Below are 71,203 nucleotides of genomic sequence, written 5' to 3' on the forward strand. Positions count from 1 at the left end.
TGGTGCAGTTCAGGATCTCATGGGGCAGGAAGAGAATACCGAGCAGAATCGCAACCCTGGACTTCAGTAGGGACAACTTTGGCCTTTTCACACAATTGCTAAGAGAAATCCCATGGGGCAAGGTACCTGAAAGAAAAGGGTCCCAAGACAGTTGGTTAGTGTTCAAGGACTGCTTCGTCCCAGCTCAAGATCCAAGCATCCCAACAGGTTGAAAGTCAGGAAAGAGAGCCTGGAGACCTGCTAAAGAGGAAACTGCTGGGCAAACTCAAGTGGAAGAGGAGAGTCTACACTTGGGAGGCCACTTGGGAGGAATATAAGGCTGTTGTCAGAGGATGTAGGAAGGGAACTAGAAAAGCTAAGGCCTCCCTAGAATTAAACCTTGCAAGAGGGGTCAGGGAGAAATGAAAGGGCTTGTACAAATACAAGTAGATAAAAGTAACACTAGAGGCAATGGAGGGCTAGTGATGAACAAGATGGGACCCTACTGCCATCAGGTTATTGGGGTCAGAACCCCACTGTATTTTTCTGTAGGGTCAGGGGGATGCCAACCGCTGTCTGCACTGGAGGCTGAAATGATCCCAACTGGCAAAAGAGTGGGGAAAGCTGTCTTGTTGGTAGCCCTGAGGCACTGTGGAAACCTGGAAAGAGACTACTGAGGAAAGGGAGGGGGGCTTCTCTGATAGTGCTCTGGACACGATGGTCTTGATGATCCTTAAGGGTCCCTTCCAACTCAGGATATTCTATGACACACAGAATCACAGAATCGCAGTGTTTTGGATTGGAAGGGATGTTGAAAGATCACCTAGTGAAAATACATCAGCATCCCAAGAAGTATTTGTTAAACAAATGAAACAAACAGGAATCTTCCATAAATTTACTGCCCAAATCTGTGGTTATCTCCACCCTTGTGGCCCCAAGTAGTGTTCCAAAAATAGCAATTGAGGTTTACGTCCAGTGGTCAGGCAAGCAGAACAAAGCTGCTTGCCCACTTAAGCCCCAATGGGATCAGGATAGAAAACAAAGAGGACAAAAGTTAGGAAATAGATGGGTTGATATAACTAGGTGTCCTGGTTTCAGTTAGGACAGAGTTAATTTTCTTCCTAGTGGCTGGTAGAATGCTATGTTTTGGCTTAGGATGAGAAGAGTGCTGATAACACCCAATGTTTTAATTGTTGCAGAGCAGTGCTTATACCAAGCCACGGACGTCTCAGCTTCTTGCTCTGTCCTGCCAATGGGCAGGCTGGGGGTGCAGCAGGAGTTGGGAGGGGACAGACCCAGGACAGGTGACCCAAACTAGCCAAAGAGGTATTCCATACCACCTGACATAATGCTAAACAATATATAAGGGTGGCTAGCCAGGGGAGGAGGGCCGGACTGCTCGGGGTTAGGCTGGGCATCGATCAGTGGGTGATGAGCAATTGCATTGTGCATTGCTTGTTTTGTACACATTATTAGTAGTAGCACTATTATCATCATTATTGTCAGTATTATTATTGTTATTATTATATTCCTGTCCTAATAAACTGTCTTTATCTCAACTCACAGGCTTCACTTTCCTGTTTCTCTCCCCCATTCCAGAGAGGGAGGGGGGAGGGTGAGTGAACGGCTGTGTGGTGTTTAGTTGCCAGCCGGGTTAAACCATGATACTAGGATATATTAAGGGGTGCTGGGTCTGGCTGGGACGGAGATAACTATCCCTGCAGTGCCCCAGTAGGTCTGGGGGTGGGCAAGAGGTGGGGAGGGGACATCACCAGGGCAGCTGCCCTAAACCGACCAAAGGGGTTTTCCATAGCACAGGATGTCACAATCAGGAATAATAGGTGGGAAAGGGGAAGGAGAGTGGGGTCTCTCCTTATAAATATGTCTGTCCTCCCAAACAACTGCTACACATATCGAGGTCTTGCTTCCCCACACATGGTCCAACATTGCTTGTTGATGGGAAGTAGAGGATGATTTGTTTTTCTCTCTCCCTTCTTCCCACATGGGTGTGGAAGAGATAGAAATCAACTTGGGAGAGGCTGCAGAAGTTTGCTAGCCTGATGGAGAGCTGTAAAAAAATGAACCAAATATGGCAATAGGAAAAGGAGCAGGAGGCCTCTGTTGGAAGAATACTGCCCTTGAGATACACGTAAAAACAGCATGAGCTGCAGTGTGTGAGCGGACAGAAATAACAGCGGGGGCTCAAATAAAAGCAGCGGATGTAGCAGGGGCTGAGGCAGGGCCATTGCTGATGAGAGCCTCTGTCTGTGGGCCAGGCTCAGGCGGCCACAGAAAGCCCACAGGACTGGTCCCAGCTGCACTGCTGTCCCACCATCCCCAGCTCACAGCAAAGCAGACACCTGAAGCAGATGCTGCTCCCCAAAAGCAGCACCCCAAAAGATGCTGGGGCAGGCGCCATGGGCAAGGCTGTCTCCTTCTGGCCCTGCCGTCCTGCTGCTGGCTCTCTGTAAGTTGGGGCACTGCTGGGCGTGGGGGCTGAGGGCTGGAGGTCTGCTGTTGTGGGTAGGACAGGCCAGTGGTGGACACACGGGAGGATGTGGAAAACATGTGTGGGACAGGCGTGCAGCACTGTGGGGCAGAGTTGGTTTGGGGAAGGCAGGAGATCACTGACCCTCTAAGCAAAGACCACTCTGCCCCTTGCTTCAGGTGCTGGAGTGACCACCCAGGACTTCTGCAACTTACCAGGATTGCAGGAGCATGGAGGTGAGTCCCAAAAATGAACGTGTCCTGGGGAAGGAGATGGGAAGGGTGAAGGAGATTATTCCCCCACAGTTTCCCCTGTAAGCCCCAGGACAGAAGAGTCTCTCAGCCTTGGCATGCAGTTGGTTTTGCCACCAGGCAGTCACTAACACTTGCCTGGGGAATCCCTGTGCCGTCCCTCCAGGTAACAACCAGACTCCAGTCCTGTACCTCAAAACTTCCAGTGCCCAGGAGGGGGAAATAGTTTTCTTTCAATGTACCATTGATGCTCATTTTCCTGCTACACGAGTTGTCTTCTGCAAGAATGGGCTGGAGGAGCACAGCCTGAAAGCCCAGCATGGAACTGTCATCTACCCTGTAGAAGTGAAAATCAGTTCGAGAAGGGCTGGGACGTACACATGTGGATACCAGCAGAGGAACGAGAACAACTGGGTGAGGAGCTCTGCTCTCAGTGCTCCCTGGACGCTGTCTGTGGCAGGTGAGACACAGCCCCAGGGTGGTGGGGACAGAAGGGACAGAGACACCACAGAGGCTGGAGCTGTGTGCTGCAGTAGGCAGGGCATGTCTCTGGGGTGGTTCCCTGATGGGTGTGTTCCCACTACTCCAAGGGAGCCCCTTGAGAGAAAGCTGCTCTCAAAGGTCCACCTCTGCTGCAGACTTCTGAATGTGCTGGGTGAAGTCACAGAGAGATCTGCCCTTTACATTGATGAGCCTGTGGCCAGGGAATTCATGTGATTGTCATGAAATGGGCTACAGCATATTTGTGAGTAAAAGTAAGTTCTGGTAAACAGAGAGGAGACCACAGTGGTGCTGGTTTGAGACACCAGGGTGGGAAGGTGCTTGCTCAGCAAGGACAAACAGTGGGGACATGGGCACGGTTGAGGTGGTGTGCAAGGTCTTGGCCCTACAAAGAAAAATGCACTTTGCCCCAAGTTAAGTGCTGGTGAGACCACCCAGGACACCCACAGCTCCCCACGTGAGGACAAGCATGCAGGTGTGCCAGCTGCACGGGCACGTCCTGCTCCATGCCTCTCCCCATCACACCGTGATGCCCTCACACCCACTGTCCCCCAGCTCCACATGCCCGGATCCCGCACACCCTCCCCACAGCCATGGTGCTGGCAGTGGCGGCCGTTGGCCTCGTCCTCCTGGCTGCAGGCAGCTGGTTTGCCATCAGGAAAGGTGAGGGAGTGGGGGAAGAAGGGGGGAAAGGCTGAGAACATGGGGGTCCTGTTGGGGGCTGGTGCAGTGGGAATGGCGGTGGGGGGAACCTGGGGGTGCACAGCTGGGGCAGACGGTGCCTGGGGGTGATGGCTGTGGGCAGCCCAGCTGGGGAGGCTGCTGAGGGAGCTGGGGAGCTTCAGCCTTCATCCCCCAGCCCCGAGATGGGAGCCAGGGCTGGGCAGCCTGTTTGTGCCAGGTGAGATATGGCCCAAGGTTTGGACAGAAGGGACAGGGATACTGCAGAGGCTGGAGCTGTATGCTGCAGAAGGTAGGGCATGGCTGTCGTGTAGATCCCGAATGGGAATGTTCCCTCTCCTGTAAGGCAGCCGCTAGAAAAAGAGCTGATCTCACACATGTCCCTGTCCCTCCTGGAGCACCTCTGCATCAGAGATTGGGCTGCATCGGGCAATGAAATAGAGAACAGGGGCTGGGGTTGTCTGTGAACCCTGGGGTGTTCCAATACCGCTCTAGGATGTCCCTCTAACCTTTACAAACCTGTGTTTGGGAACTTACATGAAAAGGCTTGCTCATGTTCCCTGTGTGCTCAAGGAAGCAAGACATGAGCTCAGCATCTCCTCAGCATCTGGGATTGTCCCAAAACAGAGTTCAAGGGACATAAGCATGTTCATGTCTCCCACAGGCAGCAGCCTCTCACAGAGGGCCCAGATACCTTCCATAGGTGAGACATTGCTCATCAGCCCTTCCCAACACGGCTGTCCTATGTAGCTTGCCTTCGTGACACTGTGACTCTGTTCTCTCACAGGGCCAGCCATGCCCCTGGAAGTCTGGATCCTGTGCTCTGCCCTCAGCCTACTCCTGCTGCTGTCTGCCCCCATCATCACCCTCCTCCTGGAGAGATGGAGCCATGGTGCTGGCAGGGCCAGGCAGCCTGGAGACGTCCCTGTCCCCATGGAGCTCTGATGTCCCCCTGAGCTCCATGCTGTCCCCAGCCTGCTCCCTCATGCTCAGAACATGACCCCCACACATTTGCCAGACTCCCGCTGCCGTGGGGTTCAAGGCAGCTGTGGCAGCATGCCCAAGGGATGTGCTGCCACTGCTCTGCTTCCCTTGGCTCAGACTCTGCTCTCTGCTCACATTGAGGAGGGATCGTGCACTCTCCTGGCTGCCTTCAACCACAACACCCACGTTGCTGCCGCTCCTAGTCATAGGATCTCCATCATGTGATCCACCTCTGAATACCAGAACAACACAAGGGGATGGAGTCATGTCTGCACCCCCAGGTAGCCATGCTCTGCAGCTCCTGCATCACTCCAGCACCTCCCTGTGCCCAAGGTGGTGCCGGCTGCAATGGGCACATCCCCAGGTGGTCACAGTGCCCTGTGTGGAGGCACCTTGATGGGTATAGGTCCTGTGGGAGGCAAAATATAAAGGATTGGCTCAGAATGCACCAGCTGATGTTGCTGCTCTGTATTTGAGAGGGAAGCCAGTGAGCAGAGCTTGGAGCGCTGCTCTATGACTGCCATATGGGGCCATGTTCCTTGGCCCCATGACTGCGAGGGACCTGCTGTTCCCTTTGCCCTGACACCCAAGAGTTCCCCTACATACTGCCACTGCCCTGGTAGATGTGGCATGGAAAAGTGCCATTGTGAGGATGGCTGAGGCCATGCAGATGACCAGGGGGTGGCCATGCCTGGCACTCTGCACCCCACACCCACCCATCCCTTTGCTGGGTCTTCTGTCTCTCAGCCGCACTTTTTGCTACCCTGAGACAAGGACCTGTCATGTTTTGACAACTGCTGTACCCTAGTGTACTTTTCCTCACTGTAATATCATTATAATACCAAAACACACCTCCATCCTAAAAGCTACCTGCCTCCAATGTGCGACCACCCCTCACTCAGCATGCACTCTGAATTTCTCAGAGCCTATTACTTTAAACGGAGATGGGATAACTTTTCACCAATCATAACTAAGATATGCTTGACTAGAGTCACTCAAGCTCCACCTAAAAGATAGAAAATAATATAAATTGGCCTAAGAGAGAGGGGATGTTTTGGAAGATACCACTGTCAGGGGAGATACCACCCCGAGGGAATATACCATCCTTACAACCTCCTGACTCCTGGGATCAGTCGACGGGCTGTGCTTCTCTTCCACCCTCTCCCCACATTGGGATGCCTTTGGGTGAGATTTGAACACACGGCTATACTGTGTGTCTCTGCGGAAACTTTGAAATCTCTATAGAGTCTTTTAGCCTTTTAACACATTTAATTTCCAGGCTGTGCACCTGTGTCACCTGTGTATTTCGTGCATACTAGCTTGCTTTTGCAGACAGTAACTATGGCTGGCAATCCAAAGAACCTGTGTACCTGTTGCTGTAATAAATCGCACTTGAATGCATTGTTCCTACCCATGATAGTGTGAAATGTGTTCATCTGATTTGTGTCAATATGGAACAATCCTCGGGCCACATGATACGATGAAATGTGACCTTCTGTCTTTCATACCCTTGTATAACCACAAGTCTAAGAAAAACAGGGTGGTTAATGCATATAGTTCTTGTATCTTACAAAGGAATGGTCCAGCAATTGGTAAAGACTGCAGCTCCGGCTTGGGACATGCTCTTGCAGGGCCTCTCCATGGGCCTCAGCCTCCTCCAGGACACATCCACCTGATTCACCGGTGGCACCTCCACGGGCTGGAGCGTGGAGATCTGCTCCATGTGGGACCCAAGGGTGCAGAGGGACAGCCTGCTCCACCAGGAGCCGCTCCAAAGGCTGCAGGGGAACTTTTGCTGCATGCCTGGAGTACCTCCTGCCCTCCTGCTGCACTGACCTTGGTGCCTGCAGGACTGATTCTCACTCCTCCCTCTACCACTTGTTGTGCAGCAGGTTTCCTTCCCTGCTAAAATATGCTCTCACAGATGTACAAACAACATTGATTTTTGGCTTGTCTTTGGCCTGGAGCAGGTCCCTTTTTCACAGTCTGACACTGGCCTTTTTCAAATAGGAGGCAGCTTCTAACTGAGGACACCTCTGCAGACCCCCCCTACCTGCCCACGTAACCCCAATACAGCTGCAGAGTGCAGGCCAGAGTTTGCTTTCCCTTGGAGGGGCGTCCAGTACACCTGCAATGGACGGTGCCAGGGGTGCAAACACAGCCCTGCCATTTGCCATGCAGTAATGCAGATGGCTGTGGAACAAGGGCAAGCTCCTGAGCACCTGCAGTGCATTGATGGCAGCCTCATGTGGGGCAGCAAAACAGAGGAAGTCTTTGAGAAAGGGAAGAAAATTATCCAAATTCTCCTGAAGGCTGGTTTTGCCATTGACCAGACTGAAGTCAAGGGACCTGCACAGGAAATGTGAAACTTGGGTGTAAAATGGCAAGGTGGATGTTGCTATACCCCAGTGGGTGAGGTCAGTGAGGTAACAACTGAGTCCCCATCAGCTAAAAGGAAAGAAACACAAGGTTTCCTAGGCCTTGTGGGTTTCTGGAGAAGGCATATTGCATGCTGTGGGGAGCTTCTGAGCCCTCTCTAAGAAGTAACCTGAAAGAAGAGCACTTTGAAGTGGGAAGAGGTGAAGGTGGTTGTTCAAAAGGCTGCAATGGGAGCCCTTGGGCCTATGTGTACAGGCCCAGCTGTGCCGCTAGTGCTTCACACTGCAGGTGGGAAAAATGGCCTGGCCAGGAGCCTTCGGCAGAAAAAAGCAGGAGAAAGCTGAGGTAGTCCTCTGCCTTCTGGAGCTAGGCTGTTGAGGATCAGAAGCCCATGATGCTCCAAGTGCCAAAAGCGAGCCAGGGAGTCATGCCCAAAGGAAAATGGTGGGCCATGGGCCCAGAAACAAAGCATTCCTTGGTCTAGCACGTCCCAGGTCACGCAACAACCTCTGGAAAGATTGAGCCATATCATGGAGTGTTAAAGGCTGTATTGAGGACATTGGGTGCAGAGGCACGGGAGCACTTGGCTGGACATTTTTGAGAAGCCACTTGTCTGATTAACAGCAGAGCATCTGGCAAGTGGCGTGGTGCTACCCAAAGAAAGGCCCTACCTCCTGTGGGATGAAAGTCCCTGCAGTGCCCATGAATAGTAGGCAATGAACTGCATTAATCTGCCTTATGCGGAGTCTCTTTTGCCTGTGCTGGTCACTGGTGAGTGATCTCCCTGCCTTAATCTCAGTGCACAAGTCTTCTTCAACTAGAGTTTCTCACCTATTCCTTTGAGGAAGGGATCTGAAAGAACAGCATGGGGGAGCTCAGGTGCCTTCAGGGTGAAGCCTCTGCCTTTCCTGGTTGTTGTGTGGTCGCATGAGGGTCAAAGTGTGGGTGCAGATGGCTCCCACAGTGCTGTGCTGGCAGCAGTACGGCCCCAGCTGAGACTCCCTGAGAGTTCTTCATAAGCAGATTCACTGACAGGATGGAGGGATCTGCCCACAGCCTTGGCAACTTCCCCAGATCACTGAAGTTACTTTGGTGACTTCACCTTGGTTCAGGACTCCCCTGTCGCCATCATCTTTTGTACAGATGTTGAAGAAAAGCAGAATGATGCGGTCAGAAGAGGGCAAAGCTGAGTGGACAAGGGGCAGGAGGGCTTTGCAGGGGGGATGCTGCCCTTAAGACACTTGTTAAAACTGTGGTGTTGGAGAGGATGTGTTCAGAAGAGGGCAAAACAGTGAGAATAGTTGGGATAAAGAGCAGAAGGGCTTTGCAAGGAGGATGCCATCGCTAAGATAGAAGTAAAACAGCGAGTGTTGTGGTATGTGAGAGAATAAGAGTGGGGGCTCTCAAAATTAAGCAGATACAGAAGGGTCTGAGGTAGGGCCCCACTAATTAGAGCTTCTGGCTGTGGGCAGGCTAAGGCAGTCACAGAAAGCCCACAGGACAGATCCCAGCTGCACTACAAGCCTCTGTCTCACCATCCCCATCTCACAGCAAAGCAGACACCTGAAACAGATACTGCTCCTCAAAAGCAGAGCCCCAAAAGGTGCTACAGCACGCGCCATGGACAAGGCTGTCTCCTTCTGGCCCTGCTGTCCTGCTGCTGGCACTCTGTGAGTTGGGGCATGTTTAGGCCTTCTTGAAACAGTAAGGAGGCCATGACTTGCTGCAGCTGAGCAAACCAATCTGTCAGGTCGACTTGGTGAAGTTCCCATCATATACGTTCCAACAAACCCGATTGAGGAATTAAAAAATATTGTCGCCAGCAGCTGGCTTCAAGGACTGGATGTACGTGACTGCTAATCACAATGGGGTTGTTTCCTTGCAGGTGGGGTTGTTTTCTTGCAGTTGTTTGTCTGAGTGCTTTTGACCAATAATCTTGTGTAAGACACTCTCCGCCCCTGTTAAGTTTGCTATAAAAGTCAGGCTATTTGGGTAATAAAGAGAGAGCATGATCTGACCATACTGGTGTCTGTCATGTTTTCAGCCGTTCCTCCTACAACAGAGAAATTGCTGGGCGTGGGGGCTGAGGGCTGGAGGGCTGCTTCTGTGGGCAGGACAGGCCTGTGCTGGGCACACAGTACGATAGGGACAGTGTGAGTGGGCAGACATACAGCTCTCTGGGTCAGAGCTGTTTTGTGGAAGGCAGGATGGCAATTGCTTCCTCCAAGTATAATATAAGTCTGAGCAAGGGGCACACTTCTCCAGCACCATAAATTGTCTGGAGGTTTGCTCTGAGACTCTAGGACTGCTGGATTCTTTACAGAGCTATGGGACTTACCTGGAACAGTAAATCCACACAAAATGGGATTATGATTGGCATTATTCAAGAGGTTGTTGAAGAGATACAGCATGAGAACATGCAGGTATGATGGTGGCTGCTTAACAGTGAGGATGTGAGCAGGGGCATCAGGATGAGCCGGGACACTGCCCCTCTCAGCAAATCCCTCTCTGCCCCTTGGTACAGGTGGCAGCATGAGCTCCCAGGACATCTGCAGCTCCCCAGGTACTCGTGAGTCCTTCCCTCCCAGACCCAGGGCACTTGGAAGCCCAACCACTGTGAGCTCTGCCCTATGACAGCCCTTCACTGCTGTGTCTCCTCCAGGGGATCTCCTGGCTCCTGCTCTCCAAATGAACTCAAGGTCTGCTCAGCCAGGTACAACAGTTGTGCTCCAGTGTATTCTCCCTGTGGTGTCACCTGTAAGATGAATCATCTTCTGCAAGGATGGGAAGGAGCTGTGCAGTCTGCTGAGATACTCCATGGTCCTGAACATCACATCAAGAAGCGCAGGAAGATATACAAGTGGGTACCAGGAGTGGAATGAGATGAAACACAGGAGGAGCTCTTCCCTCAGTGCTGGCTGCATCCTGAATGTCCCTGGTGAGACATGTCCCCAGGCTGGAGGGGTGAGAAGCGATGGAGGCACTTGCCACCACATGGCTGTGCTGAGGCTGGAGCTGTGTGCTGCAGCAGGCTCTGGGGTGGTTCCCTCACAGGAAACCACCTCTCCTCCAAGGCAGCCCCTAGAGAGAGAGAGTTGTTCTCAAGGGGTCCCGTGTCCCTGCTGCACCACCTCTGCTGCAGATATAGAGCATGGGTCATGCTTCAACATCTGCCCTGTGCATTGATAAGCCTATGGCAGGAGAAAAGTGGGGATTGTCATAAGCTGGGCAGTTACCTATGTGCTTAGGGATCCGGGGACATCTCTCTGCAATAGCAAACCAACAAAAAGTGTCTTGGATTGGTTCCAGGGAGGACACCATGTAGGTGCTGTTTGGACACAGCAGTGGGAAAGTGTAGTTTAGCAAGGACCAACAGTGGGGACATGGTCAGGGAGGTTCATGAGGTCTTCACCCCTCTAAGCAAACTGCTGGGTGCCCCAATGTGCAAGTGCTTCCATGACCACCCAGGACATCCACAGCTCCCCAGGTGAGGACCACCATGTGGGTGTTATAAATGGCTCAGGATTCAAATTAGGATTAAATAAAAAAATAGGATTTATTAAAAGAATATAAAGGAATAGAGGTAAGCAAACAGCGCTGGGTGCACCGGGAGTCTCCGCTCCACCAGGACGCACACCAGTTACATCAAGCAGCTGATTTTTATGCACCTAGACTAATACATATTCATTACTACTTCTAAAAAAAATAGATTATTATAATTAGCTTCCAGGGTCCAGTTCCTCCTACTGGAGCATGCGCATCAGTCTCCTCTGGGGGTCTCTAGGGGTCTTTCATGCTGAAGGCTCGTAGTCTTCCTCTCCCCCTTTGTACTCACTTGGCACCATTCCAAGTTTATGGAACACTCTCTGCAGTTCTTGTCTCCCAACTGTCCTTCAGCTTCTTTTTTCTTCCTCTTAATCTCTTGGCCACCTGGCCAGATACCAAGGATCCTCATAGTATCCCATAACAGTCACTAGTTGTTATCAGTTGTTCTGAAACTCCCAGACATCAAACACAAACAGCTTTCTTATTTGATGCTTCACGATTAATTAAAACATTCTTCCCCAGCCATTCACAGACACATCTATAGCAGTGTTAAGTTAATCTCGAAGAAGACAGGAAAAAAGGCTGTAACTGTTAGAAATAGAAGTCCAGAATAACAAAAGCAAACAGGTTCATAAATTTAAGGAGTGTTTTCTGAAGACGTGATAAATTGACTAGAATGAGGGGGAGACTGGGGCACACTGCATCTGTGGTTCAAGAACTAAATTGCCAGTGCAGGGCCCAGAGGCAGACAGGATTCAAACAGAATTATTTATGGACACGAATTTATGGACACGAATTGGAATTGTTAAAACATTCCTCATGTGTATGCCGGCTGCACAGGCACGTCCTGCTCCCTGCCTCTCCCCATCACACTTCGCTGCCCTCACACCCTCTGTCCCACAGCTCCACATGCCCGGATACTGCACGCCCTCCCCACAGGCACAGCACTGGCAGTGGCGGCCGTCAGTCTTATCCTCCTGACTGCAGGCAGCTGGTTTGCCATCAGGAAAGGTGAGGGAGTGGGGTGAAGGCAGGGGGAAGGCTGAGGCCATGGGGGTCCTGCTGTGGGGCTGGTGCAGAGGCAAAAGCGGTGGTGGGAACCTGGGTGTGCACAGGTGGGGCAGACAGTGCCTGGGGGTGATGGCTGTGGGCAGTCCAGATGGGGAGGCTGCTGAGGGAGCTGGGGAGCTTCAGCCTTCGTCCCCCAGCCCTGAGATGGGAGCCAGGGCTGGGCAGCACCTTGGCCTGTGCACCTCAGCCCCTGTTCTTCTTGCAGGTGCCTGCAGAGGGAGATGCCCAAGGTGAACACCAAGGGCTGCTGGTTGTGGGGTTTGTGGGAGGGAGTTGGGGGCATGGCGGGGCCCTGGGGTGTTTCTTGTTCAGGGGCATCTCCTGTGCAGAAGGCAGGGAGGACGGGGCTTGTCTTGGGCTGCCCTCCAGTTCAATGACAAATACAGGAAAGCAACACAAAAGGGTATAAGCCTCATGACCCCTCCTCAGCACATGCACATCCCAGAACCATTCCATTCCTCTCCAGGCAGCAGCACGTTGACAGCCCACAGATGGAAGACACCAACTATGGTGACATCCAGTGTGAGTGCTACCTCCTCCCTTGGGGGAAGCCACATGCTCCTCTCCCCATGAGAATCCTCTGCAAGCCCCATGGCAATTCCACCCCTTCATTTCCCACTGGGACATACAAAATCCCTGCCCGTTCATGAAGGCCAGGTTTCTCTCCAGCACCTCACGTCCTGCTTCTTCCTTGCATGCAGAGTGTGTGTGAGGCTGCTGGCTGCACAATGGACATGGCAGCATCCCAGTGCTCATGGGGAGAAAGCGCCTTTGACTGGGGGGTCCTTCCGCAGCTGCTGCAGCCCCAGGCTGCAATTCCCCCACCGCAGCCTCTTCTTTTGTTATTTCTTCAGTTTTCCTACAAAGCAATTTCTGTTTTCATGCAATTGAAAGGACAGAGCAGCAGTGAAAGATGTGGCTCTCTTTCCTTGTGCTTGTGAGGAAACCATTTTAGAGTTCGCTCTGTAACCACAGGTAGCAACATAGAGAGGATGTTGTGGTTGGGTCACAGGCTATAGATATATCCCTACCCTATGAGTACATCACTCCAAGTTGACCTCTAACCTCTGACAAGGTTACAACACAACCTTGTTTTTGCAGACGTGCACAGAGCAGCTTGCAAGGTGTGCTGGCTGTGCAAGGAGAGGTGATGCCACAGAATGGTGGAAATAAACCAAAACTTCAGCATTTCTGCTCCATTGCTGCTTAATGTATGTCCCAGAGCAGGGTGATGGGAGGGGAAATGAAGCTGGCCATTGTGTGCTGACCATGCTGCCCAAGGTCAATGTGAGTTTCAGCCCTCCACCAACAGGCAGCAAGGGATCATGGTGTGTTTTTTTTGCCCCCACCAACTCTGCCAACAGCCATGTTTGATGGGACAGGGTGAGTCGTGGCACAGCTGTGCACAGCTCCTTTCTGCACTCCTGCAGCCTGGTGTCCACTCATTGTGCAGGGCTCAGAGTCAGCAGCTGGAGTATCAGGGTTTCTTTTCCCCCTAAAGCCTTCTCCTGTGCAGCAGATGAGCGACACCACGACATATCCCATGGTGACCCACACGCAGACCCAATAGTGCTGTCACAGCATAAGGGCACAAGAGTATTGCCCATGACTGCCTTTGCTCTCTTGCATAGGGCTCCTGCAGCCATAATGTGGTGCATTGGGATACGCTTTGGTCCTCTTTGAGTTTTGCTGTCACAGGGAAAAGCCATGTGTGTTTAGCCAAGACGATGTTGGACTCACACCTCTACCTACAATATATTAATACTTCTAAAATATATGAGCTATACTGAATCATATTGTGAATGTATTTATTTTTCTCTCAACAAAAGAAGACATCTCTCTTTGCTCAGTGGATGACTTGTACACCTAAGTTGCAGTATAAAGTGACAGGGGTGCTCTTCTACCCACCTACGGAGATGCCCATTTGGACCTAAATGGACAGATATCACTGCAGGGATGTCCTCGCATGTGTGCGTCAGTCAGTGAGTGCACTGCAGATGTGGTTTTGTTTTGATGACAAATAAACATCTCTGAATTTGTGTTCCTGATGGCACCTCCATCTCATGCAGCCACACGTGGAATTTGATGGAGCAGACAGACAAACAACGAGGCACAAAGGGGTGGTGGTGTTGATCTGAAGGGATGTGAAGAGCCTTGCAAACAGACCTTGCCGAGAAGAAGTACACCAGCTCCTTCCTGTTTGGGATGGCTTCATTGAGAGCTGGCAGATCAGCAGGGCTTTCCCCAGTGCTCTCTGCCTCTCTCAGAGAACCAACTGCATCGCCTCTCACTTGCTCAGCTTTTGACATCCAGTGGGTGTTGAGAGCAGTTGGATTGAGAGAGCTGCAAAAAACAAGGGAGAACAAGCAGTAGACTTGGTCTGGCGGTGCCCAACATGGGGAAATGCTGGGAGCATGGAAGGAGGGCATTTCAGCCAGAGCACAGCCATGCGAAGCTCCCAGGCTCCTGCCATCAGATGCACTTTTGGCTTGCATTTGCTCTCCAACAGCCTGCCCTCTCGCAACCATCACGTGCACGCTCAACGTGGAAGGCTGTGCTTGGGCTGAACTCACCTTCACTCTGCCCATCTCATCCACGTTGGCATCTGGAGGGAGAACCTGAATTAGTGTCCAGCCACACACAGTAGGCAGGGCTTCCGATTCCCCACAACAGTTGCCCCCATGGTCATGGCTTGCCATGGTAAAGGCATCAGCACTTCACACAGTGCCTAGAGGAGAAGGGTGAAGAAGGGACTGGCACTTACAGAAATGGCTGGTGTAAACAGAAGAGTCCTGAGCACTACCAGCACCATGGAGAGGCATAGAGAGAGCAAAATGAAAGGGTGCTGAAGGTCCTTAGCAACACTTCCACAAACCCCCTGGTTCTGAGGTGTGTGTGTGCTGAGAAGAAGAGCACCACAGGGCCCCGCCATGCCCCCAACTCCCTCCAACAAACCCCACAGCCAGCAGCCCTTGGTGCTCACCTTGGGCATCTCCCTCTGCAGGCACCTGTAAGAAGAACAGGGGCTGAGGTGCACAGGCCAAGGTGCTGCCCAGCCCTGGTTTCCATCTCGGGGCTGGGGGACAAAGGCTGAAGCTCCCCAGCTCCCTCAGCAGCCTCCCCAGCCGGGCTGCTTACAGTCATCGCCCCCAGGCACCGTCTGACCCACCTGTGCACCCCCAGGTTCCCCCCACCACCTTTCCCTCTGCACCAGCCCCGCAGCAGGACCCCCATGTCCTCAGCCTTTCCCCCCTTCTTCCCCCACTCCCTCACCTTTCCTGATGGCAAACCAGCTGCCTGCAGCCAGGAGGATGAGGCCGACGGCTGCCACTGCTAGCACCATGCCTATGGGGAGGGTGTGTAGGATCCGGGGATGGGGAGCTGGGGGAGAGAGGGTGTGAGGGCAGCGGGCTGTGATGGGGAGAGGCAGGGAGCAGGACCTGCTTGTGAAGCCGGCATACCCACATGGTGGTCCTCACCTGGGGAGCTGTGGATGTCCTTGGTGGTCTCACCAGCAGTTGCACCTTGGTGTAAAGAACATTTTTCTTAGTAGGGCCAAGACCTTGCACACCACTTCACCCATGCCCATGTCCCCACTCTTTGTCCTTGCTGAGCAAGCACCTTCCCATTCTGGTATCTTAAACCGCCACCACTGTGGTCTCCCCTCTGTCTACTAGCCCACACAACTGTTCACAGTTATAGTTACAGTTATAGGCTATAGTTGATCTCAGGACAGTTGCCTCACTTCCCCTACCTTAAGCTCATCAGTATAAAGGGCAGATCTTGGAACATCCCTGGCTCAGACCAGAGTCCATTCACAATGCCAGCCCTTACTCTCTGTGCCACTGCCATGTAGAACCCCATGTCTGCTGAAGAGGTACTGCTGCAGTAACCAGGGGACCCTTGAGAGCAGCTCTCTCTCTAGGGGCTCCCTTGGAGGAGAGGGAACACTCCCATCAGGGAACCACCCCAGAGCCATGCCCTGCCTGCTGCAGCACACAGCTCCAGCCTCAATGGTGTCCTCGTCCCTTCTGCCTTCAACACTCCAGGGCTGTGTCTCACCTGCCATGGACAGGGTCTGGGGAGCACTGAGAGCAGAGCTCCTCACCCAGTTGCTGTCATTCCTCTGCTGGTACCCACATGTGTACGTCCCAGCACTTCTTGAGGTGATGTTCAGGACCAGAGCATAGATGAGCCTGCCCTGCTGGGCTTTCAGGCTGAACTCCTCCAGCCCATTCTTGCAGAAGACAATTCGCTTAGCAGGAAACTGCTCATCAATGGTACATTGAAGCAGCACTATTTCCCCCTCCTGGGCACTGGAAGTGTTGAGGTACAGGACTGGCGTCTGGTCGTTACCTGGAGAGAAGGCAGAGGGATTCCCCAGGCAAGCGTTAGTGATTGCCTGCTGGCAAAACCAACTGCATGCCAAGGCTGAGAGAAGTCTGCTCTCCTGGGGTTTCCAGGGAAAACTGTGTGTGAATAATTCACTTTGCTCTTTCCATCTCCTTCCCCAGGACATGTTCATTTTTGGGACCCACCTCCATGCTCCTGCAATCCTGGAGAGCTGCAGATGTCCTGGGTGGTCACTCCAGCACCTGCAGCATGGGGCAGAGAGGGTTTTGCTTAGAGGGGCAGTGACACGGCTCACCCACAGCTCCCTGCACACATCCCCACTGCTTAGTCCTGCCTGAAAATGGGACTTCCCACTTGTTGTTCTCCATCCAGAATCTACTTCATCTGCACACGTGGCACCATTCCAAGTCAATTCTGGATGGGTTTTATATTCTAGTTGGAGTCCCCATGCTCTCTAAGGCATCCTGTAAGGCATCCTGAAAGTCTCACACAAAGGCTCCAGACAAACTTTTAGTACTGGAGAAGTGTGCCCCTTGCTTAAATCTGCATCGTAGCTGGAGGAAGCAATCCCAATCTTGCCTTCCCCAAAATAACTCTGCCCCACAGTGTTGCACGCCTGGCCCACGCATGCTGTCCCCATCCTCCCCTGTGCCAACCACGGGCCTGTCCTGCCCCCAGAAGCAACCCTCAGCCCCCACACCCGGCAATGTCCCAACTCACAGATCACCAGCAGCAGGATGGCAAGGCCAGAAGGAGACAGCCTTGCCCATGGTGGCTGCCCCAGCATCTTTTGGGGCGCTGCTTTTGGGGAGCAGCGTCTGCTTCAGGTGTCTGCTTTGCTGTAAGCTGGGGACGGTGGGGCAAAGGCTTGCAGTGCAGCTGGGACCTTTCCTGTGGGCTTTCTGTGGTTGCATGAGCCTTGCCCACACTAAGAGGCTCTCATCAGCAGGGCCCTGCCTCAGCCTCTGCTGTGTCTGTTTCATGTGTAGAGCCCCAACTTTTATTCACAGCTAGTCAAACACCGCAGCACAGGCTGCCTCTGTCTTTATCTCAGGGACAGTATCCTCCCTGCAAAACCCTACTGGACCTTGACTCCAACCAGCTTTAGCCCATTGACTGACAGCTCCAATGGCACCAGAACACATCACCAGCCTTTTCCAAAGTCCTTTAGCTCATTCTCTTTGCACGTGCTTGATAATTGTAAATCAGCCCCAAACTGTTGTTCCTTTTACACGGCTACACAGCCTGAGCCCCTCTGCCTGCCAGCGGCTCCATGGGGAGACCTGGTGCTGTACCCTGTGTCCTGTGCAGAAGGGGACTCACTCACAACCCAGGCCTTGGGGATTTCTGGCAAAGAGGCAATGCCTCCTTCATCCAAACTGGTTCCTTTTCAGCCCTTTCTCAGTGCACCTTTGTGCTGTACAACAAAATTAGGGGCGCAGTTCTGTGGGGGCTACCGTAACTCTAGGACTTGATGGGCATGGATCAGCTAGTGGTGAGCAATTGCATTTTTCATTCCTCCTTTTCGGCCTTTTGTTGTAGGGTAATTTCTTTCCTTTTTTTTTTTCCCCATAATATGTTCTAGTTACATCAACCCAGGTGTTGTGGTTAAACCCAGCCAGCATCTTAATGCCACAGAGCCCTTCACTCACCCTCCCCCCTCCCTCTCTGGGAGGGGGAGAGAATTAGAAAGAAAAGCAAGCCTGTGGGTTGAGCCTGTGGGGGCTCTCCATGGGCCACAGCCTCCTCCAGGACACATCTACCTGCTCCTCCATGGGCTGCAGCGTGCAGATCTGCTCCATGTGGGACCCATGGGTGCTGGGGGACAGCCTGCTCCACCAGGCCGCAGGGGAACTTTTGCTGCATGCCTGGAGCACCTCCGGCCCTCCTGCTGCACTGACTTTGGTGCCTGCAGGGCTGGTTCTCACTCCTCCCTCTACCACTTGTTGTTGTGCAGCGGGTTTCCTTACCTTCTTAAAAATGTTCTCACAGATGTACAAACAACATTGATTTTTGGCTCAGCTTTGGCCTGCAGCAGGTCCCTTTTTCACAGTCTGACACTGGCCCTTTTCAAATAGGGGGCAGCTTCTGGGCTTCTCAATGAGGCCACCTGTGCGGACCCCTGCTACCAAACCGTTGCCATGTAAATTCAATGCATCTGCAGAGTGCAGGCTAGAGTTTGCTTTCCCTTGGAAGGGCGTCCAGTACACCTGAAATGGAAGGTGCCAGGGGTGCAAACACAGCCCTGCCATTTGCCATGCAGTAATGCAGATTACTGTGGAACAAGGGCAAGCTCCTGAGCACCTGCAGTGCATTGATGGCAGCCTCATGTGGGGCAGCAAAGCAGAGGAAGTCTTTGAGAAAGGGAAGAAAATCATCCAAATTCTCCTGAAGGCTGGTTTTGCCACTGGCCTGAGTAAGGTCAAGGGACCTGCCCAGGGAATGTGAAACTTGGGTGTAAAAAGGCAGGATGCCACATCCTAATGGGTGAGATCAATGATGTAACAACTGCATCCCCACCATCTAAAAACCAGCAACACAAGTTGTCAGATTCTGGACAAGTGGGGTTGTAAGCAATAAATAACCCTTGGAAGAGATGAAAGTGGGTGTCCAAAAGGGTGTGGTGGAGGCTCTTAGGCCTGTGCATACAGGCCCAGCTGTGCCGCTAGTGCTTCACACTGCAGGTGGGGAAAATGGCCTGGCCAGGAGCCTTCGGCAGAAAAAAGCAGGAGAAAGCTGAGGTAGTCCTCTGCCTTCTGGAGCTAGGCTGTTGAGGATCAGAAGCCCATGATGCTCCAAGTGCCAAAAGCGAGCCAGGGAGTCATGCCCAAAGGAAAATGGTGGGCCATGGGCCCAGAAACAAAGCATTCCTTGGTCTAGCACGTCCCAGGTCACGCAACAACCTCTGGAAAGATTGAGCCCTACCATGGAGTGTTAAAGGCTGTATTGAGGACATTGGGTGCAGAGGCACGGGAGCACTTGGCTGGACATTTTTGAGAAGCCGCTTGGCCGCTTAACAGAAGAGCATCTGGCAAGTGGCCTGGTGCTACCCAAAGAAAGGCCCTACCTCCTGTGGGATGAAAGTCCCTGCAGTGCCTGTTAATGGTAGGCAATGAACTGCATTAATCTGCCTTATGCAGAGTCTCTTTTGCCTGTGCTGGTCACTGGTGAGTGATCTCCGTGCCCTTATCTCAGTGCACAAGTCTTCTTCAACTAGAGTTTCTCACCTATTCCTTTGAGGAAGGGAATTGAGAGAGCAGCGTGGGAGAGCTCAGGTGCCTTCAGGCTGAAGCCTCTGCCTTTCCTGGTTGTTGTGTGGTCGCATGGGGGTCAAAGTGTGGGTGCAGATGGCTCCCACAGTGCTGCACTGGCAGCAGTATGGCAACAGCTGAGACTCCCTGAGAGTTCTTCATCAGCTGATTCACCAACAGGATGAAGGAGAAATCTGCCCACAGCCTTGGCAACTTCCCCAGAGCACTGAAGTCACTTTGGCCTTTGTGCCGTCATCATTTGTGCAGACGTTGAAGAAAAGCAGAGTGATATGGTCAGAAGAGAGCAAAGCCAAGTGGGGACAAGAGGCAGGAGGGCTTTGCAGGAAGGATGCTGCCCTTGAGATACTTGTTAAAACTGTGGTGTGTGAGAGGACAGAAATAACTGTTGGGGCTCAACAAAAGCAGCGGACGTAGCAGGTTTTAGGCAAGGCCCCCACTGATGAGAGAGATGCTTAGTGTGGGCCAGGCTCACGTGGACAAAGAATGCCCACACAAAAGGTCCCAGCTGCACCGCAAGCTTCTGTCCCACTGTCCCCAGCTCAGAGCGAAGCAGAAACTCGAAGCAGACGGTACTCCCCAAAAGCAGTGCGGCAAAAGATGCTGGGGCAGGCGCCATGGGCAAGGCTGTCTCCTTCTGGCCCTGCCATCCTGCTGCTGGTGCTCTGTGAGTTGGGGCATTGCTGGGTATAGGGGCTGAGGGCTGGAAGGCTGCTGCTGTGGTCAGGACAGGCCCATGGTGGGCACAGGGGAGGATGGAGACAGTGTTTGTGCGCCAGGTGTGCAGCACTGTGGGGCAGAGTTGCTTTGGGGAAGGCAGGATAGAGATTGCTTCCTTCAGCTCTGATACTGATCTTGCAAGGGGCACACTTCTCCAGCACCATAAATTGTCTGGAGTGTTGCTCTCAGACTCTAGGACTGCTGGCTTCTCTATGGAGCTATGGGACATACCTGGAACAAGAAATCCACACAAAATGGGATTGGGATTGGCATTGTTTGAGGGGATATTGAAGAGAGACATCATGAGAACATGCAGGTGTGATGGTGGCTGCTTAGCAGTGAGGATGTAGGCAGGGGCATCAGGATGAGCTGGGACACTGACCCTCTCAGCAAATCCCTCTCTGCCCCTTGGTACAGGTGGCAGCATGAGCTCCCAGGACATCTGCAGCTCCCCAGGTACTCGTGAGTCCTTCCCTCCCAGACCCAGGGCACTTTGAAGCCCAACCACTGTGAGCTCTGCCCTATGGCAGCCCTTCACTGCTGTGTCTCCTCCAGGGAATCTCCTGGCTCCTGCTCTCCAAATGAACTCAAGTTCTGCTCAGCCAGGTACCACAGTTGTGCTCCAGTGTAATCTCCCTGTGGTGTCACCCGTAATACGAATCATAATCTGCAAGGATAGGAAAGAGCTGTACAGTCTGAAAACCCAGCAAGGGCAGCTGAGCTACTCCGTGGTCCTGAACATCACGTCAAGAAGCGCAGGAAGATATACATGTGGGTACCAGCAGAGGAATGAGATGAAACACAGGAGGAGCTCTGCCCTCAGTGCTGGCCGCATCCTGTATGTCCCTGGTGAGTCCTGTCCCCGGGCTGGAGGGGTGAGAAGGGATGGAGGCACTTGCTACCACATGGCTGTGTTGAGGCTGGAGCTGTGTGCTGCAGCAGGCTTTGGGGTGGTTCCATCATGGGAGTGTTCCCTCTCCTCAGAGGCAGCCCCTACAGAGAGAGAGCAGCTCCCAATTTGTCCCTCTATTCCTGCAGCAGCACCTCTGCTGCAGAGATGGAGCATGGGACATGCTTCAACATCTGCCCTGTGCATTGATGAGCCTATGGCAGGAGAAATATGGAGATTGTAATATGCTTAGCAGTTACCTATGTGTGAAGAAGAAGTCTATATTTATGGCTCTGAAAATGGGTCTGGAGCTCTAGGGTAAGAACAGGGAGATATTGGAGTTCTTAGGTATTTGGAGACCTCTCTGTGGAACATCGAACCAGATGAAAGGGACATGGTATTGAACCAACAAAGAAGACCACAGGGGAGCTTGACTGAGACGTAGGGGTGACAAGGTGCCTGCATGGCAAGGACCCAGCAGTGAGGACATGGCAAGGACTCAGCAGCAGGGACATGGGCACAAGCGCATGGGTGCCCCAGCTCTCACTCCCTCTAAACAAAACCCTCTGTGCCCCAAGGTGCAGGTGCTGGCGTGACCACCCAGGATATCTACAGCTCCCCAGGTGAGGTTGAGCGTGGGGATGGGTGACTGAAGAGAGGTGTGTGTGGGGTGGTGAAGGCAAGGGAGAGGGAATTTTTTCTCTGGGTGAGAGCTCCTGGGAAGGAATCACTTCCCTGCATGGAACACAAAGCATTTTGTGTCCGGTTTTGGGATTCCCTGTTCAGGAGGGGCATAGAACTACTGAGGAGAGTCCAGAGGAGGGCTGCAAAGATGATCAGAGGACTGGAGCCAAGAGAACAGAGCCTGTTTAGCCTGGAAAAGAGGAGACTGAGGGGAGACCTCATCCATGTCTATAAATATCTGAGGGTAGGTTTTTGAGAAAATGGAGTTGGTCTCTTTTCGATTGTGCCGAGGGAAATGGCGAGAGGCAATGGGACCAAACTGAAGCAGAGAAAGTTCCATCTGAATATGAGGGGCATTTGTTTACTGGGAGGGTGACAGAGCACTGGAACAGGCTGCCCAAAGACGCTGTGGAGTCTCCTCTGCAGATATTCCAAATCCACCTGGATGCCATCGTGTGCAGTGTGTCCTTACTGATCCTGCTCAGCAGAAGGTTGGACCAGAATCACAGAAAGATGAGAGTGGTGGTGCCATATTTAATCGGCAGGCACACCTTGGCCAAGCTATACTTAACCACTCATGAGGGAATTTAGACAGCACATCCATGGGAGCCCATGTTGGCACAACAGCCGTGAGCACTTTTATGTCTTTCTTGGGGATGGTGCTGGCTGTCGATGGGGGGATGTGGCCATGGGGCTGAGGCTCATTCTGGGAAGGATCTATGTGCACTGTAGACACTAAGCCTGTCCTTTTGTCCTGCCAGGGAATGTGGTGAGTTCCCCAGCAAGTCCACCACCCACAGGTGAGTGATTCCCTCCAGCACCTCCTGTACACCCAGGTGAGTGATTCCCTCCTACACCCCTAGGACCTCCAGGTCCCCCTGTCCCTGCAGCACCACCTCTGCTGCAGACATGGGGCTGTGCAGGGCCCATGCACAGAGAAGAAGGGCTGGGGATGTGGATGGATGCTGGGTTGAGCCAGGGATGCTCCAAAGGCTGCCCTGTACATTGATGAGCCTATGGCAGGGCAAGTAGAGTAATTGTCATGAGGTGTACATGTGAGCAAGGGGACAATATTTCTGGCACTAAAAGTGTGGCTGGAGCCATATTGCGAAAAGAGTGATATTGGAGTGCTCAGGGATCCAGGGACGTCTCCCTGGAAAAACAAACCAACCAAAAATGGTTAGGGATGGACACAGGTCAGAACACCTCTGCTGCAGACTTAGGACTTTGCAGGGCCCATGCATAAAACACATTGGCTTGGGATGTCGATGGACCCCGGGCTGTGCCACTACTGCTCCAAGTTTTCCCTCTAAACTTTATGAACATATGAAAATCAATTTACTCAAGCTCGATTGTTCATTTTGGCCATTTGCTCCAGGAAGCAATACAAGAGATCAGGGTCTGCTCAGCATCTGGGATTTCCCATAACTAAGAGTTTGAGGGACTCACAGCATGTTCATGTCTCTCACAGGCAGCAGCCCCTCACAAAAGGCACAGCTCCCTTCCAGAGGTGAGCCATTGCTCATCAGCCCTTCCCAGCACAGCCGTTCTCCAAGGCTTGCCTTGGCCACACTGTGTTCCTCCTCTCTCCCAGGGTCAGCCATGCCCCTGGAGGTCTGGATCCTGCGCTCTGCCCTCAGCCTTCTCCTGCTGCTGTCTGCCCCCATCATCACCCTCCTCCTGGAGAGATGCAGCCAAGGTGCCAGTGAGGCCAGGCAGCCTGGAGACGTCCCTGTCCCCATGGATCTCTGATGTCCCCCTGAGCTCCCTGCTGTCCCCAGTTGGCTCCCTCATGCTCAGAGCATGACCCCCAAAGTGGCTAGACTCCCGCTGCTGTTGGGTTCAAGGCAGCTGTGGCAGCATGCCCAGGGGATGTGCTGCCACTGCTCTGCTTCCCTTGGCTCAGCGCCTGCTCTCTGCTCCCATCAAGGATTTCCACTGGATCGCAGACCCTCCCAGCTGGGTTCAACCCCAGCACCCACATGGCTGCCCTGCCTGCTCACAGAATCACATCTACATCACAGGATCCATCTCTGCATACCGGGAAAACACGAGGGGATGGAGTCACAGCTGCACCCCCAGGCAGCCATGCTCTGCAGCTCCTGCATCACTCCAGCACCTTCCTGTGCCCAAGGTGGTGCTGGCCGCAATGGGCACATCCCCAAGTGATTACAGTGCCCCCTCTCAAGGCACCTTGGTGGGTATTGGTCCTGTGGGAGGCGAGTTATAAAGGATTGGTTCAGAATGCACCAGCTGATGTTGCTGCTCTGTATTTGAGAGGGAAGCCCATGAGCAGAGCTGGGAGAGCTGCTCTATGACTGCCATATGGGGCCATGTGTCCTGTGAGGGAGCTGCTGTTCCCTTTGCCCTGCCACCCAAGAGTTCCCCTACCTACTGGCATTGCCCTGGCAGATGTGTCATGGAAAACTGCCTGAGATCTGAGGATGGCTGAGGCCATGGAAAGGTCCAGGGGGTGACCATGCCTGGCACTCTGCATCCCATGCCCACCCATCCCTGTGCTGGGTCTTCTGTCTCTCAACGCGCCATCCCTAGGAGACAGCCCTGAGCAGGGACATTGTGCATGGGGGCATCCAGCTGTGGGGCAGGTGGGGATGGGGTCTCAGCATGGCTGGCCCCCACACCCACAGCCCATCCCCAGCCTTGCACAAAGGGGTTTTAGACATCCCACACCAATACCTGGAAGAAGCCACGGTGTCCCCACCGTGCAGCTCCCAGTGCTGACATCTGGGTCCTTGGTGTGCAGTGGGGGACTCTGGAATAAGATGGGTTCAGGCAGGAGAGGAGCTGCTCAGCTGGGAGGCATGAGGATGCAGGACTGCATGGAGAGAATATGGGATAGGAAAATGGGTTCAAAACTCAGCAAGAGCTGCTTGGAGGCAGAGCTGGAGGGGATGTGGGTTTCAGGCTCCTTCCTGCAACCACAGTCCCTCACCTCCCATGCCTTCATCAAAGCACTTGTCCCACAGCTTCCTTCAGGCCCATGCATGCATGCTTCACAGCACAAGCCTCCAGGAGACTCTTCCTCAAAGGGAATATACAGAGTTAGGTGGACAGAGCTACACCCTCATTCTCACACAGCCTCCAGCCCTCCTTGGTGAGCGAATCGCACTGTGGTGTCAGCTGCAAGCTTTCTGAGGGTAACTCTTGTTCCTAACAGTTACAGCCTTTTTGTCTTCTTTGTGGTTGATTTAGCACTGCTATAGATGTGACTGGAGTGTCCCTGTGAATGGCCTATGAGGAATGTTTTAACAACAGGTGAAGTGTCAATAGAGAGCTATTTGCATTTGTATGTTCTTTCTTTGAGGTCTCTGATGTCTGGGGGTTTCAGAACAACTGCTAACAAGTAGTAACTGTTCTGGCTTCTGAATGAGACACTATGCAACCCCCTGATATCTGGCCAGGTGGCCAGGAGATTAAGGAGAAGAAAGAAAGAAGCTGAAGGACGGCTAGAAGACAAAACTTGCAGGGGACCCTGTGTAATCTTTCATTATAATCCTTTCTTGAAGACTGAGCCATTTATAACAGTGGAGGACTTGTTAGTGTTAGGTCAGAGGTTGGACTCAATGATCTTGAGGTCTCTTCCAACCTAGAAGTTCTGTGATTCTGTGATTCTGTAATTTGGATCCCTGGAGTACACTACCAGTTAGCAGCCTTCAGCTAATGTGGTGCAATTGCCTAAAGTAACTAGGAAAATAAAACTAACATTCATGTTTTAAAGAAAATATACAGCTCTGAAGAGGCTTTCAGGGTAGGGTGTAGCTGCATTACCTAAGCGTTCCCTAGGCTTCCAACCTTAGATGCTATCACACTTGGGGAACCTGGTGTGCAGGTTCTAAGGGACAGTACGGAGCATAGAGTGGAGTGGAGACACCGCGGCTAGGCTCTGTGAACATGTAGGGACTCGATTGTTCTTGTGCAAACGGAGATCGACAAGCTGCACTTTTTGCGACCCTGAGACAAGGACCCGTCATGTTTTGACAAATGCTGTAGCCTAGTGTACTTTTCCTCATTGTAATATCATTATAACACCAAAACACGCCTCCAACCCAAAAGCTACCTGCCTCCAATGTGCGACCACCCCTCACTCAGCATGCACTCTGAGTTTCTCGGAGCCTTTTACTTTAAACAGATACGTGATATTTTTTCACCAATCATAACTAAGATATGCTTGACTAGAGTCACTCAAGCTCCACCTAAAAGATAGAAAATAATATAAATTGGCCTAAGAGAGAGGGGATGTTGGGGAAGATACCACTGAAGGGGAGATACCACCCCGAGGGAATACAGCATCCTGAGGACCTCCTGACTCCTGGGATCAGTTGATGGGCTGAGCTTCTCTTCCACCCTCTCCCCCATTGGGATGCCTTTGGCTGAGATTTGAACACTTAGTTATACTGTGTGTCTCTGCAGAAACTTTGAAATCTCTATAGAGTCTTTGTGTCTTTTAACACGTTGATTTCCAGGCTGCGCACCTGTGTCACCTATATGTATGTCACCTGTGTATTTTATACATGCTAGCTTGCTTTTGCAGACAGTAACTATGGCTGGCCTGTGTACCTGTTACTGTAATAAATCGCACTTGAATGCATTGTTCCTACCCATGATAGTGTGAAATGTGTTCATCTGATTCGTATCAATATGGAACAATCCTAGGGTCACATGATATGATGAAATGTGACCTTCTGTCTTTCATACTCTTATATAACCCAAGTCTAAGAAAAACAGAGTGGTTAATGCATATAGTTCTTGTATCTTGCAAAGGAATATTCCAGCAATTTGTGTCAATGGGGGTTAAGAGAAGAAAGGGATTTCAGAATAACTGCTAAATATTATGATTATTAAATGGGACACTATGCAAGTCTCTGATATCAGGCCAAGAGATTAAGGAGAAGGGGAAAGCTGAAGGACGACTAAAAGACAAAGCTTGCAGGGGACGCTGCACAAGTCTCTGACATCCGGCCAAGTTGGACAAAGGAGAAGGACAAGAAAAAAAACTGGGAGGAAGACTACGAGCCTTCAGCACAAGAGACCCCCAGAGGGACCACTGGAGACTGATACGCATGCGCCAGTAGGAGGGTTCGGATTCCGGGACCTAATTATAATAACCCTGCCTTTTCTAGAAGTAATAATGAATATGTAGGAGCCCAGGAGCATAAAAACTAGATGCCTGATGTAACTGATGTGCGTCTTGGTGGAGCAGAGACTACCAGCGCACCCAGCACTGTTTGCTTACCTCTATCCATTTAATAACTTGTACATTTTGTAATCCTATTTGGGACTCAGACATTTATTACAATAGTTCTCATTAAACACAACTAGAGTAAGGGTGGTTATACGTTTTTGGTGATTCCCTGACCATGGTAATTCAGTGCTCTGAATCCAACCAGGCGCCTAATGGTTAATGCGGTATTGGTGAATCTGTGATTGGGATAGTTCAGTACCATGAATCCAACCGGACCCATAACGGTTAATCAGCTACACCCCTTAACACGACACCAGACCACCTGGTTCTGCGTGGGCTCCTCTCCACGGGCTGCAGCTCCAGCCCAGGGCCTGCTCCTGTGGGGCCTCTCCATGGGCCACAGTCACCTGCTCAACCAGGGGCTCCTCCACGGGCTGCAGAGTGGAGATCTGCTCCATGTGGGACCCATGGGTGCAGAGGGACAGCCTGCTCCACCAGGGGCCTCTCCACAGGCCGCAGGGGAACTTGTGCTGCATGCCTGGAGCACCTCCTGTCCTCCCGCTGCACTGACCTTGGTGCCTGCAGGGCTGGTTCTCATTCTTCCCTCTGCCACCTGTTGATGTCCAGCAGGTTTTCTTCCCTCGTTAAATATGCTCTCACGGAGGTACAATCAACATAATTTTTTGGCTCGTCTTTGGCCTGCAGCAGGTCCCTTTTTCACAGTCTGACACTGGCCCTTTTCAAATAGGGGGCAGCTTCTGGGCTTCTCAACAAGGCCACCGCTGCAGACCCCTGCTACCAAACCCTTGCCATGCAACTCCAATACAGCTGTAGAGTGCAGGCCTCAGATTGTTTTCCCTTGGAGGGACGTCCAGTACACCTGCAATGGACGGTGCCAGGGGTGCAAACACAGCCCTGCCATTTGCCATGGAGTAATGCAGATGACTGTAGAACAAGGTGAAGCTCCTGAGCACCTGCAGTGCATTGATGGCTTCCTCACATGGGGCAGCAAAGCAGAGGAATTCTTGAGAAAGGGATGTAAATCATCTAAATTCTCCTGAAGGCTTGTTTTGCCATTGACCAGAGTGTTGCCTTCAGGGGGCAGTGGCGACCTGGTTCAGGAACGGCACGGCGACCAACCCCAGGCCGCTCGGTCCATCGGCTCACAGACACCAATGTGGTGGATGGCAAATGGCGTTTATTGTCGAGTCACATGGGGTTATATACCCGAGGCCCATAGCGTCAGTTCCGCTTGCTTACATCACAGACCACACGCTACTGTCCATCAAGGGAAGGGCTCCACCTTTCCATACAGCACGACATCTTCCGGCCGCCAGACCCTAACTACCCAAAATTGTGTCATTGTTTGGCAGTTTTCTGCTACACGAGTTGTCTTCTGCAAGAATGGGCTGGAGGAGTTCAGCCTGAAAGCCCAGCAGGGCAGGCTCATCTACGCTCTGGTCCTGAACATCACCTCCAGAAGTGCTGGGACGTACATGTGTGGGTACCAGCAGAAGAACAAGAAAAACTATGTGAGGAACTCTGCTCTCAGTGCTCCCTGGACCTTCTCTGTGGCAGGTGAGACATGGCCCCAGGGTGGTGAGGGTAAAAGGTTTTCGGAAAACTGCTGAGGCTGTGAGCTGTGTGCTGCAGCAGGCAGGGCATAGCTCTGGGGTGGTTCCCCCTCGGAAGTGTTCCCTCTCCTCAGAGGCAGCCCCTACAGAGAGAAAGCTGCTCTCAAGGGCTGTCCCCATCCCTGCAGCAGCAGCTCGGTTGAGGCATGGGGCTGTGCAGTTCCCATGCAGAGAGAGCAAGAGCTGGGGATGTTGATGGACCCTGGGTAGAGCCTGGGATGTTCCAAGATCTGCCCTGTACATTGATGAGCCTATGGCAGGGGAAGTGGTGTGATTGTCATGAGACAGGCTATAGCCTGTACATCAGCAACAGTGTGGGATGGTTCCAGAAGGGAGAGCACAGTGGTGCTGGTTTGAGACACAGAAAGGTGCCTGCTCAGCAAGAACAAACAGGAAGAAAAAGGACTCGGGTGTGGCGGTGTGCCAGGTCTTGGCCCCACTAAGAAAAACCCCTTTTGCCTCAAGGTGCAGGTGCTGGTGAGACCATCACTGATATCCAGAGCTCCACAGGTGAGGACAAGCATGAGGGTATGCCGGTTGCATGGGCACGTCCTGCTCCCTGCCTCTCCCCATCACACCCCGCTGCCCTCACACCTTCTGTCCCCCGGCTCATCATGCCTGGCTCCCGCACACCCTCCCCACAGCCATGGTGCTTGCAGTGGTGCCTCTCATCCTCATCCTCCTGTCTGCAGGCAGCTGGTTTGCCATCAGAAAAGGTGAGGGAGTGGGGGAAGGCGGGGAAAAGGCTGAGGTGTTGGGGGTCCTGCTGCGGGACTGGTGCAGAGGGAAAGGCATTGGGGGGATCCTGGGGGTGCCCAGCTGGGGCAGACGGTGCCTGGGGGTGATGGCTGTGGGCAGCCCAGCTGGGGAGGCTGCTGAGGGAGCTGGGGAGCTTCAGCCTTCATCCCCGAGCCCCGAGATGGGAGCCAGGGTTGGGCTGCACCTTGGCCTGTGCATCCCAGCCCCTGTTCTTCTTTCAGGTGCGTGCAGAGGGAGATGCCCAAGGTGAGCACCAAGGGCTCCTGGTTGTGGGGTTTGTGGGAGGGAGTGGGGGGCATGGTGGGACCCTGGGGTGCTGCATGTTCAGGGGAATTCCCTGTGCAGAAGGCAGAAAGCATGGGGCTTATTGTGGGATGCACTCCATCTCAATTCCAAATGCAGGAAAGCAACACCAAAGGGCATAAGCTTCATGACCCCTCCTCAGCACATGCACATCCCAGAACCATTCCATTCCTCTCCAGGCAGCAACAAGTTGACAGCCCGCAGACGGAAGACGCCAGCTATGGTGACATCCAGTGTGAGTACTACCTCCTCCCTTGGGGGAAGCCACATGCTCCTCTCCCCATGAGAATCCTGTGCGAGCCCCCATGCAATCCCACCCCTTCATTTCCCACTGGGACATACAAAATCCCTGCCTGTTCATCAAGGCCAGGTTTCTCTCCAGCACCTCATGTCCCGCTTCTTCCTTGAATGCTGATCGTGGCTGCTGGCTGCACAAGGGACATGGCAGCATCCCAGTGCTCCCAGGGACAAAGCCCATTTTCTTAGGGGTGTCCTTCCACAGATGCGACAGCCCCAGGCTGCAATTCCCCTGCGCCAGCCTCTGCTTTTTTCCTTTCTTCAGTTTCGCGTCAGAGGTATTTCTGCTCAGAGAAGCAAAAAGCACTGCGCAGCAATGAAAGATGTGGCTCCTTGCCCTGGTGGGGAAAACATTTTAGAGCTTGCTCTGAAACCCCAAGCAGCAGGCAAGGGAGGATGTTGTGGTTGGGTAACAGGCTATAGATATATCCCCACCCTACTTGCACCTCGCTCAAGTTGCAGCACCACCTTGTTTTCCCACGCCTGCACAGAGCAGCTCGCAAGGTGTGCTGGCTGTGCAAAGAGAGGAGATTCCACAGAAAGCTGGAAATACACCAAAACCTCAGCTTCTCTGGTCCTCTGCTGCTTAATGCGTGTCACAGATCAGGGTGATGGGAGAGGAAATGTGGCCGGGCTTTGAGAGCTGACCACAGGCAGCTGATTCCCAAGGTCAGTGTGAGTTTCAGCCCTCCACCAACAGGCAGCAAGGGCTCATGGTATATATTTTTTTGCCCCCACAGACTCCCCCATCGCCCATATTTGACGGGACAGGGTGAGTCATGGCACAGCTGTGCACAGCTCCTTTCTGCACTCCTGCAGCCTGGTGCACACTCGTTGTGCAGGGCTCACAGTCAGTAGCTGAAGTAACAGGGTTTTTTTTTCTCCCTAAAGCCTCGTCCCATGCATCAAATGAGAAACATCATGACATATGCCACGGTGACCCACACTCAGACCGAATAGCGCTGCCACAGGGCAAGGGCACAGGAGCCTTGCCCACAGCTGCCTTTGGCCTCCTGCAGAGGGCTCATGGAGCCATAACGTGGAGCTGGGGGGTGCACTTTGGTCTTCTTAGGGGTTTGTTTTCTCAGGGAAGGGCTGTGAGTGTCTAGCCAAGAAGATGTAGGACTCACACCTCCATCTACAAGACATTAATACTTCTAAAATATATGACCTATACCAAATCTTACTGTGACTGTATTGATTTTTTCTCAACAAAAGAAAACCTCTCGCTGTGCTCAGTGGATGATGTGTACACCTAAGTTGCATTATAATGACATGGGGGTGTTATTCTACCCACCTACAGAGATGCCCATTTTTGACCTACATGGACAGATATCACTGCAGGCATGTCATCGCGTGTGTGTGTCAATAGTGTGTGTGCACTGCAGATGTGGTTTTGCTTTGATGACAAATAAACATCTCTGACTTTGTGTTCCTGATGGCACCTCCGTCTCATGCAGCCACACATGGAATGGGACGGAGCAGACAGACAGACACCGAGACACAAAGGGCTGGCGGTGTCGATCTGAAGGGATGCAAAAAGCCTTGCAGACAGGTCTTGCCGAGAATAACTACACCAGCTCCTTCCTGTTTGGGGTGGTTTTATTCACAGTTCACAGATCGGCCGGCCTTTCCCCAGTGCTCTCTGCCTCTCTCAGAGAACCAGCTGCATCGCTTCTCACTTGCTCAGCTTTCTGCATGTAGTGGTTGTTGAGAGCTTTTGAATTGAGAGAGCTGCAAAACACAAGGGAGAACAAGGACTGGCCTTACTCTCGCAGTGCCCTCCATGGGGAAATGCTGGGAGCATGGAAGGAGGGGGATTCAGCCAGAGCACAGCCACGCAAAGATCCCAGGCTCCTGCCATCGGATGCACTTTTGGCTTGCATTTGCTCTCCAACAGCCTGCCATCTCGCAACCATCCCATGCACGCTCAGCGTGGAAGGCTGTGCTTGAGCTGAACTCACCCTCACTCTGCCCATCTCATCCACATTGGCATCTGGAGGGAGAACCTGAGTTAGTGTCCAGCCACACACAGCAGGTAGGGCTTCCCCATTCCCCACCACCGTTGCCCCCATGGTCATGGCTTGCCATGGCAAAGGCATCAGCACTTCACACAGTGCCTAGAGGAGAAGGGTGAAGAAGGGACTGGCACTTACAGAAATGGCTGGGGTCAGCAGAAGAGTCTTGAGCACTATCAGCACCACACAGAGGGATAGAGAGAGCACAGAGAAAAGGTGCTAAATGTCCTCAGGAACATTTCCACAAAACCCCTATTTCTGGAGTGTGTCTGTGATGAGAAGAAGGGGAGGGCCCCGCCATGCACACAACTCCCTCAGCACTGTAGGAGGTTTCTGGAGAGCATGGAAGATAGCTTCCTGACACAGCTGGTTAGTGAGCCTACCTGGGGAGGTGCCCTGCTAGACCTTCTGTTCACAAACAGAGAAGGGCTGGTGGGAGTTGTGGTGGTCGGCAGCTGTATTGGGCAGAGTGACCACGAAATGGTAGAGTTCCCTGTTCTTGGCGAAGTCAGGAAGGGGATCAGTAAAACTGCAGTCATGGACTTATGGAGGGCTGACTGTGAGCTGTTCTGGACACTGGTTGGCAGAGTCCCTTGGGAGGTGGTTCTGAAGGGCAGAGGAGTCCAGGAAGGCTGGGCACTCTTCAAGAGGGAAATCTTACTGGCTCAGGAGTGGTCTGTCCCCACATGCCCAAAGACAACGCGGTGCACAAGTAGTCTGGCCTGGCTGAACAGAGAGTTATGGCTTGAGCTTAGGACAAAAAAGAGGGTTTATAACCTGGGAATTATAAATTTTAATAATTATATATATATATATATATACACACAATGTATCATTATATTATATGATATTATATTATATTACACTACATTACATCATTATAATAACATATAATATATATTAAAAATATATAAAAATAAATATATATAATAAATAAATATATATAATATATATATTATTATATTATATAATTAGTTAATTAATTAATTATATAATTAATTGTAAATTATTAATTATAAATTAGTCTTGGAAGGAAAAAGGGCAGGCCTCTTGGGAGGACTATAAGGATTTTGTGAGGCTGTGTAGGGACAAAATTAGAAAGGCCAAAGCTCATCTGGAGCTCAATCTGGCTACTGCCGTTAAAGATAACATAAAATATTTTTATAAATACATCAACACAAAAAAGAGGACTAAGGAGAATCTCCAGCCTTTACTGGATGCGGGGGGAAACTTAGTCACAAGAGATGAGGAAAACGAAGAGCTGCTTAACACCTTCTTCACCTCAGTCATTAGTGGCAAGAGCAGGTGTTCTCTGGATACCCAGTACCCTAAGCTGGTGGAAGGGGATGGGGAGCAGGATGTGGCCCTCACCATCCATGAAGAAATGGTTGGTGACCTGCTACGGCACTTGGATGTGCACAAGTCCATGGGGCTGGATGGGATCCACCCGAGGGTACTGAGAGAACTGGCGGAGGAGCTGGCCAAGCCCCTATCCATCATTTATCAGCAGTCCTGGCTATCGGGGGAGGTCCCAGTTGACTGGCGGCTAGCGAATGTGACGCCCATCTACAAGAAGGGCCGGAGGGCTGACCTGGGGAACTACAGGCCTGTCAGTTTGACCTCAGTGCCAGGGAAGCTCATGGAGCAGATTATCTTGAGAGTCATCACATGGCACTTACAGTGCATCCAGGTGACTGGGCCCAGTCAGCATGGGTTTATGAAAGGCAGGTCCTGCTTGATGAACCTGATCTCCTTCCATGACAAAGTGACGCGCTGGGTGGATGAGGGAAAGGCTGTGGATGTGGTCTACCTTGACTTCAGTAAGGCTTTTGACATCATTTCCCACAGCATTCTCCTCAAGAAACTGGTTGCTCTTGGCATGGACTAGCGTACCCTTCGTTACGTTAGAAACTGGCTGGGTAGTCGGGCCCAAAGAGTTGTGGTGAATGGAGTCAAATCCAGTTGGAGGCTGGTCACTAGTGGCGTCCCCCAGGGCTCAGTACTGGGGTCAGTCCTCATTAATATCTTTATCGATGATCTGGATGAGGGCATTGAGTGCACCCTCAGCAAGTTTTCAGATGACACCAAGTTATCTGCTTGAGGGTAGGAAGGCTCTGCAGGAGGATCTGGATAGGCTGGACCAATGAGCTGAGGTCAACTGTATGAAGTTCAACAAGGCCAAGTGCCGGGTCTTGCACCTGGGGCGCAATAACCCCAAGCAGAGCTACAGGCTGGGAGAAGAATGGTTGGAAAGCTGCCTGGCAGAGAAGGACCTGGGAGTGATGGTTGATAGTCGGCTGAATATGAGCCAGCAGTGTGCTCAGGTGGCCAAGAAGGCCAACAGCATCCTGGCTTGTATCAGAAATAGTGTGGCCAGCAGGGCTAGGGAAGTGATCGTCCCCCTGTACTCGGCTCTGGTGAGGCCGCACCTCGAGTACTGTGTTCAGTTTTGGGCCCCTCGCTACAAGAAGGACATTGAGGTGCTTTAGTGGGTCCAGAGAAGGGCGACGAATCTGGTGAGGGTCCTGGAGAACAAGTCCTACAAGGAGCGGCTGAGAGAGCTGGGTTTGTTCAGCCTGGAGAAAAGAAGGCTTAGGGGTGAAGTTATTGCTCTCTACAGATACCTTAAAGGAGGCTGTAGTGAGGAGGGGGTTGGTCTGTTCTCCCACGTGCCTGGTGACAGGACGAGGGGGAATAAGCTTAAGTTGCGCCAGGGAGACTCTTTGGGCCTGGCTATCCAGCCAGTTTCTAACCCAACGACGCGTGCGCCTTTCCAGTTACGTTTCTCCCCACCCAATTCTCCATCCTGCCTAGGTCTCGCTGGACGGCACCTCATCTTCTGGCACAGGCCTCCCACTCGACTCCATCCCATTGACCACAACCCTCTGGCTTCTTCCCTTCAGAAAGATCACAGTCCACCTCACTACCAGATCACACTTCACACACTTCAGGTTAGCTGCGAGGATGCTGTGTGTGGGAGACGGTGTCAAAGACTTTACTGAAATCAAGATAGACCACATCCACTGCTTTAATATCATCTATCCCCCTGGCCATATCCTCAGAAAAGGCTCTCAGTTCGGTCAAGCACGACTTCCCCTTGGTGAAGCCATGTTGACTGCCCCTAATGAAACTTTTATCCTTGATATGCCTGGAGACAACGCCAAGGCTAAGTTGTTCCATCAGCTTTGCAGGGATGGAGGTGAGGCTGACTGGTCTATAGTTACCTGGGTCATCCTTCTTTCCCCTTTGGAAGACTGGAGTAAAACTTGCTTTCCTCCAGTCCTCAGGCAACTTTCCTGATGCCCATTACTTACCACAGATAATGGATAATGGCCTAGCAATGAATTCCACCAACTCCCTCAGCTCCTGGCATGAGCATCTTGAGCATCCCATCGTGACTAGTGGATTTATGGACGTCCAGAGATGTTTATTTTTCTTCTAAACAAAACGACATCTCCAGCACACATGCCAATTCTCAGACACATGCAAGCACCTCCCTGCAGTGATACCGGTCCCTATAGGTCCAAATGTCCATCTGTGTGGGTGCAAGGAAGACCAGCCCTGTGACTTTATCATGCAGTTTAGGAATACATAATTTCCAGTGAGCACAGGGAGATGGTTTCACATGAGGAAAAACCATTGATACACTCACAATATTACTTGGTACACCTGATATAGTTTAGAGGTATTAATTTATTGCAAACAGAGATATGAGTCCTTCATCCTCTTGGCTAGACACATACAGCCATTCCCTTTGAAACAAAACCCCAAAGAAGCCCAAATGCAACCCGCAGCCCCACGTTATGGGTGCACAAGAACTCTGCAGGAGAGCAAAGGCATCTGTGGACAAGGCTCCTGTGCCCTTGCCCTGTGGCTGCACTATCAGGTCTTGGTGCGGGTCACCATGGCGTACGTTGTGGTGTTTCTCATTTGCCGCACGGGAGGAGGCTTTAGGGGGAAAAGAAACCCTGTTACTTCAGCTGCTGACTGTGAGCCCTGCACAATGAGCGTGCACCAGGCTGCAGGAGTGCAGAAAGGAGCTGTGCACAGCTGTGCCACGACTCACCCTGTCTCGTCGAACATGGGCAATGGTGGAGTCTGTGGGGAAAAAACACTCGATGATCCCTTGCTGATTGGAGTGGGGTAAACCCCCGCGAGCTTTGGACATCAGCTGCCTGAGGTCAGATCTCAACGCGTGACCACATTTCCTCTCCCATCACCCTGATCTGGGACTTGAATTAAGCAGCAGTGGAACAAAGATGCTGAGGTTTTGGTGTATTTCCACCATTCTGTGGCATCGCCTCTCTTTGCACAGCCAGCACACCTTGCAAAATGCTCTGTACAGGCGTGGGTAAAAAAGGTTGTGCTGCAACTCGTGCTAAGTGCACGTAGGGTGGGGATATATCTGTAGCCTATCGCCCAACCACAACATCCTCCCCTGGCTGCTGCCTGTGGTTTCAGAATGAGCTATAAAATGTTTTCCCCACCAGTGCAAGGAAACAGAGCCACATCTTTCGTTGCTGTGATGTGCTTTGTGTAGTTCTTGAAGCAGAAATGACACTGAAGAGAAACTGAAGAAAGGACAAAAGCAGAGGCTGAAGCAGGGGAAATGCAGCCTGAGGCCGGAGCTGGTGTGGAAGGAACCCCCCAAGCAAAAGGGCTTTGTCCCTGGGAGCACTGGGATGCTGCCATGTCCCTTGTGCAGGCAGCAGCCGCACTCTGCATGCAAGGAAGAAGGACGACGTGAGGTGCTGGAGAGAAACCTGGTCTTGATGAACAGGCAGGGATTTTGTATGTCCCAGTGGGAAATGAAGTGCTGGGATTCCACCTGAGACGGGTGCATGACTTCCCCCAAGGGAGGAGGTAGTACTCACATGTGACTTCGCCATGGTCTGTGGTTTCCATCTGTGGGCTGTCAACGTGCTGCTGCCTGGAGAGGAATGGAATGGTTGTTGGGTGTGCGTTTGTGGTGAGGTTGCCCCATGACAAACGCACTTGGGTGGTACATTCCTACATCATGTGGTGAACTGGAGTGCAGCAAATAGCAAGCCCCATCCTCCCTGCCTCCAGCACAGGGAATGCAGCCACACACACACACAGAGAACACTGTCCCTCGCCAAGGAGCACCCCAGGGCCCCGCCATGCACCCAACTCCCTCCAGCAAACCCCACAGCCAGCAGCCCTTGGTGCTCACCTTGGGCATCTCCCTCTGCAGGCACCTGCAAGAAGAACAGGGGCTGAGGTGCACAGGCCAAGGTGCAGCCCAGCCCTGGCTCCCATCTCGGGGCTGGGGGACGAAGGCTGAAGCTCCCCAGCTCCCTCAGCAGCCTCCCCAGATGGGCTTCTCACAGCCATCACCCCCAGGCACTGTCTGCCGCAGCTGCACACCCCGAGGTTCGCACCACCTCTTTTGTCTCTGCACCAGCCCCGCAGCTGGACCCCCACGGCGTCAGCTTTTCCCCCCTTTTTTCGCCACTCCCTCACCTTTCCTGATGGCAAACCAGCTGCCTGTAGACAGGAGGACGAGGCCGACGGCCGCCACTGCCAACACTGTGCTTTTGGGGAGAGTGTGAGGGATCCATGCATGTGGAGCAGGGGGAGAGAGGGTCTGAAGGCAGCGGGGTGTGATGGAGAGAGGCAGGGAGCAGGACACACCCGTGCAGCTGTCACAACTCCTGCCTGGTAAAGCTCCTGCTTGTCCCCATGCCCTGGGGAAGGCAGCACAGCACGCCCACTCCCCATGCTCGGGTTTCTGAGGGTGTAGGAGGGAATCTCTCACCTGGGGGTGATGGACTTGCTGGGGAGTTCACCACATTGCCTGGCAGGACAAAAAGACAGGCTTAGTGTCTACAGTGCACCCAGATCATTCCCAGAATGAGCCTCAGCCCCACGGCCACATCCCCCATCGACAGCCAGCAACATCCCCAGGGAACGAATAAAAGTGCCTGTGGCTTTTGTGGCAACCTGGGCCCCCATGGATCAGCTGTCTAAATTCCCTCGTGAGTGGTTAAGAATAGCTTGGCCAAGGTGTGCCTGCCAGTTAAATATAGCACCACCACTCTCACCTTTCTGTGATTCTGGGGGCTAGAGGATCACACAATCACAGAATGGCCAAGGTTGGAAGGGACCTCTGAAAGTCATGGAGTCCAGCCTTTTGGAGAGCAGGATCAGCAAGGACAGACTGCACAGAATGGCATCCAGGTGGATTTGGAATATCTGCAGAGGAGACTCCACAACATCTCTGGGCAGCCTGTTCCAGTGCTCTGTCACCCTCCCAGTAAAGAAATGCCCCTCATATTCAGATGGAACTTTCTGTGCTCCCATTTGGGCCTGTTGCCTCTCATCGTTTCCCTGGGCACAACTGAAAAGAGACCAGCACCATTCTCTCAACTCCCTCCCCTCAGATATTTATAGACATGGATGAGGTCTCCCCTCAGTCTCCTCTTTTCCAGGTTAAAAAGGCTCAGCGCTCTTGGCTCCGGTCCTCTGATCATCTTTGCAGCCCTCGTCTGGACTCTCTCCAGTAGTTCTATGCCCCTCTTGTACTGGGGACCACAGAATTGCACCAAAATGCTTTGTGTTCCATGCAGAGAAATGATTCCTTCCCAGGAGCTCTCGCCCAGAGAACAAATTCCCTCTCCCTTGCCATCACCACCCCACACACACCTCTCTTCAGTCACCCATCCCCACGCTCAACCTCACCTGGGGAGCTGCAGATGCCCTGGGTGGTTACGCCAGCACCTGCAACTTGGGGCACAGTGGGTTTTGTTTAGAGGGAGTGAGAGCTGGGGCACCCACACGCTTGTGCCCATGTCCCTATTGCTGGGTCCTTGCCGTGTCCTCCCTGCTGTGTCCTTGCCCAGCACATGACAGTCATCCCACTTGCCCTGCCATAGGCTCATCAATGCACAGGGCAGACCTTGGAGCATCCCTGGCTCAACCCAACATTCATCCACATCCCCAGCCCTTGCTCTCTCTGAATGGGCTCTGCAGAGCCCCATCTCTGCAGCAGAGGTGATGCTGCAGGGACAGGGGAACCCCTTGAGAACAACTCTCTCTCTCTAGGGGCTGCCTTGGAGGAGAGGGAACACTCCCATGGGGGAACCACCCCAGAGCCTGCTGCAGCACACAGCTCCAGCCTCAGCACAGCCATGTGGTGGCAAGTGCCTCCATCCCTTCTCACCCCTCCAGCCCGTTTCTCACCAGGGACATTCAGGATGCGGCCAGCACTGAGGGCAGAGCTCCTCTTGTATTTCTTCTCATTCCACTCCTGGTACCCACATGTATATCTTCCTGCACTTCTTGATGTGATGTTCAGGACCACGGAGTAGTTCAGCTGCCCTTGATGGGCATTCACACTGTACACCTCCTTCCCATCCTTGCAGAAAATGATTTTTCTTACAGGTGACACCACAGGGAGAATACACTTGAGAACAACTCTTTTACCTGGCTGAGCAGAATTTGAGTTCATTTGGAGAGCAGGAGCTTGGAGATCCCCTGGAGGACACACAGCAGTGAAGGGCTGCTATAGAGCAGAGCTCACAGTGGTTGGGCTTCCAAGTGCCCTGGGTCTGGGAGGGAAGGACTCACGAGTACCTGGGGGGCTGCAGATGTCCTGGGAGCTCATGCTGGCAGCTGTACCTGGGGGCAGAGAGGCATTTGCTGAGAGGGGCAGAGTCCAGGCTCATCCAGATTTTTGTACTCCCACATTCCCCCTGACTAATACCTCACTGCAAGCACACATCCTCACATCTGCGTGTTTTCATGCTGTATCTCTTGATACAGCATAATAACGTCTTGAACAATGCCAATCCCAATTCCATCTTGTGGAGATTTCATCTTCTAGGTAAGTCCCATAGCTCTGTAAAGACCTCAGCGCTCCTAGAGTCTCAGAGCAATACTCTAGAAAAATTTATGGTGCTGGAGAAGTGTGCCGCTTGCTCAGATCTGTATCATACTTGGAGGAAGCCATCCCCATCATGCCTTGCCCAGAGCAACGATGCCCCACAATACTGCACACCTGCCCCACACACACTGTCCCCATCCTCCCCTGTGCCCACTACTGGCCTATCCTGCCCCCAGCAGCAGCCCTCCAGCTCTCAGCCCCCACACCCAGCAATGCCCCAACTCACAGAGTGCCAGCAGCAGGATGGCAGGGCCAGAAGGAGACAGCCTTGCCCATGGCGCCTGCAACTGCATCTTTTGGGGTGCTGCTTTAGGGGAGCACCATCTGCCTTGAGTTTCTGCTTTGCTCTGAACTGGGGATGGTGTGACAGTAGCTTGCGGTTCAGCTGGGACCTGTGCTGTGGCCTTTCTGTTACCGCCTGAGCCTGGCCCACAGCCAGAGGCTCTCATCAGTGGGGGCCTTGCCTAAGAACTTGCTACATACGCTACTTTTGTTGAGCCCCCACTGGTTTTTCTGTCCTCTCACACACTGCAGCACACGCTAGATTTACTTGTATGTCCCTGTAAAGAGCTCCTGCCCCTTGTGCCCACTCGGATTTGCTCTCTCCTGAACACATCACTCTGCTTCTCTTCAATGTCTGCAAAAATGATGGCATCAGGGGAATCCTGCACCAAGGCCAAAGTGACTTCAGAGCTCTGGGGCAGCTGCCAAGGCTGTGGGCAGATTTCTCCTTCATCCCGTTGGTGAATCAGCTTACGAAGAACTCTCAGGGAGTCTCAGCTGGGGCCATAGTGCTGCCAGCACAGCACTGTTGGAGCCATCTGCACCCACACTTTGACCCTCGTGCGACCACACAACAACCAGGAAAGGCAGAGGCTTTGTCCTGAAGGCACCTGAGCTCCCCCACGCTGCTCTCTCAATTCCCTTCTTCGAAGGAAGGCGCTGAGCCAAGGGAAGCAGAGCAGTGGCAGCACATCCCTTGGGCATGCTGCCACAGCTGCCTTGAACCCAACAGCAGCGGGAGTCTGACGAATGTGTGGGGGTCATGCTCTGAGCATGGGGCAGCAGGCTGGGGACAGCATAAAGCGCAGAGGGACATCAGAGCTCCATGGGGACAGGGACGTCTCCAGGCTGTCTGGCCTCATGGGCACCGTGACTGCATCTCTCCAGGGGTAGGGTGATGATGGGGGCAGACAGCAGCAGGAGCAGGCTGAGGGCAGAGCGCAGGATCCAGACCTCCAGGGGCATGGCTGACCCTGGGAGAGAGGAGGAACACAGTGTGGCCAAGGCAAGCCTTGGAAAACGGCTGTGCTGGGAAGGGCTGATGAGCAATGTCTCACCTCTGGAAGGGAGCTGGGCCTTGTGTGAGGGGCTGCTGCCTGTGGGAGACATGAACACTCTGTGAGTTTCTGGAGCTCTTTGCTGGGACAATCCCAGATGCTGAGCAGACCCTGAGCTCGTGTCTTACTTCCCTGTGTACATAGTGAGCATTAACAACCGAGCCCTTCTCAGTTCCCTGACATAGGTTAGTAAAGGTATGATGGAGTGCTTGGAGCAGTAGTGGCACAGTCCAGGGCCTACTGATATCCCCAACTCTTGCTTTTTTTACATGGGCACTGCAGAGCCTCATGTCTCAGCAGAGGTGCTACTGCAGCTACAGGGGAACTCTTGAGGCAGTTAAAGATCTTTATCTGCCGTTAAAGATAACAAAAAACGCTTTTATAAACACATCAGCACAAAAAGGAGGACTAAGGAGAATCTCCAGCCTTTACTGGATGTGGGGGGAAACTTAGTTACAAGAGATGAGGAAAAGGCAGAGGTGCTCAATGCCTTCTTCACCTCAGTCTTTAGCGGCAATACTGGTTGTTCTCTGGATACCCAGCACCCTGAGCTGGTGGAAGGGGATGGGGAGCAGGATGTGGCCCTCACCATCCACGAAGAACTGGTTGGTGACCTGCTACGGCACTTGGATGTGCACAAGTCGATGGGGCCGGATGGGATCCACCCAAGGGTACTGAGAGAACTGGCAGAGGTGCTGGCCAAACCACTATCCATCATTTATCAGCAGTCCTGGCTATCAGGGGAGGTCCCAGCTGACTGGCGGCTAGCGAATGTGACGCCCATCTACAAGAAGGGCCAGAGGGCTGACCCGGGGAACTACAGGCCTGTCAGTTTGACCTCAGTGCCAGGGAAGCTCATGGAGCAGATCCTCTTGGGAGTCATCATGCGGCACTTGAAGGGCAAGCAGGCGATCAGGCCCAGTCAGCATGGGTTTCTGAAAGGAAGGTCCTGCTTGACGAACCTGATCTCCTTCTATGACAAAGTGACGCGCTGGTGGACGAGGGAAAGGCCGTGGATGTGGTCTACCTTGACTTCAGCAAGGCTTTTGACACCGTCTCCCACAGCATTCTCCTCAAGAAACTGGCTGCTCATGGCTTGGACTGGCGCACGTTTCGTTGGGTTAGAAACTGGCTGGATAGCCGGGCCCAAAGAGTTGTGGTAAATGGAGTCAAGTCCAGTTGGAGGCCAGTCACTAGTGGTGTCCCCCAGGGCTCGGTGCTAGGGCCGGTCCTCTTTAACATCTTCATCAATGGTCTGGACGAGGGCATTGAGTGCACCCTCAGTAAGTTTGCAGATGACACCAAGTTAGGTGCGTGTGTCGATCTGCTCGAGGGTAGGAAGGCTCTGCAGGAGGATCTGGATAGGCTGCACCGATGGGCTCAGGTCAACTGCATGAAGTTCAACAAGGCCACGTGCCGGGTCCTGCACCTGGGGCGCAATAACCCCAAGCAGAGCTACAGGCTGGGAGATGAGTGGTTGGAAAGCTGCCAGGCAGAGAAGGACCTGAGAGTGATGGTGGACAGTCGTCTGAATATGAGCCAGCAGTGTGCTCAGGTGGCCAAGAAGGCCAATGGCATCCTGGCTTGTATCAGAAATAGTGTGGCCAGCAGGGCTAGGGAAGTGATCGTCCCCCTGTACTCGGCTCTGGTGAGGCCGCACCTCGAGTACTGTGTTCAGTTTTGGGCCCCTCGCTACAAGAAGGACATCGAGGTGCTTGAGCGAGTCCAGAGAAGGGCGACGAATCTGGTGAGGGTCCTGGAGAACAAGTCCTACAAGGAGCGGCTGAGGGAGCTGGGCTTGTTCAGCCTGGAGAAGAGGAGGCTCAGGGGCGACCTTATCACTCTCTACAGATACCTTAAACGAGGCTGTAGTGATGTGGGGGTTGGCCTGTTCTCCCATGTGCCTGGTGACAGGACGAGGGGGAATGGGCTAAAGTTGCGCCAGGGGAGTTTTAGGTTAGACGTTAGGAAGAACTTCTTTACTGAAAGGGTTGTTAGGCATTGGAACAGGCTGCCCAGGGAAGTGGTGGAGTCACCTGGAAGTCTTCAAAAGACGTTTCGATGTAGAGCTTAGGGATATGGTTTAGTGGGGACTGTTAGTGTTAGGTTAGAGGTTGGACTCGATGATCTTGAGGTCTCTTCCAACCTAGAAATTCTGTGATTCTGTGATTCTGTGATTCATTTCTCCATCCAGGGTCTCCTGTGGAGTAGGGGAACACTTCTGAGGGGGAATCACACCTGAGCCATGCCCTGTATGATGAAGCACACAGCTCCAGCTTCTGCACTGTCCACGTCCCACTGACCCCACAGCCCTGATGAAGAGTCGTGTCTCATCTGACACAGACAGGGTCCAAGGGGCTCTGAAAGGAGAGCACCCAAACTGACTGAGGACTGGCCATGAGGACACGGAGCATTCCCTTCATTCCCAGGGAAGTCTGTGGTCCATCAGAGCCTTGATCAGAGATATCACCAGCACACTCATCAGCCTGCTGTGCCTCACATACTACTATCTACTGACGATATTGCAGACAGCTGTGGAGGAAATTGTGTCCTATAGTCTGAGGGAATGGATAAAGCTTCCAAGGCTTTGGGATGGTTGGTGAAAGAGTCTGGAGCACAAGTCCCTTTCTCTTCCCTCCATCCATTCTGGGGTGGTGACATTGGATGGAATAGAAAGATCTGGTCCATAAATGCTTGGCTCCGTGACTGGTGCAACAGGCACAAATTTGTTTTAGCAGGACTACAACAAATGGGGTTGTAGCAGGGCTTGTAGCAGTGGGGCAGCACCCCACAGAGATGTTCATCTGATTCGTGTCAATATGGAACAATGCTAGGGCCGCATGGTATGATGAATGTGACCTTCTGTCTTTCATACACTTATATAACCAAAAGTCTAAGAAAAACAGAGTGGTTAATGTGTAGAGTACTTTTATCTTGCAAAGGAATGGTCCAGCAATTCATGTCAATAGAGAGCTTGAAGGGAAATGTATTTGTAGGCTTTTCCTTGAAGTTTCTGATATCTCGGGGGAGGGGAGGGGTTAGAATAACTGCTACCTATTATGACTATTGCATGGGATACTTTGCAAGTCTATGATAACTGGCCAGGAGAATAAGGAGAAGGGGAAAGCCGAAGGACCACTAAAAGACAAAGCTTGCAGGGGACGCTGCACAGGTCTCTGACATTCAGCCAAGATGGACAAAGGAGAAGGACAAGAGGGAGGAAGACTAGGAGCCTTCAGCATGAGAGACCCCCAGAGGGACCACTGGAGACTGATATGCATGCTCCAGCTGGAGGTGTTTGGATTCCGGAAACTAATTATAATAACCCTGGTTTTTCAGAAGTAGTAATGAATATGTATTAGCCTAGAGCATAAAAATCATCTGCTTGATGTAACTGGTGTGTGTCTTGGTGGAGCAGAGACTGCCGGCGCACCCAGCGCTGTTTGCTTACCTTTATTCCTTTAATAAATTGTAAACTTTGATTATAGTCCTCTTTTGAAGACTGAGCCATTTATTACAACAACAATAATAACAGTAATGATGATAATAGTACCACTGGCTGGCAGAGGGACTCAGGCTGCACAGCATTGCACAAGCAACAAGAGTACAGAGTCTGAGCATGGGCAGGGGATGCAGCAGTGATGTGCCCACACGGGTGTGGAAGGGATAGAAATGGATTTTGGACAGGCTGTAGATGATTGCTAGCCTGATGGAGATCTGCAAAGCTATGGGCCAAATCTGGCAATAGGAAAAGAGGCATGATGTCTTTGTAAGGAGAATACTACCCTTGAGATATATGTAAAAACAGCAAGAGTTGCGGTGTGTGAGAGGACAGAAATAACAGCGGGGGCTCAAAAAAGGCAGCGGATGTAGCAGGGGCTGAGACAGGTTACACATTGATGAGAGCCTCTGGCTGTGGGCCAGGCTCAGGCGGCCTCAGAAAGCCCAGAGGGCAGCTCCCAGCTGCACTGCAAGCCTCTGCCCCACCATCCCCAGCTCACAGCAAAGCAGACACCTGAAGCAGACGCTGCTCCCCAAAAGCAGTGCCCCAAAAGATGCTGGGGCAGGCGCCATGGGCAAGGCTGTCTCCTTCTGGCCCTGCCGTCCTGCTGCTGGTGCTCTGTGAGTTGGGGCATTGCTGGGTGTGGGGGCTGAGGGCTGGAGGGCTGCTGCTGGGGGTAGAACAGGCCCGTGGTGGGCACAGGAGAGGATTGGGACAGTTTGTGCAGGGCAGGTGTGCAGCACTGTGGGGCATCGTTCTTTTAGGGAAATCGGGAGGTCATGACCCCTCTAAGCAAAGCTCTCTCTGCCCCATGCTGCAGGTACTGGCGTGACCACCCAGGACATCTGCAGCTCTCCAGGATTGCAGGAGCATGGAGGTGGGTCCCAAAAATGAACATGTCCTGCGGAAATAGATGGGAAGAGAGAAGGGGATTATTCCCTCACAGTTCCCCCTATAAGCCCCAGGAGAGCAGATTCTTCCAGCCTTGGCATGCAGCTGGTTTTGCCACCCAGCAATCACTAACGATTGCCTGGGTAATCCTTCTGCCTTCTCTCCAGGTAACGACCAGACTCCAGTCCTGTACCTCAACAGTTCCAGTGCCCGAGAAGGGGAAACACTTTTGGTTCATTGTGTCATTGATTGGCAGTTTCCTGCTACACGAGTTGTCTTCTGCAAGAATGGGCTGGAGGAGTTCAGCCTGAAAGCCCAGCAGGGCAGGCTCATCTACGCTCTGGTCCTGAACATCACCTCCAGAAGTGCTGGGACGTACACGTGTGGGGACCAGCAAAAGAACAAGGAAAACAAGGTGAAGAACTCTGCTCTCAGTGCTCCCCGGACCTTGTCTGTGGCAGGTGAGACACGGCCCCAGGGTGGTGAGGGTAGAAGTTTTCAGAAAACTGCTGGGGCTGGAGCTGTGTGCTGCAGCAGGCAGGGCATGGCTCTGGGGTGGTTCCCCATCGGGAGTGTTCCCTCTCTTCAGAGGCAGCCCCTACAGAGAGAAAGCTGCTCTCAAGGGCTGTCCCCATCCCGGCAGCAGCACCTTGGCTGAGGAATGGGGCTGTGAAGTGCCCATGCAGAAAGAGCAAGAGCTGGGGATGTTGATGGACCCTGGGTTGAGCCTGGGATGTTCCAAGATCTGCCCTGTACATTGATGAGCCTATGGCAGGGGAAGCGGTGTGATTGTCATGAGACAGGCTATAGCCTGTACATCAGCAACAGTGTGGGATTGTTCCAGAAGGAAGAGCACAGTGGTGCTGGTTTGAGACACAGAAAGCTTCCTGCTCAGCAAGAACAAATAGGAAGAAAAAGGACTCGGGTGTGGCGGTGTGCGAGGTCTTGGCCCCATTAAGAAAAAGCCCTTTTACCCCACGGTGAAGGTGCTGGTGAGACCATCACTGATATCCACAGCCACGCAGGTGAGGAGGAGGATGAGGGTGTGTCATCTGCACAGGCACGTCCTGCTCCCTGCCTCTCCCCATCACACCCTGCTGCCCTCACACCATCTCTCCCCCAGCCGCATATCCCCGGATCATGCACACCCTCCCCACAGGCACAGTGCTGGCAGTGGCGGCCGTCGGCCTCGTCCTCCTGGCTGCAGGCAGCTGGTTTGCCATCAGGAAAGGTGAGGGAGTAGGGGAAGGAGGGAGAAAGGCTGAGGCCGTGGGGGTCCTGCTGCGGGGCTGGTGTAATGGGAAAGGTGTTGGGGGGATCCTGGGGGTGCACAGCTGGGGGAGACGGTGCCTGGGGGTGATGGCTGTGGGCAGCCCATCTGGAGAGGCTGCTGAGGGAGCTGGGGAGCTTCAGCCTTCATCCCCCAGCCCCGAGATGGGAGCCAGGGCTGAGCAGCACCTTGGCGTGTGCACCTCAGCCCCTGTTCTTCTTGCAGGTGCCTGCAGAGGGAGATGCCCAAGGTGAGCACCAAGGGCTGCTGGCTGTGGGGTATGCGGGAGGGAGTTGGGGGAATGAAAGGTCCCTGGGGTGCTCCTTGTTCAGGGGCATCTCCTGTGCAGAAGTCAGGAAGGGTGGGGCTTGTCTTTGGCTGCCCTCCAGTTCAATGACAAATGCAGGAAAGCAACACCAAAGGGCATAAGCCTCAAGATCCCTCCTCAGCACATGCACACTCCAGAACCATTCCATTCCTCTCCAGGCAGCAGCACGTTGACAGCCCACAGACGGAAGACACCAACTATGGTGACATCCAGTGTGAGTACTACCTCCTCCCTCAGGGGAAGCCACATGCTCCTCTTCCCATGAGAATCTTCTGCAAGTCCCCATGGAATCCTACCACTTCATTTCCCACTGGGAATAACAAAATCCCTGCCCGTTCATCAAGGCCAGGTTTCTCTGCAGCACCTCATGTCCTGCTTCTTCCTTGCATGCACAGCGCAGCTGCTGGCTGCACAAGGGACATGGCAGCATCCCAGTTCTCCCAGGGACAAAGCCCCTTTGCTGGGCGGTCCTTCCACACATGCTCCAGCCCCAGGCTGCAGTTGCCCCACTTCAACGTCTGCTTTTGTCCTTTCTTCAGTTTACTTCAAAGTGATTTCTGTTTTCATGTAGTTGAAAGGACTGAGGAGCAATGAAAGATGCGGCTCTCTTTCCTTGTGTTTGTGGGGAAAACATTTTATAGTTTGCTCTGAAACCACAGGCAGCAGCAAAGAGAGGATGTTGTGGTTGGGTGACAGGCTATAGATATATCTGCAACCTTCTTGCACCTCGCTCATGGTGCAGCACAACCTTGTTTACCCACGCTTGCACAGAGCAGCTCGCAAGGTGTGCTGGCTGTGCAAAGAGAGGAGATTCCACAGAAAGCTGGAAATACACCAAAACCTCAGCATCTCTGCTCCATCACTGCTGCTTAAAATTCATCCCAGTTCAGGGTGATGGGAGACGAAATGTGGCCAGGCTTTGAGATCTGACCACAGGCAGCTGCTGACCAAGGTCAGTGTGAATTTCAGCCCTCCACCAACAGGCAGCAAGGGATCATGTTGTGTTTTTTTTTGCCCCCACAGACTCCACCATCGCCCACGTTCAACGGGACAGGGTGAGTCGTGGCACAGCTGTGCACAGCTCCTTTCTGCACTTCTGCAGCCTGGTGCACACTCATTGTGCAGGGCTCACAGTCAGCAGCTGAAGTAACAGGGTTTCTTTTCTCCCTAAAGCCTCGTCCCGTGCAGCAAATGAGAAACACCACGACATATGCCACGGTGACCCACACCCAGACCCGATAGTGCTGTCACAGGGCAAGGGCACAGGAGCCTTGTCCACGGCTGCCTTTGCTCTCCTGCAGAGGACTTTGGGTGCATTTTTGTCTTCTCAGGGGTTTGTTGTCACAGGGAAGGGCTGTGAGTGTCTAGCCAAGACGATGTAGGACTCACACCTCCATCTACAATACATTAATACTTCTAAAGTATATGACCTATACCAAATCTTCCTGTGAGCGTATTGATTTTTTCTGAAAGAAAGAAAACCTCTCGCTGCGCTCAGTGGATGACGTGTACACCTAAGTTGCATTATAATGCCATGGGGGTGTTATTCTACCCATCCATGGAGATGTCCATTTTTGACCTAGATGGACAGATATCACTGCAGGGATGTCCTCGAATGTGTGTGTCAATCGGTGAGTGCACTGCAGATGTGGTTTTGCGTTGATGTCAAATACACATCTCTGACTTTGTGTTCCTGATGCCACCTCCGTCTCATGCAGCCACACATGGAATGGGACGGAGCAGACAGACAGACACCGAGACACAAAGGGTGGTGGTGTCGATCTGAAGGGATGTGAACAGCTTTGCAGAAAGACCATACCGAGAAGAACTACACCAGATCCTTCTTGTTTGGGGTGGCTTTATTCAGAGCTCGCAGATCAGCACGGCTTTCCCCAGTGCTCTCTGCCTCTCTCAGAGAACCAGCTGCATCGCCTCTCACTTGCTCAGCTTTTGACATGCAGTGGGTGTTGAGAGCAGTTGGATTGAGAGAGCTGCAAAACACGAGGGAGAACAAGGAGTGGCCTTGCTCTTGCCCACCATGGGGAAATGCTGGGAGCATGGAAGGAGGGGGATTCAGCCAGAGCACAGCCACGCAAAGCTCCCAGGCTCCTGCCATCGGATGCACTTCTGGCTTCCATTTGCTCTCCAACAGCCTGCCCTCTTGCAGCCATCACTGCTGGGCTGGGGCTGAACTCACCTTCACTCTGCCCATCTCATCCACATTGGCATCTGGAGGGAGAACCTGAGTTAGTGTCCAGCCACACGCAGCAGGCAGGGCTTCCCCATTCCCCACCACCGTTGCCCCCATGGTTACGGCTTGCCATGCAAAGGCATCAGCACTTCACACAGTGCCTAGAGGAGAAGGGTGAAGAAGGGACTGGCACTTACAGAAATGGCTGGGGTCAGCAGAAGAGTCTTGAGCACTACCAGCACCATGGAGACGCACAGAGAGAGGAGAGAAAAAATGTCCTGAAGGTCTGCAGCACCACTGCCACAAAGAAGCACAGGGCCATATGGGCCATTCCCATGGATGATGCTATAATCCTTCCAGGATTCAACTGAAGTCCACCCCACAGCAAGCCACTCCTCCCATGCCTTCTGCACAGGAAATGCAGTCACACAGAAGGACAAATCTACCCTTGGCCATGCAGCACCCCAGGGCCCTGCCATGCCCCCCACAACCTCCAACAAACCCCAGCCAGCAGCCCTTGGTGCTCACCTTGGGCATCTCCCTCTGCAGGCACCTGCAAGAAGAACAGGGGCTGAGGTGCACAGGCCAAGGTGCTGCCCAGCCCTGGCTCCCATCTCGGGGCTGGGGAACGAAGGCTGAGGGTCCCCAGCTCCCTCAGCAGCCTCCCCAGCTGGGCTGCCCACAGCCATCACCCCCACGCACCGTCTGCCCCAGCTGGGCACCCCCAGGATCCCCCCAATGCCTTTCCCTCTGCACCAGTCCCGCAGCAGGACCCCCAACACCTCAGCCTTTTCCCCGCCTTCCCCCACTCCCTCACCTTTCCTGATGGCAAACCAGCTGCCTGCAGACAGGAGGACAAGGCCGACGGCCGCCACTGCCAGCACCGTGCCTGTGGGGACGGTGTGTGGGATCCGGGCATGTGGAGCCAGGGGAGAGAGGGTGTGAGGGCAGCGGGGTGTGATGGGGAAAGGCAGGGAGCAGGACGTGCCCATGCAGCTGGCATACCATAACACTTGTCCTCACCTGTGGAGCTGTGGATATCAGTGGTGGTCTCACCATTACCTGCACCTTGAGGCAAAAGGGGTTTTTCTTAGTGGGGCCAAGACCTGGCACACCGCCACACCCGAGTCCTTTTTCTTCCTTTTTGTTCCTGCTGAGCAGGCACCTTTCTGTGTCTCAAACCAGCACCACTGTGCTCTCCCTTCTGGAACCATCCCACACTGTTGCTGATGTACAGGCTATAGCCTGTCTCATGACAATCACACCACTTTCCCTGCCATAGGCGCATCAATGTACAGGGCAGATCTTGGAACATCCCAGGCTCAACCCAGGGTCCATCAACATCCCCAGCTCTTGCTCTCTCTGCATGGGCACTGCACAGCCCCATGCCTCAGCCAAGGTGCTGCTGCAGGGATGGGGACAGCCCTTGAGAGCAGCTTTCTCTCTGTAGGGGCTGCCTCTGAGGAGAGGGAACACTCCCGAGGGGGAACCACCCCAGAGCCATGCCCTGCCTACTGCTGCACACAACTCCAGCCCCAGCAGTTTTCCGAAACCTTCTACCCTCACCACTCTGGGGCCGTTTCTCACCTGCCACAGAGAAGGTCCAGGCAGCACTGAGAGCAGAGTTTCTCACCCAGTTTTTCTTGTTCTTTTGCTGGTACCCACACGTGTACGTCCCGGCACTTCTGGAGGTGATGTTCAGGACCAGAGCCTAGATGAGCCTGCCCTGCTGGGCTTTCAGGCTGAACTCCTCCAACCCATTCTTGCAGACGACAACTCGCGTAGCAGGAAACTGCCAGTCAATGACACAATGAACCAAAACTGTTTCCCCTTCTTGGGCACTGGAAGCGTTGAGGTACAGGACTGGAGCCTGGTTGTTACCTGGAGAGAAGGCACAGGGATTCCCCAGGCAAGAGTTAGTGATTGCCGGGTTGCAAAACCAACTGCATGCCAAGGCTGGAGGAGTCTGCTGTCCTGGGGTTTACAGGGGGAATTGTGAGGGAATAATCCCCTTCCCTCTTCCCATCTCTTTCCATAAGACAATGTCATTTTTGGGACCCACCTCCATGCTCCCGAAATCCTGGAGAGCTGCAGATGTCCTGGGTGGTCACTCCAGCACCTGCAGCATAGGGCAGAGAGGGCTTTGCTTAGAAGGGTCATGACCTCCTTCTTTCCCCAAAACAACTCTGCCCCACCATGCTGCACACCTGCCCCGCACACACTGTCCCCGTCCTCCCCTGTGCCCACCACGGGCCTGTCCTGCCCCCAGCAGCAGCCCTCCAGCTCTCAGCCCCCACACCCAGCAATGCCCCAACTCACAGAGCACCAGCAGCAGGATGGCAGGGCCAGAAGGAGACAGCCTTGCCCATGGCACCTGCCCCAGCATCTTTTGGGGCGTTGCTTTTGGGGAGCAGCGTCTCCTTCAGGTGTCTGCTTTGCTGTGAGCTGGGGATGGTGGGGCAGAGGATTGCAGTGCAGCTGGGACCTGCCCTGTGGGCTTGCTGTAGCCGCCTGAGCCTGGCCGACTGTCAGAGGCTCTCATCAATGTGTAACCTGTCTCAGCCCCTGCTACATCCGCTGCTTTTGTTGAGCCCCCGCTGTTATTTCTGTCCTCTCACACACCGCAACTCTTGCTGTTTTTACCTGTATCTCAAGGGCAGTATTCTTCCTACATGGCCTCCTGCCCCTTTTCCCCTTGCCAGATTTGTCTCGTAGTTTTGCAGCTCTCCATTAAGCTACGAAGCTTGTACAGCTTCTCCCAAATACATTTCTGTCCCTTACACCCCCATGTTGGTACAACACTGCTCCATCCCCTGCTGATGCTCAGCCTCTGTACTCTTGTTGCTTGTGCAATGCTGTGCAGCCTGAGCCCCTCTGCCAGCCAGTGGTACTATTATCATCACTATTGTTATTGTTGTAATAAATGGCTCAGTCTTCAAAATAGGACTATAATCAAAGTTTAGAATTTATTAAAGGAATAGAGGTAAGCAAACAGCGCTGTTCCACCTACTCCACAGGAGACCCTGGATGGAGAACTGATCTCAGGTTTTCCCCTGTATCTGCAGTAGCACCTCTGCTGAGACATGGGGCTCTGCAGTGCCAATGTAAAAAAAGCAAGGGTTAGGGATATCAGTAGGCCCTGGACTGTGCCACTACTACTACAAGCTCTCCCTCAAATTTTTACTACCCTATGTCTGGGAATTTACACTGTCAGAGGCCTTCCTGAAGTGCAAGCAGGCAAGACTCATGCTCTCCCCTTGTCTACCAGTATGGTCATTTCATCATAGAAGGTTGTTGGCTTGGCCATGCATGACTTCTCCTTGCTAAATTCCTGCTGACTACTCCTGATGATTGGTTTGTCCTCCAGGTGCCTGGAAATGCTTTCCCAGGTGAACTGCTCCCTCACCTTCCAAGGGATGGAGGCGATCTGACTGGCCTCTACTTCCCCAGGTCCTCCTTCTTGCTGTTCTGGAAGAGCAGTGACGTTTGCTTCCCTCCTGTCTTTGGGCCCTTCTCCCACTCGCCTTGACCCATCAAGGATGATGGAGAGTGGCCTCGCAGTGACATCTGCCAGCTCCTTCAGCACTCACTTAGGGGTGCCTCCTAGTAGGGCCCATGGCCTTCTCTGCTCAGTTGGTAAAGCATTGTCCCACCTGATCCTCCTACACCAAGGGGACACCTTCCTTGCTACAGCCCCTGCCCCTGCCTTCTGGGAGATGAAGTTCCTTAAGGTTTGTTTTGTTAGTAGATACCTATCCAAGGAAGGCATTTGGTACTTGTGTTTCATCTATCTTCTGGGCAGTTGTGGTGGTTTCACTGCCATGGAAGCTTTTCTTGGCAGCTGTGGTGGCTTTACTAAGGAGGACAGAGAGCTCCATCACAACCACCCTCTCATTCCCCCTCCAGAAAGTGTAAGGGGGAGAAAATAGAATGTGAATGCTTGTGATAAGAATAGGGAGATCACTCAAGCTTTATTGTCACAGGCAAAATGAACTGAGTATCGGGAGATAAATGAAATTTGTTACCTATTATTAACAAGATGAAGAAGTGAGAAGAAGACAAACAAACAAACAAATATATATATATATCTTCCCCCAAATCCCCAGTCTTCTACATCCTCTCTCCAGAAGGTGTAGAGAAGGGAGGAAAGGGGCCGGTGGTCAGTCCGTGATACTTCATCTTCGCTGCTTCTCCACAGTCACTCTGTGCCCCTGCTCCAGTGGGGTGCCCCTGCCCCAGGATGCCGTCCTTCCAAGCTGATCCTGCATGGGATTCCCACAGGCAGCAGCTCTTGAAGACCTGCTCCGTTACAGGTCTCCCACGGGCAGCAGCTCCCCCCAGACTCCTGCTCCTGCGTGGGCTCCTCTTCACGGGCTGCAGCTCTGGCCCGGGGCCTGCACAAGTCTTCTTCCATTGGAGTTTCTCCCCTATTCCTTCGAGGAAGGGAATTGAGAGAGCAGCGTGGGGGAGCTCAGGTGCCTTCAGGACAAAGCCTCTGCCTTTCCTGGTTGTTGTGTGGTCGCATGAGGGTCAAAGTGTGGGTGCAGATGGCTCCCACAGTGCTGTGCTGGCAGCACTATGGCCCCAGCTGAGACTCCCTGAGAGTTCTTCATAAGCTGATTCACCAACAGGATGAAGGAGAAAACTGCCCACAGCAACTGCCACAGAACTCTGAAGTCACTTTGGCCTTGGTGCAGGATTCCACTCACGTCCTCATCATTTGTGCACACATTGAAGAAAAGCAGAGTGATGTGGTCAGAAGAGAGCAAATCCGGGTGGGCACAAGGGGCAGGAGCTCATTACAGGGACAATGTTGCCGCTGAGATACAATTAAAACTAGTGTGTGCTGCAGTGTGTGAGAGGACAGGAAAAACAGTGGGGGCTCAACCAAAGCAGCGGATGTAGCAGGTTCTTAGGCAAGGCCCCCACTGATGAGAGCCTCTGGCTGTGGGACAGGCTCAGGCGGCCTCAGAAAGCCCACAGCACAGGTCCCAGCTGAACCGCAAGCCTCTGCCCCACCGTCCCCAGCTCAGAGCAAAGAAGAAACTTGAAGCAGACGGTGCTCCCCAAAAGCAGCACCCCAAAAGATGCTGTGGCAGGCACCATGGGCAAGGCTGTCTCCTTCTGGCGCTGCCGTCCTGCTGCTGGTGCTCTGTGAGTTGGGGCATTGCTGGGCGTGGGGGCTGAGGGCTGGAGGGCTGCTGCTGGGGGCAGAACAGGCAGACATGAGGATGGGGACAGTATGTGTGGGGCAGTGGTGCAGCACCGTGGGGCAGAGTTTGTTTGGGGAAGGCAGGATGGGGATGGCTTCCTCCAGGTATTATACAGATCTGAGCAAGGGGCACACTTCTCCAGCACCATAAATTGTCTGGAGTGTTGCTCTGAGGCTCTAGGACTGCTGAGTTTTTTAAGGAGATATGGGATTTACCTGGAACAAGAAATCCACAAAAAAAGGGATTGGGATTGGCATTGTTCAAGAGGTTATTGAAGAGATACAGCATGAGAACACGCAGATGTAATGATGCCTGCTTAGCAGTGAGGATTTGGTCAGGGGGGATATGGGAGTAGGGAGATATGGTTGAGACTGGTCACTGCTCCTCTCAACAAATCCCTCTCTGCCCCTTGGTCCAGGTGGCAGCATGAGCTCCCAGGACATCTGCAGCTCCCCAGGTACTCGTGAGTCCTCCCCTCCCAGACCCAGGGCACTTGGAAGACCAACCACTGTGAGCTCTGCCCTATGGCAGCCCTTCACTGCTGTGTCTCCTGCAGGGGATCTCCAAGCTCCAGTTCTCCAAATGAACTCAACTTCTGCTCAGCCAGGTACCACAGTTGTGCTCCAGTGTATTCTCCCTGTGGTGTCACCCGTAATACGAATCATCATCTGCAAGGATGGGAAGGAGCAGTACAGCCACAAAGCCCAGCAAGGGCAGCTGAGCTACTCTGTGGTCCTGAACATCACGTCAAGAACTGCAGGAATATATACCTGTGGGTACCAGCAGAGGAATGAGATGAAACAGAGGAGGAGCTCTGCCCTCAGTGCTGGCCAAATACTGGATTTCCCTGGTGAGTCATGGCCCTGGGATGGAGGGGTGAGAAGGGACGGAGGCACTTGCCACCACATGGCTGTGCTGAGGCTGGAGCTGTGTGCTGCAGCAGTCTCTGGGGTGGTTCACTCATGGGAGTGTTCCCTCTCCTCCAAGGCAGCCCCTAGAGAGAGAGAGCAGCCCCCAATGGGTCCCCATGTCCTTGCAGCACCAACTCTGCTTAATATGGAGCATGGGGCATGCTTCAACATCTGCCCTGTGCATTGATGAGCCTATGGCAGGAGAAAAGTGGAGATTGTCATAAGCTGAGCAGTTACCTATGTGTGAAGAAGAAGTCTACATTTCTGGCTCTTAAAATGGGCCTGGAGTTTTTGGGTGAGAACAGGGAGATATTGGAGTTCTTAGGTATTTGGAGACCTCTGCGTGGAACATCAAACCAGCTGAAAGGGACATGGTATTGAACCAAGGGAGAAGACCACAGGGGTGTTGGACTGAGGTGTAGGGGTGACAAGGTGTCTGCATGGCAAGGACACAGAAGTGAGGACATGGCAAGGACCCAGCAGCAGGGACATGGGCACAAGCGTGTGGGTGCCCCAGCTCTCACTCCCTCTAAACAAAATCCTCTGTGCCCCAAGGTGCAGCTGCTGGCGTGACCACCCAGGACATCGGCAGCTCCCCAGGTGAGGATGTCTGTGGGGATGTGTGACTGAAGAGAGGTGTGTGGGTTGGTGATGGCAAGGGAGAGGGAATTTTTTCTCTGTGTGTGAGCTCCTGGGAAGAAATCACTTCCCTGCATGGAACACAAAGCATTTTGTGTCCAGTTCTGGGATTCCCTGTACAAGAGGGGCATAGAACTACTGGAGAGAGTCCAGAGGAGGGCTGCAAAGATGATCAGAGGACCGGAGCCAAGAGCGCTGAGCCTTTTTAGCCTGGAAAAGAGGAGACTGAGGGGAGACCTCATCCATGTCTATAAATATCTGAGGGGAGGGTGTTGAGAGAATGGTGCTGGTCTCTTTTCAGTTGTGCCCAGGGAAAGGGTGAGAGACAATGGGCTCAAATTGGGGCACAGAAAGTTCCATCTGAATATGAGGGGCATTTCGTTACTAGGAGGGTGACAGAGCACTGGAACAGGCTGCCCAGAGATGCTGTGGAGTCTCCTCTGCAGATATTCCAAACCCACCTGGATGCCATTCTGTGCAGTCTGTCCCAGCTGATCCTGCTCAGCAGAAGGCTGGACTCCATGACATTCAGAGGTCCCTTCCAACCTTGGCCATTCTGTGATTGTGGGATCCTCTAGCACCAAGAATCACAGACAGATGAGAGTGGTGGTGCCATATTTAATCGGCAGGCACACCTTGGCCAAGCTATACTTAACCACTCACGAGGGAATTTAGACAGCAGATCCATGGGGGCCCATGTTGGCACAACAGCCGCGGGCACTTTTATGCCTCCCCTGGGGATGGTGCTGGCTGTCGGTGGAGGGATGTGGCCATGGGGCTGAGGCTCATTCTGGGAAGGATCTGGGTGCACTGTAGACACTAAGCCTGTCCTTTTATCCTGGCAGGCAATGTGGTGAGTTCCCCAGCAAGTCCATCAACCACAGGTGAGTGATTCCCTCCTGCACACTCAGAAACCCGAGCATGGGGAGTGGGCGTGCTGTACTGCGTTCCCCAGGACATGGGGGCAAGCAGGAGCTTTACCAGGCAGGAGCTGTGCCAGCTGCACGGGCACGTCCTGCTCCCTGCCTCTCCCCATCACACCCCGCTGCCCTCACACACTCTCTCCCCCAGCTCCCCATTCCCGGATCCCGCACACCCTCCCCGCAGGCATGGCGCTGGCAGTGGCGGCCGTCGGCCTCGTCCTCCTGGTTGCAGGCAGCTGGTTTGCCATCAGGAAAGGTGAGGGAGTGGGGGAAGGCAGGTGGAACGGCTGAGGCCGTGGGGATTCTGCTGGAGGGCTGGTGCAGTGGAAGAGGAGTTGGGGGGAACCTGGGGGTGTACGGCTGGGGGAGATGGTGCCTGGGGGTGATGGCTGTGGGCAGCCCAGCTGGGGAGGCTGCTGAGGGAGCTGGGGAGCTTCAGCCTTCATCCCCCAGCCCCGAGATGGGAGCCAGGGCTGGGCAGCACCTTGGCATGTGCACCTCAGCCCCCGTTCTTCTTGCAGGTGCCTGCAGAGGGAGATGCCCAAGGTGAGCACCAAGGGCTGCTGTCTGTGGGGTATGCGGGAGGGAGTTGGGGGAATGGAAGGGCCCTGGGGTGCTCCTTGGCCAAGGGCAGCGTTCCCTGTGTGTGTGTGGCTGCATTCCCTGTGCTGGAGGCAGGGAGGATGGGGCTTGCTATTTGCTGCATTCCAGTTCACCACATGATGTAGGAAAGCAAGACCCAAGTGAGTTTCTCATGTGGCAACCTCACCACAAACACACACCCAACAACCATTCCATTCCTCTCCAGGCAGCAGCACGTTGACAGCCCACAGATGGAAACCATAGACCACGGTGAAGTCACATGTGAGTACCTCCTCCCTTGACGGAAACCATGCACGCGTCTGAGGTGGAATCCCACCACTTCATTTCCCACTGGGACATACAAAATCCTTGCCCGTTCCTCAAGGGCAGGTTTCTCTCCAGCACCTCATGTCCTGCTTCTTCCTTGCATGCAGAGCGTGGCTGTTGCCTGCACAAGGGACATGGCCGCATCCCAGTGCTCCCAGGGACAAAGCCCATTTGCTTGGGGGGTCCTTCCACACCAGCTCCACCCTCAGGCTGCATTTCCCCTGCTCCAGCTTCTGCCTTTGTCCTTTCTTCAGTTTCTCTTCAGTGTCATTTCTGCTTCAAGAACTACACAAAGCACATCACAGCAACGAAAGCTGTTGCTCTGTTTCCTTGCACTGGTGGGGAAAACATTTTATAGCTCATTCTGAAACCACAGGCAGCAGCCAAGGGAGGATGTTGTGGTTGGGCGACAGGCTATAGATATATCACCACCTGATGTGCTCTCAGGACGAGTTGCAGCACAACCTTGTTTACCCATGCCTGCACAGAGCAGTTTGCAAGGTGTGTTGTCTGTGCAAAGAGAGGCGATGCCACAGAATGGTGGAAATACACCACACCCTCAGAATCTTTGCTCCACTGCTGCTTAGTCACGTCCCAGATCAGGGTGATGGGAGGGGAAATGTGGTCAGGCATTGAGTGTTAACCCAAGGCAGCTGATGCCCAAAGCTCGTGGAGGTTCACCCGCCTCCAATCAAGAAGGGCTCATGGTGTGTTTTTTTTTGCCCCCACAGACTCCACCATCGCCCATGTTCGACGGGACAGGGTGAGTCATGGCACAGCTGTGCACAGCTCCTTTCTGCACTCCTGCAGCCTGGTGTGCAGGGCTCACAGTCAGCAGCTGAAGTAACAGGGTTTCATTTCTCCCTAAAGCCTCCACCCGTGCAGCAGATGAGCGACACCTCAACGTATGCCACGGTGACCCGCACCCACACCCGATAGCACTGCAACAGGGCAAGGGCACAGGAGCCTTGTCCACAGCTGCCTTTGCTCTCCTGCAGAGTTCTTGTGCAGACATATCGTGGGGCTGATGGGTACACTTTGGGCTTCTCTGGGGTTTGTTGTCAGAGGGAAGGGCTGTGTGTGTCTAGCCAAGAGGCTGAAGGACTCATATTTCTGTTTGCAATAAATTAATACCTCTAAAATATATCAGGTGTACCAAGTAATATTGTGAGTGCATCAATGGTTTTTCCTCATGTGAAACCATCTCTCTGTGCTCACTGGAAATTATGTATACCTAAACTGCATGATAAAATCACAGGGCTGCTCTTCCATGCACCCACACAGATGGACATTTGGACCTATAGGGACCGGTATCACTGCAGGGATGTACTTGCATGTGTCTACGAATTGGCGTGTGCGCTGCAGATGTCGTTTTGTTTAGAAGAAAAATAAACATCTCCGGATGTCCATAAATCCACGGGTCATGATGGGATGCTCAAGATGCTTATGCCAGGAGCTGAAGGATTTGGTGGAAGTCATTGCTAGGCCATTGTCCCTCATCTGTGGTAAGTAATGGGCATCAGGAATGTTACCTGAGGACTGGAGGAAAGCAAATGTTAGTCCAGTCTTCCAAAGGGGAAAGAAGGATGACCCAGGTAACTATAGACCAGTCAGCCTCACCTCCATCCCTGCAAAGCTGATGGAACAACTTAGACCTGGCGTTGTCTCTAGTCATATCAAGGATAAAAGTGTCATTAGGGGCATTCAGCATGGGGAAGTCATGCTTGACCGAACTGAGAGCCTTTTATGAGGATATAGGTGGAGGGATAGATGATATTAAAGCAGTGGATGTGGTCTATCTTGATTTCAGTAAAGCCTTTGACACCATCTCCCACACACAGCGTCCTCGCAGCTAACCTGAAGTGTGTGAAGGGTGATCTGGTAGTGAGGTGGACTGTGATCTGTCTGAAGGGAAGAAGCCAGAGGGTTGTGGTCAATGGGGTGGAGGCGAGTTGGAGGCCTTTATCTGGTGGAGTCCCTCAAGGGTCGGTCCTGGGACCAGTACTTTTCAATTGTCGTGGTTTAACCCGGCCGGCAGCTAAACACCACGCAGCCGTTCTCTCACCCTCCCCCCTCCCTCTCTGGGACGGGGGAGAGAAACGGAAAGTGAAGCCCATGAGTTGAGATAAAGACAGTTTAATAAGACAGGAAAATAATAATAACAAAATAATAATAACAATAATAACAATAATAATAATATGGTGATAATAGGGAAATAATAATAATATGTACAAACAAGTGATGCACAATGCAATTGCTCACCACTCGCTGACCGATGCCCAGCCTAACCCCGAGCAGTCCGGCCCCCTCCCCCCGGCTAGCCACCCCTATATATTGTTTAGCATGACGTCAGATGGTATGGAATACCCCTTTGGCTAGTTTGGGTCACCTGTCCTGGGTCTGTCCCCTCCCAGCTCTTACTGCACCCCCAGCCTGTCCGTTGGCAGGACAGAGCAAAAGGCTGAGATGTCCTTGGCTTAGTATAAGCACTGCTCTGCAACAATTAAAGCATCGGGGTGTTATCAGCACTCTTCTCATCCTAAGCCAAAACACAGCATTCCACCAGCTACTAGGAAGAAAATTAATTCTGTGCTAACTGAAACCAGGACATCTATCCACCCCTTATTCCATACCATTTATGTCATGCTCAGGTTACACTCTTTTCCATACATTCTAATTAGTCACCTATAGTAATCATGGTAGTGATAACATACAGTGTAATATACTAATTAACATGGTACAATTCAGTTCATGGGCTATTCTCACCCAGTATTAAATCTCCTTGAGGTACACACCGGACCTCTCCGTTCTTTTGCATCACCCACCAAGTGTATCCAGGTCCCTGAGCGAAAACAATTCCACGAATAGGTTTGCCTTTTCCTGAGGCAGGAGTAGCCCAGACTGTTTTACCCAGCATATTTTTTACATGCACTACAGGAACCTTATCCCCATCTACAGTACGTAACAGGTTTGATTGGGCAGGTCCAGCTCAGTTGGTAGATCCCCTAGTATTGACTAACCAGGTGGCCTTTGCCAAATGCGTATCCCAGTTTTTGAACGTCCCAGCGCCCATTGCTTTCAAGGTAGTCTTTAACAGGCCATTGTATCGTTCAACTTTCCCGGAGGCTGGTGCATGATAGGGGATGTGATACACCCATTCAATACCATGTTCTTTGGCCCAAGTGTCTATAAGGTTGTTTCGGAAGTGAGTCCCATTGTCTGATTCTATTCTTTCTGGGGTGCCATGTCGCCATAAGACTTGCTTTTCAAGGCCCAGGATGGTGTTCCGGGCGGTGGCATGAGGCACAGGATATGTTTCCAGCCATCCGGTGGTTGCTTCCACCATTGTAAGTACGTGGCGCTTGCCATTGCGAGTTTGAGGGAGTGTGATGTAATCAATTTGCCAGGCCTCTCCATATTTATATTTCAGCCATCGTCCTCCATACCAAAGAGGCTTTGACCGTTTGGCTTGCTTGATTGCAGCACATGTTTCACAGTCATGAATAACCTGTGCTATAGCGTCCATGGTCAAGTCCACCCCTCAATCACGAGCCCATCTGTATGTTGCGTCTCTACCTTGATGGCCTGAGGTGTCATGGGCCCATCGGGCTATAAATAATTCACCTTTATGCTGCCAATCCAGGGAGGGGACAGACCACCTGGATTGGCAGAAGACTCTCTGCGTTCTAAACGACCTGAATCTCTATAGCATTTTTTCACCTTCTCTACAGGGGCAGCTTGCACTGCTACTGCTCGTTTCTCTGACTTTGTTACAGGGTCTGCTACAGGGGTTGGAATACCCTCTGCAGGGGCAGCTTGCACTGCTACAGCTCGTTTCTCTGACCCCGTTACAGGGATTGGAATACCCTCTGCAGGGTCAACTTGCACTGCTACAGCTCGTTTCTCTGACCCCGTTACAGGGATTGGAATACCCTCTGCAGGGTCAACTTGCACTGCTACAGCTCATTTCTCTGACACGGCCACAGAAGCTGGAGCGGCTGCAGGAGCTGGAGCAGTTGCAGGAACTGGAGCTGTAGCGGCTACAGGAGCTGGAGCTGGAGCTGGAGCAGTTGCAGGAGCTGGGACTGGAGCAGCAGTAGGAGCTGGAGATGGAGCGGCTTCAGGAGCTGGGACTGGAGCGGCTGCAGGAGCTGGAACTGGAGCGGCTGCAGGAGCTGGAGCTGGAGCGGCTGCAGGAGCTGGAGCTGGAGCGGCTGCAGGAGCTGGAGCTGGAGCAGCTGCAGGAACCGGATCTGGAGCGACTGCAGGAGCTGGGACTGGAGCGGCTGCAGGAGCTGGAGCTGGAGCGGCTGCAGGATCCACCGTAGGGGTCACAGTGGCCGTTGGATCTGTCACAGGGCTTGGAGTGGCCGCAGGGTCTGTCACTAAGTTGATAGCAGTATCAATGGCAGCTCGATAGGCATGAGCCAGGCCCCAGCACGTTACAATGATTTGTGTTACTTTGGAACTGCCAGAATCATGACACCTTTTTTTCAAGCATTCTGCCAGTTTTTGAGGATTTTGCCATTGTTCAGGGGTGAATTTCCAACACACTGGGGGTGCCAACTGCTCTAGATGCCTGCCCATATCCACCCATACTCCCTGCCACTCACAACTATACTGCCTCCGGGCAGATCTCCGGATGAGCTTCCCAAGTAGTTGTTTAACTTTAAGCAGAACGGGAAGTGCATTCAGGAGGCAGAACAACAAGACTATGGTATTCTGAGTATTCCAGAAATATTCAATATCTTGGAGAGCTATTGTGACAAGCTCAGGGGATAAGAGGGTGGTGAAGGAGGAAGGCAGAGTGACCCAGGAGGATACAGGGGTGGTGAAGGAGAAAGGGAGAGTAATCAAGTAAGAAAAAATATCTTCCCCTTTCCCCTCCACAGATTGACTCTCTAACGGAGAAAAACAATAGGTATAATTGCTAATAGTTCCCAAGATACTGTTTCCAAAGTACAGAGTCCACGATGTTGCTGAGTATAAATACCAAGTTAGAGTCATGACCAGATATCTTATCGTCTCATAAGCCATTGCTATAACACTCAGTACCATAATGATCTGAAACCAGGGCCCGGAGAGGATAAACAATACTACAGAGAGCAAATATGGAAAATAATGTACTATAATACTCAATGTGGAAAACAGGCACAGCAGAGTTGAGATTAAAGCAATCAGCATCATGACAAGTGACTATTAAGCAGGTCTAATCCTTACACCAATTTTAGTTTAACACACTCTGATCAGATCTGTCGTTATCTCAACCTTTCGAGCCACACGTTGGGCGCCAAAAAAGACTGTCGTGGTTTAACCCGGCCGGCAGCTAAACACCACGCAGCCGTTCGCTCACCCTTCCCCCTCCCTCTCTGGGACGGGGGAGAGAAATGGAAAGTGAAGCCCGTGAGTTGAGATAAAGACAGTTTAATAAGACAGGAAAATAATAATAACAAAAATAATAATAACAATAATAATAATAATGATACAATAGTGATAATACGAAAGTAATAATAATATGTACAAACAAGTGATGCACAATGCAATTGCTCACCACCTGCTGACCGATGCCCAGCCTAACCCCGAGCAGTCCGGCCCCCTCCCCCCGGCTAGCCACCCCTATATATTGTTTAGCATGACGTCAGATGGTATGGAATACCCCTTTGGCTAGTTTGGGTCACCTGTCCTGGGTCTGTCCCCTCCCAGCTCTTACTGCACCCCCAGCCTGCCCGTTGGCAGGACAGAGCAAAAGGCTGAGATGTCCTTGGCTTAGTATAAGCACTGCTTTGCAACAATTAAAGCATCGGGGTGTTATCAGCACTCTTCTCATCCTAAGCCAAAACACAGCATTCCACCAGCTACTAGGAAGAAAATTAATTCTGTGCTAACTGAAACCAGGACAATAGGCCATTCACAGGGACACTCCAGTCACATCGATAGCAGTGCTAAATCAACCACAAAGAAGGCAAAAAGGCTGTAACTGTTAGGAACAAGAGCTACCCTCAGAAAGTTTGCAGCTGACACCACAGTGCGATTCGCTCACCAGGGAGGGTTGGATGCTGTATGAGAAAGAGGGAGTAGCTCCATCCACTCAAATCTGTATATTCCCTTTGAGGAAGAGTATCCTGGAGGCTTGTGCTGTGAAGCATGCATGCATGGGCCTGAAGGAAGCTGTGGGACAAGTGCTTTGATGAGGCCATGGGAGGTGAGGGACTGTGCTTGCAGGAAGGAGCCTGAAACCCACATCCCCTCCTGCTCTGCCTCCAAGCAGCTCTTGCTGAATTTTGACCCCATTTTCCTATCCCATATTCCCTCCAGGCAGTCCTGCATCCTCGTGCCTCCCAGCTGAGCAGCTCCACTCCTGCCTGAACCCATCTTATCCCAGAGTTCCCCACTGCACACCAAGGCCCCAGATGTCAGCACTGGGAGCTGCAGAGAAGGGACACCTTGTCTCCTTCCAGGTATTGGTGTGGGATGGCTAAAACTCCATGGTGCAAGGCTGTGGATGGTCTGCGGGTGTGGGGCCCAGCCATGCTGAGACCCCATCCCCACCTGGCCCACACCTGGATGCCCCCGTGCACAACGTCCCTGCTCAGGTTGTCTCCTGGGGATGGCGCGTTGAGAGACAGAAGACTGAGAACAGGGATGGGTGGGCATGGGGTGCAGTGTTCCAGGCATGGCCACCCCCTGGTCGTCTGCATGGCCTCAGCCATCCTCAGATCTCAGGCAGTTTTCCATGACACATCTTCCAGGGCAATGCCAGTGGGTAGGGGAACTCTTGGGTGGCAGGGCGCAGAGAACAGGAGCTCCCTTTCAAGACACATGGCCCCACACAGCAGTCAAAGAGGAGCTCTCCCAGCTCTGCTAACTGACATCCCTCTCAAATATAGAGCAGCAACATCAGCTGGTGCATTCTGAGCCAATCTTTTATATCTCACCTCCCACAGGACCAATACCCACCAAGTGCCTCCACACAGGGCACCATAACCACCTGGGGATGTGCCCATTGCGGTCGGCACCTTGGGCACAGGGAGGTGCCGGAGTGATGCAGGAGCTGCAGAGCATGGCTGCCTGTGGGTGCAGCCGTGACTCCTTCCCCTTGTGTTCTCCTGGTATGCAGAGGTGGATCCCTTGATGAAGGTGTGATTCTGTGAGTAGGAGGGGCAGCCATGTGGGTGCAGGTGTTGAACGCAGCGAGGAGGGTGCACGATGCAGTGACAATCCTTGATGGGGGAGAGAGCATGTGCTTCTCCCTTGGGCATGCTGCCCTGGCTGCCTTGAACCCCACGGCAGCGGGAGTCTGGCAAATGTTTGGGGGTCATGCCCTGAGCATGAGGGAGCAGACTGGGGACAGCATGGAGCTCAGGGGGACATCAGAGCTCCATGGGGACAGGGACGTCTCCAGGCTGCCTGGCCCTGCTGGCACCATGGCTCCATCTCTCCAGGAGGAGGGTGATGATGGGGGCAGACAGCAGCAGGAGCAGGCTGAGGGCAGAGCGCAGGATCCAGACCTCCAGGGACATGGCTGACCCTGGGAGAGAGGAGGAACACAGTGTGGCCAAGGCAAGCCTTGGAGGATGGCTGTGCTGGGAAAGGCTGATGAGCAATGTCACAGCCATGCAAGGGAGCTGGGCCTTGTATGAGGGGCTGCTGCCTGTGGGAGACATGAACATGCTGTGAGTCCCTTGAACTCTGTTTTGAGACAATCCCAGATGCTGATCTCATGTCTTACTTCCTTGAGCACACAGGGAACATGACCAAGCCTTTCTATGTATGTTCCCAGACACAGATTTGTAAAGGTTAGAGGGACATCCTAGGACAGTATTGTAACACCCCAGGGTCCATAGACAACCCCAGCCCTTGTTCTCAATTTCAGTGCCCGATGCAGCCTTATCTCTGCTGCAGAGGTGCTGCAGGAGGGAAAGGGGCACGTCTGGGAGCAGCTCTTTCTCTAGCGGCTGCCTTAGAGGACAGGGAACACTCCCATGGGGGATCTACACGACAGCCATGCCCTACCTGCTGCAGCACACAGCTCCAGCCTCTGCAGTATCCTCATCCCTTCTGTTCAAACCACCCTTGGGCCATATATCACCTGGCACAAACAGGCTGCCCAGTCCTGGCTCCCATCTCGGGGCTGGGGGATGAAGGCTGAAGCTCCCCAGCTCCCTCAGCAGCCTCCCCAGCTGGGCTGCCCACAGACATCGCCCCCAGGCACCGTCTGTCCCAGCTGCGCACCCCCAGGTTCCCCCGAACTCCTCTACCACTGCACCAGGCCCGCAGCACGACCCCCAGGTCCTCAGCCTTCCCCCTGCCTTCCCCCTCTCCCTCACCTTTCCTGATGGCAAACCATCTGCCTGCAGCCAGGAGGATGAGGATGAGAGGCACCACTGCAAGCACCATAGCTGTGGGGAGGGTGTGCGGGAGCCGGGCATGGGGAACAGGGGGACAGAGGGTGTGAGGGCAGCGGGGTGTGGTGGGGAGAGGCAGGGAGCGGGATGTGCCCGTGCAGCTGGCACACCCTCATGCTTATCCTCACCTGTGGAGCTGTGGATATCAGTGGTGGTCTCACCAGTACCTGCACCTTGAGGCAAAAGGGGTTTTTCTTAGTGGGATCAAGACCTGGCACACTGCCACACCCGAGTCCTTTTTCTTCCTGTTTGTTCTTGCTGAGCAGGCACCTTTCTGTGTCTCAAACCAGCACCACTGTGCTCTCCCTTCTGGAACCATCCCACACTGTTGCTGATGTACAGGCTATAGCCTGTCTCATGACAATCACAGCACTTCCCCTGCCATAGGCTCAGCAATGTACAGGGCAGATCTTGGAACATCCCGGGCTCAACCCAGGGTCCATCAACATCCCCAGCTCTTGCTCTTTCAGCATGGGCACTGCACAGCCCCATGCCTCAGCCGAGGTGCTGCTGCAGGGACAGGGACAGCCCTTGAGAGCAGCTTTCTCTCTGTAGGGGCTGCCTCTGAGGAGAGTGAACACTCCCGAGGGGGAACCACCCCAGTCCATGCCCTGCCTGCTGCAGCACACAGCACCAGCCTCAGCAGTTTTCCAAAACCTTTCACCCTCAGCACCATGGGGCGGTTTCTCACCTGCCACAGAGAAGGTCCAGGCAGCACTGAGAGCAGAGTTCCTCACCCAGTTTTCCTTGTTCTTTTGCTGGTACCCACACGTGTACGTCCCGGCACTTCTGGAGGTGATGTTCAGGACCAGAGTGTAGATGAGCCTGCCCTGCTGGGCTTTCAGGATGAACTCCTCCAGCCCATTCTTGCAGAAGACAACTCGTGTAGCAGGAAACTGCTCATCAATGTTACATTGAAGCAGCACTATTTCCCCATCCTGGGCTCTGGAAGCATTGAGGTACAGGACTGGAGTCTGGTTGTTACCTGGAGGGAAGGCACACGGATTCCCCAGGCAAGCATTAGTGATGGCCAGGTGGCAAAACCAACTGCATGCCAAGGCTGGAAAAATCTGCTCTCCCAGGGTTTCACAGGGGGAACTGCGAGGGAATAATCCCCTTCTCTCTTCCCATCTATTTCCCCAGGACACGGTCATTTTCGTGACCCACTTCCATGCTCCCAAAATCCTGGAGAGCTGCAGATGTCCTGGGTGGTCACTCCAGTATTTGCAGCAAGGGGATGATAGGGCTTTGCTTAGAGGGGTCATGACCTACAGATTTTCTGCCCCACAGTGCTGCACACCTGCCCTGCACACACTGCCCCTATCATCTCCTGTGCCCACCAGAGCCCTGTCCTGCTCCCAGCAGCAGCCCTCCAGCCCTCAGCCCCCACACCCAGCAATGCCCCAACTCACAGAGTGCCAGCAGCAGGACGGCAGGGCCAGAAGGAGACAGCCTTGCCCATGGCGCCTGCCCCAGCATCTTTTGGCGTTCTGCTTTTGGGGAGCTGCGTCTGCTTCAGGTGTCTGCTTTGCTGTGAGCTGGGGATGGTGGGCAGAGGCTTGCAGTGCAGCTGGGAGCTGCCCTCTGGGCTTTCTGTGGCCGCCTGAGCCTGGCCCACAGACAGAGGCTCTCATCAATGTGTAACCTGTCTCAGCCCTTGCTACATCCGCTGCCTTTTGTTGAGCCCCCGCTGTTATTTCTGTCCTCTCATACACCGCAGCACTCTTGCTGTTTTTACATGTATCTCAAGGGCAGTATTCTCCCTACAAAGACCTCATGCCTCTTTTCCTATTGCCAGATTTGGCTCATAGCTTTGCAGATCTCCATCAGGCTAGCAATCATCTACAGCCTGTCCAAAATCCATTTCTATCCCTTCCACACCCGTGTGGGCACATCACTGCTGCATCCCCTGCCCATGCTCAGCCTCTGTATTCTTGTTGCTTGTGCAATGCTGTGCAGCCTGAGTCCCTCTGCCAGCCAGTGGTACTATTATCATTACTATAGTTATTATTATTGTTGTAATAAAGGGCTCAGTCTTCAAAATAGAAATATAATCATAGTTTAGAATTTATTAAAGGAATAAAGGTAAGCAAACAGCGCTGAGTGTGCTGGGGCTCTCTGCTCCACCAAGACGCACACCAGTTACATCAGCCAGCTGATTTTTATGCTCCTAGGCTATTACATATTCATTACTACTTCTGAAAAAACAGGGTTATTATAATTAGTTTCCGGAATCCAAACTCTCCAGCTGGTGCATGCGTATCAGTCTCTGGTGGTCCGTCTGGTGGTCTGTCATGCTGAAGGCTCCTAGTCTTCCTCCCTCTTGTCCTTCTCCTTTGTCCAACTTGGCTGGATGTCAGAGACTTGTACAGCATCCCCTGCAAGCTTTGTCTTTTAGTTGTTCTTCAGCTTTCCCCTTCTCCTTAATCTCCTGGCCAGATAGCAGAGACTTGCATAGAATCCCATTCAATAGTCATAATAGTTAGCAGTTATTCTGAACACCCTCCCACCCCCTCCCCCGAGATATTAGAGACTTCAAGGAAAAGCCTACAAATACGTTTCCCTTCAAGCTCTCTATTGACACGAATTGCTGGACCATTCCTTTGCAAGATACAAGAACTCTAAACATTAACCACAGTTTTTTTCTTAGACTTGTGGTTATATAAGTGTATGTAAGACAGAAGGTCACATTCATTATACCATGTGGCCCTAGGATTGTTCCATATTGACATGAATCAGATGAACATCTCTGTGGGGTGCTGCCCCACTGCTACAAGCCCTGCTACAAGCCCATTATTCTGCGGATATAACTTGAAGCTCTCCAAATGAGCCCTGCTAATAGCTGTCCCAGAACACTCTGGACCCTGTGAGATAAACCTTTCCCAAGTATTTCTCTCAGGCCTGGTGTCTTATAACACCAGCCATTACCAAATAACCCAAAGCTGGGCCTGTAGCACTGGTCACGGAGCCAAGTATTTATGGACCAGATCCTTCTATTCCATCCAATGTCACCACCCCAGAATGGATGGAAAGAAGAGAAAGGGACTTGTGCTCCAGACTCTTTCACCAACCGTCCCAAGGCCTTGAAAGCTTTTTTCATTCCCCTCATTCTACAGGACGCAGCTTCCTCCACAGCTGTCTGCAATATTGTCGGTAGATAGTAGTATGTGAAGCACAGCAGGCTGATGAGTGTCCTGGTGATATCTCTGATCCAGGCTCTGATAGACCACAGACTTCCCTGGGAATGAAGGGGATGCTCAGTGTCCTCATGGCCAGTCCTCAGTCAGTTTGGGTGCTCTCCTTTCAGTGCTCCTTGGACCCCGTCTGTGCCAGGTGAGACACGACCCTTCATCAGGGCTGTGGGGTTAGTGGGACGTGGAGAGTGCAGAAGCTGGAGCTGTGTGCTTCATCATACAGGGCATGGCTCAGGTGTGATTCCCCCTCAGGAGTGTTCCCCCTACTCCACAGGAGACCCTGGATAGAGAACTGCCTCAAGAGTTCCCCTGTTCCTGTAGTAGCACCTGTGCTGAGACATGGGGCTCTGCAGTGGCCATGTAAAAAAAATCAAGGGCTGGGGATATCAGTAGGCCCTGGCCTGTACCACTACTGCTCCAAGCTCTCCCTCACACTTTTACTAACCTATGTCTGGGAATTTACATGAGCTCGGTCGTTCATGCTCACCATGTATTCAAGGAAGCAAGACACGAGCATCTGGGATTGTCCCAGCAAAGAGCTCCAGAAACTCACAGCATGGTCATGTCTCCCACAGGCAGCAGCCCCTCACACAAGGCCCAGCTCCCTTCCAGAGGTGAGACATTGCTCATCAGCCCTTCCCAGCACAGCCGTCCTCCAAGGCTTGCCTTGGCCACACTGTGTTCCTCCTCTCTCCCAGGGTCAGCCATGCCCCTGGAGGTCTGGATCCTGCGCTCTGCCCTCAGCCTGCTCCTGCTGCTGTCTCCCCGCATCATCACCCTCTTCCTGGAGAGATTTAGCCACGGTGCCCATGAGGCCAGGCAGCCTGGAGATGTCCCAGTCCCCATGGAGCTCTGATGTCCCTCTGCGCTTTATGCTGTCCCCAGCCTGCTCCCCCATGCTCAGAGCATGACCCCCACAAATTGGCCAGGCTCCCACCGTCGTTGGTCTCAAGGCAGCTGGGGCAGCATGCCCAAGGGATGTGCTGCCACTGCTCTGCTTCCCTTGGCTCAGCGCCTTCCTTCAAGGAAGGGAATTGAGAGAGCAGCGTGGGGGAGCTCAGGTGCCTTCAGGACGAAGCCTCTGACTTTCCTGGTTGTTGTGTGGTCACATGAGGGTCAAAGTGTGCATTCAGATGGCTCCCACAGTGCTGTGCTGGCAGCACTATGGCCCAAGCTGAGACTCCCTGAGAGTTCTTCATAAGCTGATTCACCAACAGGATGAAGGAGAAATCTGCCCACAGCAACTGCCCCAGAACTCTGGCGTCACTTTGGCCTTGGTGCAGGATTCCACTGACGTCCTCATCATTTTTGAAGACATTGAAGAAAAACAGAGGGACGTGTTCAGAAGAGAGCAAATCTGAGTGGGGACAAGGGGCAGGAGCTCTTTACAGGGACAATGTTACCCCTGAGATACAAGTAAGACTAGCGTGCGCTGCAGTGTGTGAGAGGAGAGAAAAAACAGTGGGGGCTCAACAAAAGCAGCGAATGTAGCAGGTTCTTAGGCAAGGTACCTACTGATGAGAGCCTCTGGCTGTGGGTCTGGCTCAGGCGGCCTCAGAAAGCCGACAGCAC

At 52.9% G+C, this 71,203-nt stretch overlaps 1 long non-coding RNA gene across 1 annotated transcript; it reads left to right on the plus strand.

Moving 5' to 3' along the window:
* The first annotated feature begins 45,105 nt into the window (after positions 1-45,105).
* LOC137846134 (uncharacterized) lies at positions 45,106-46,814 on the plus strand. The gene is made up of 3 exons (XR_011090399.1): positions 45,106-45,377; positions 45,578-45,634; positions 45,816-46,814. It is a non-coding gene; the product is annotated as an uncharacterized lncRNA (long non-coding RNA).
* The last annotated feature ends 24,389 nt before the right edge of the window (positions 46,815-71,203 follow it).

Source organism: Anas acuta, chromosome 30 (assembly GCF_963932015.1).
Source record: "Anas acuta chromosome 30, bAnaAcu1.1, whole genome shotgun sequence".
Lineage (NCBI taxonomy): Eukaryota > Metazoa > Chordata > Aves > Anseriformes > Anatidae > Anas > Anas acuta.